Genomic DNA, 72,089 nt, shown 5'->3' with positions numbered 1-72,089 from the left:
TTAATAGGTTGTTAGCTTCCTTGATGGCAGTGAACTTAGGTTGCCATTCCCTAGTAAGACATCTCAAAATTTTGTTAGTAGAAATTTCATTGGAAATCGGCTTACCAAGTACATTCAAACAATTAATAAGATGAGTTAACCTCTTTTTTATATCGGTAATGGTTTCACCATGCTTCATATGAAAAAGTTTAAACACTTTGTTCAAAGTATTGATTCTAGCTTGTTTGACTTCATTTATACCCTCATAGGAAACTAGTAATGAGTCCCACATAGCCTTAGCGGTTTCGCAATGAGAAACACAGGAAAATTCATGAACTCCTAAAGAGGAGATTAGAATATTACTTGCTTTCCAATCACAATATCATTTTTTCTCATCATTTGTAATCCATTGTGCTTCCGGTTTAGGTATAACACCACCATCCGCATTGGTCATAGTAATTTCAAATGGACCATTTTGGATGACGTTCCATACATTTCTATTAATACAATTGATATGGATACACATAAAATTCTTTCAATAACCATAGTTTTTTCCATTGAAAACATGCGCTTTTTTATATGCCCATTTAGGTTCAGAAGCCATAATTTAATAAGCGATTTTAAAGCACAAGACAAACTGGTGCTCATGATACCACTTGTTAGACGAAGGCAACGACCTAGAGGGGGGGGGGGTGAATAGATCATAATTAATTTTTTCTTCAATTAAAATTCTATTTTGGAAATATTTACTATGGCAAGTGAAAGCAATTCTAGATCGACACTCATCTATCCCGAACTGTTGTCGGAAGAATCAGATATGCATTTAAACTGTAACGAAACATATACTGATGATGAGAAAGTAAACCAATATTTTTTACAAAATAATTGTTTGAACAATGTCACACTTTGTAATCAATTTCCAATGAACTAGAAAATAAAAAATTAACACAAACAATTTATCAAACACTTGGTGTGCAATAAACACCAAGCTGATTTTTCTTTGTGTTGAAAATATGAAAAACCAATTGTAATTATTTACATTGCAATTATCTTACAAAACAGTTTGAATTAATTCAACATAAACAGAATTATCAGTTTATCAAATTGCACACTAAGTGAATTATCAAAATGTAGAGAGAGAGAGAGAGAGAGAGAGAGAGAGAGAGCACAAGGATTTGTTTAGGCAGTTCCCCAATTGTCCTCGCTATGGGTACGTTTGCCCCCAATTTCTAATAGAATTGAGATATATAATTAACCTTTGCAAGAATTGTATACAAGAGAAAAAATAGAAATCCAAACCCCAAAACCCTATGTTTGATGTTGATCTTAACTTCTTTTCTCCCATTGATCTTAAGCAAGATCATGTGACCCAAGACTTCCATATCAATCCTTCGGTTATCGCTACTCCTTTGACAAAGTCTCATTCTTCAATGCTTTCACTCGGCTGAATCCTCGTTCGAAATCTTATAAAAAAAATCTCAATCAACATTGATCTTAGAGGGAAAACCCTAACCGGTTTTATCAATGAAACCCCCAAATAATACTCAGCCCAATTTGATTACCACAACCCTAAATTAGACCTTATCAGTCTAATTTAGATGACACCCAATAATAATGATTATGTATAATTATTATGTGTATGCATAGAAGAAGACTGAAAATGAAGAGAAAAATTATTTGTATGTTCTTGGTTTCAATATTGAGAAATGATGCATGAATGCATATTTATATGTATGTGTCTGTGTAGAAAAATAACAAACAAAACAAAATTTTAGTAAAAATTACAAGTTTAGTAAAATACTCCCTTAGTTCATTTTTAAGTGTCACTTTTTAGAGAGAAAAAATTGTTCCTTTTTAAGTGTCATTTCAAAGTTCAAAGTAGTATTTATTGTTGTTTTGTCAAAACTACCCCTAGTTATTTATTAGAGAGAGAGAGAGAGAGAGAGAGAGAGAAAGTCAAACAAATTAATAAAAAATTAAGGGTAAAATAGGAAAAAATATGATCATTGTTTAAAAGTAACAATAATTATTAGCTTTCTTTGTATGTGTCGACAAGTTGAGTCTTGAAGTGTCTTCTATGATTGGATGTATGGTCATTAATACCCCAACTAATGGTTCAGTGACTACTTCATGGGTGTGTTTGAATTATCCATTGACCATTTATAGTAAAGACATTGGAGTTGACTTAATTTGTTTGACTTTGATCCAACTCGATGTGATTTTGGGGATGAACTGGATAAAGTTCAACCATGTTTATATCAACTGCTTTGACAAGACTATGGTATTTCCCAAACCCTAAGAGAGTAAGGATTCGATATTTACGTCCATTGGTTAAGTTGAGATGTCTTTGAAGGAGTGTGATCGGGTTCACATGATGTTTGCTACCTTGAGAGTCGAGAGATGTCGTGGCAAGTAATATGCTTGTATTATGTGAGTTCCCTAGGGCATTTCCCGAGGACATTTGTGATTTGTCATCGGAGCGGAAAGTTAAGTTCTCCATAGATTTAGTACCTAGTACTAGATTTGTGTCGATGGCACCATATAAGATGTCTGCATCAGGTTTAAGTGAGTTGAAGAAGCAGTTAGAATATTTGCTTGAGAAGAAGTTTGTCAGACCAACTGTATTGTTGTGGGAAGCGCTGGTGTTGTTGGTTAAGAAGAAAGATGGGAGCATGAGGTTATGTGTCGATTACCGATAATTGAATAAGGTTATGATTAATAATAAGTATCCTCTTCCGAGAATTGACGATCTTATGGATCGGTTGGTTGGTGTTTGAGTGTTCAGTAAGATTGATTTGAGATTGAGTTATCATCAGATTCGAGTGAAGTCAGATGATATTCCAAAGACTGCATTTAGGACTCGATATGGTCACTATGAGTACTCAATGATGTCGTTTGGTGTGTCTAATGTGCCAGATGTGTTCGTGGAGTATATCAATATGATCTTTCATCCCTACTTGGATCAATTTGTTGTGGCTTTCATAGTTGACATCTTGGTGTATTCGAAGTCAGATGAAGAGCATACATGCAATCTGCTAGTTGTGTTGCAGACTTTGTAAGAGAAAAAGTTGTATGCTAAGTTATCCAAGTGTGAGTTTTGATTGTTGTCGTACCCGAAATTTTCCCCGCATTTTACTAGTTTACTTTTTTGGGTGTACGAAAAGCATTTGCATTTGTTTTCATTTTTATGCCCAATTCAAAATGATTTTTTTTAAGAAACAAGTATTATTATAATTATTTATTCATGTTTTGAAGTATTTTAATATTATTTTAATATTTTTTAAATAGGTATCTTTTAATTACTAATTTTTTTAATTTAGTCATTTTTAATCATAAATTTATCAAAAAATCACAAAATATAAAAAATCATAATGTACATAATTTTTTACGATTTGTCATTTATGTTTCTAATTGGTCACAATTTGTCATCCTTGTTTCTAATTGGTCACAATTTGTCATGCTTGTTTTTAATTGGTCACGATTTGTCACTTTGACTTGTTTTGCTTTTCTGTTAACCTGAAAATTAGTATAAATAGGAGTTCAATTTCATAATAGAAAAGAAACTCATAGAAAAAAATTCCACAAGTAAAAAGCCACTCGACCACCATGCACCTCAAGCTTGCGTCGTCCACCTCCGCAAACCTTCCACGACTATGTAATTGTCTCCCAATCGCAACGTCCATCTTCCTTTGACCAACCTCCTTCTCCCTCTTTGTTCCCTCTTTACTTTATTGTTTGTTTCATTTCCTGTGCACCAATGATTTACTATATTTTGAAGTTGGTATGAAAAATAAATGAGAATATGGATTTATTTATTTTCTCTCTCTTTACATAATGTTGTTGTTCTTTAACACAAAAAAGACGTACATCGATAGCTAGATAAACTTTGTGTTATTTTATTAATTTATCATTTTTATTGTTTGTAATTAATATAGATTTAAATGTTATTAATATCTCATAATTAAAATTGTAAGGAATCTATAGAGTTTATGTGTATTTCATGTTTTTGTTTAATGTGTACAAATATATAATATGTAGTTACATACTCAGTTAGCCAATTCTACTTCTAATAGTAATAATTGAGTAGATTATTATATTATTAACTTAGATAACGAAAATAAAAATAAAGTTTATAAAAATTCAAAAATAATTTTATTTCTTTTTAAATTAAATTCCCATTTTAAAATACCATAATTAATTGGAAAGGAATGATTGAATGCATATTCACTTGTTTCTTGAATAATCAAGAGCTTAGCGCACGCGCTTCACTTGCACGATCATTTGCCTTCCGCAAACAATCTTCCCAATAAACTTAAAATAAATTTTAAATCATCAAATCAATTTTTTGCCCTAGTGTATTTAAAACAAAATTTTCATCAAAAAATGGTGTTTGACTCATTTCAATGTGAAATACAAACAAATGCTTCAGCCTCCATCGTGCAAGCATATATGAAGATGTTTAACTGCTCAAATGACTTAAACACATATTCTATAAACACAACCAACACACAAACATTTTATATCCAAGAATTATCTAGCCTTGAACTCTCTATCACACCTGAAGATACATAAGAGCGAGATTCAACATCTCACCAGGCTCATTAATAAAAAAACTAAGCTTTTCCCCCATTATGTAATTATCTTTTAATAAACAGAAAACTGCAAACATCTTTAAGCTAAGAACTATATTCCCTAAGCTAATTAGAAGGTTCCCGTTGAGTACAACTGATTTAAGGGGTGCTAATACATTCCCCTCACATAACCGACTCCTGAATCCAAAACTTGTTGCGACGACCATGTTTCCGCTCTTCAAGGGTTTTATCGACGTTTTCCTTAAAAATAAAACTTTGGTAACGACTTTGTAGTTATTTGAGCATTAGTACACTTGAGTATTTTCCGCGCTGCGACAACTGACGACTCTGCTGCAGACTGCTTTACGAGTCAAGCCTATTCCTTTTAGTTTTAGGTTGAGTGTTTTTGTTTGTTTGCATACTTTTATGTTTTATTTTTTTATTTTTTTATTTTTATTTTTATGTTTTTTATGTTTTATTTTAATGCTTTATTTTTTATTCATATATCATGTTGTTTTGGGACTGCTTATTGAGATAAGCTTTATACCCGAACTTGAGAAAAAACATAAGTTAGAAAGGATTTTGTGTAGTATGGGTCAATGGGATGCACATCCCAATAGATTTTATAAGAAGACTCTGTCTAGAGTATATGTGTATGATACTTTAGTCATAAGTTGGCTAGCCCACCCTCGTGACGAGATTTCGAACATGACCCTTGACTCTGGGGACCTTGTTTAGGATCCATACCAAATGTTGGACCTGGAGACCCTGTAGTATGGCCTACGAGATACACATCTCATTAGGTCTATACGAAGGCTCCGCCTAAAGGAGATCCTTTGTAATTTCACTATGAAATCGCTAGTCCATACTCGTGGCGAAGTTTCAAATGAGGTTTATGACCTTAGGCTCGTTCTTAAACAAATAAAACCCCTAGAGCTAAACTATGTGAGGTGTTGGGTAGAGAATCTTAGAACTATCCTATCCTAAGGAGCCTTTTCATATAAGTTATTTTGTTGTCTAATTACCCATACTATTCCAAATCCACAATTTTTTGAGCCCACACATGGTGTTACATTGCATTCAATAAAATAAAAAATCTCAGCATATTACGTTTCATTTCATAATATTCATTTTGTTGCATTGCATTCATACCTAATGCATACATTGTCGTCACCCACCAGATAAAAGCCAAATAGCCTTTCGGGCTCATATTGAACTCATTCTCGCAAGTCATGAAAGAATTTGTGCTAAGACAAGAAGCTCTGAAATGTGAAGTTAGCAAATTAAAAGAGAAATTAGGAGAGGTTTTTGATTGCCTTGCAATCTTCGATGGAGATTTTTTTGGCTGCAAGTGTGGGGCGTCATTACATCACCCTTCAACCGCAAAATCTTAATCATCCTTCCCTTCATCACCGTCAAAGGGAAATGGGTCCAAGCAAGGTTTAACCAACTAAACCTTATAGAAAAGAAGGTGGAGCATTGATTATTACAATAGTGGATGGGAGTTTCCACACTGTGATACTCTGACGTAGTCAAAAAGCTGTATGCCTAAAAAACAAAAGAGGAAAAGAGTTCGCTAAGTCGAAAACTTGAAAGGGAGACTTAGGCAAAAAAATGGTATTATCCCATTGGACTGAAAACTTGAAAGATAAGTCCATGAAAAAGTTAGATACTCTCCCAGATATAGCAAAAGTTGAGAACCTAATGTTAGAAAAGTCTAAAGAAAAAGGAGCTTAGAGGATTCGGTGTCAAATCATGATGAAACTTGAAGCATATTCTCAGCCTCAACAAACCTATCGACTTCAATCTCAGAGTGGGTAAAAAGGCCAATGTAACAATGAATCAAGCATGAGAGAGTCTCCTCTACATTGGCAATCATTATGCTATCATTTCTGTTCGTAATTTCTTCGTTTTTAAAATGTGACTTGCTTGTAAACTTGTTATTTTTATACGATAATGATAATGAAATGAGCATGCATGTTTTGAATCTATCTTTTCGTGTTCACTTGTTTTCCATTTTTATCACAAAAATAAAAAATATATATATCAATACTTCTCCCATTCACATTCATTCATCAAATTTTTGTTTAAGCAACGATCAGAGGGAGAATGATGAAAATAAAATACCCAAAGTTATTGACGATATGCTTTTGAATAAAACCTTACTGACAGCGTAAGGAAATGTTTCAAATTACAAGCACCAAGGAGTTAAGGAGTTAATCCTCAGTCAACCACTTTGAACCGAGAAGTTGGTGTTTCTTTCTGTATTAAAAAACCTTCACGCTTAACCAGTGGAAGGGTAATTTTTTTAGTTAGTTTGGTTATGCATTCGAATTTCAAGAGAGTCATTCCATTTGTACACCTTATAATAAGAGGTTCAACCACATCTTCTTCCTCGCACACATCATAAAGTGTCGAAGAAGTCGTGAAAGACCAATTTTTTTGTAGCGTTTGTTTCTCACTAACCAATAACAAGGCACTCACAACCTTTCTCCCAAAAAAATGAAAAAGAAAGAAAAGTTCGCTAAGTTAAAACTTATAAATATGACTTAGGCAAAAATTAGCGCTTCCTGATGGACTAAAGCTTCAAAGAAGCGGTCCAGGTAAAAAATAGGGATAAAAAGCAACAGCAGAAAAAGAGGTCATCAAAATCTTTTAACAAAAAAAAGATTACGTGACCATCATACCAAAGCAAACAAAATAAAGTGACTGCCACCTCAAGCAAAAAACCTCATTGGCTCTTGAGTCATCATATCATCACATTTTCAATTTCAAAATTCTCTTAAAAATAAAATGCATGTTTCGAATCAATTGAACGTAAGAGTGAAGATCATCAAGGAGAATGGGGTGAGTTAAAATTAAAAATTTTAGCCGTATATCCTTTTGTTTTGAAAACTGTTAACCAGACCATGTTACAACCCTCAAAAGACCTAATTGAAGCAAGGTTTATTTTGAAAGCGTAATACATCAAGATTGCGTTAACTTAACTCCCAATGTATTTTCTAATCATTTTCATTGGTATCATGCTTGCACATTACCATTTCCATACACTAAATGTATAAATAAACATTGCTTTCTCACCATTGATCCATTCACTGTAGACTAAAATATGATCTCAACATTGATTTTAAAACTTGCATGTGCATTGCATTAGAAATACCATTTTAAAGGAACAATCTTATTTGCAAGTCATCACTTAGCATCAAGGAAGTTCCAATAATGAGCAATCAACAAGGAATTCAATCATTCGCAAAGGATACAGTCTGAGGAAAACCCTCTCAAGACTTTATTGACCATGGGAAAATCGCCTAAAGACATTGTTGGTCAGAGGAAAAACCCTCAAAATCTCAGTCAATCTAGGGCAGATTGTTATGAGGCTTGATCAAAAGAAACCACTCCAATAAACAGTTTATTAGGGGCAAACTATTCTACGATTCGGTTAGTCGAGGACGAATCTCTTCAATGCTGATACTAAGGAAAGCCACATCATGAGCATAATGAACTCGACCCTCCCGAGATCGTTTAACCATAGGTAAACCAATCCAAGAGTCGGTTAATCAGGGGCAGACTGCTTCAAGATTCAAAATATTGGGGCAATGCGTCTTAAGGTCATATTATGAAAAGTTGCTTCAAAACATGTATTGAGCAAAATCTCTTCAAAGACCCAACAGACTAGGGTACGATAGACTCCAGAGGCGAGTTCTCTCCATATTTCAAAATGCTTAGGAAAATCCTACAATACATCAGCGATGATTAAGTTCGAAATGAGTATTGGGAGATCATGCTAGAACCATCTTCCATCAAATAGCCTATCCCCTCGATAAATACTTTTGCCATAAAAGAGCTCTTATGTTCAATTTTAACCATCCATGGCCCTCCATATAGGAACTTGTTGAAATAGTCAAGTCATCGCATAAATCATCATAATCATTTAGCATCACTCTAGCATCAAACCATGCATATCACCTCATCCATCGGGCATATTCCCATAGCATGAATTTGTCATCATCAAAAAGCCTTGTAACACAAGCATAAAAAGTCAAAAGCCCAATATTATTTAGCACCCCACATTTACAATCAAAAGCCCGATCTCACTCGACGCCTCAAAAGCCAAGAGCCTGACCTCACTTAACACATCTAAAAAGCACAAAGCCCAACCTCGTTTGGAACCTCTTGAAATCCCAACCTTGCTTGATAACTTACAAAAGCCTAACATTGCTTGAAATATCACAAAAGACTTGTCCCACTTGGCACTTACCATGAAGCCTAATCTCCCTTAGAAAAAAATCAAATGCATCGATCAGTCATCACACTTAATGTATTTCTAACATATATCACATAAAAAATCATCATACTTCATGCATAAAAACAAATATCAATCATTGTGCATAGCATGCGTCATGTGTGGCACTCACCCTTATTCCCAAAGATCGCCTGTCACCGCATATACTCTTTAAATCCAAAAGACTAACACTGTTTGGCACCCGGAAAGACCAGTACTTATCTAGAGAAGTTCAAAACCCTTTTCTTCTTTAGAATCTGATGATCGCTCGGAACTCATTCAATTTTAAATCTAGTTCTCATCTGGTAATCAATTAAAGTCCAGTTCTTTCCTGGAAGTCAAATCCATATCTCGTTTGATAATCAATTTAGTTTAGTGCCCATCTATCAGTCAAATCCAATTCTCATCTCGTAATCAATTAAAGTCCAATACTCATTTGGAGGTCTCTAGTTAAAATCCAATTCTTGTATGTTAATCAATTAAAGTCCAATACCAGTTTTGCGATCTCTAGTTTAAAATCCAGTTTTTGTCTGTTAGCCAATTTTCAAATCCAATACCCGTCTGGAAATTGAATCTTCTTCGTCCTAAAGAACAGTACTCGTCTAAAAATCAAATAATTTCCATTTCAAGGTCCAGTACTCGTCTGGAGATCTAATCATGTCTGCTTTTGAGTCCAGTATTCGGCTGACAATCCATTGGCACACCAAAGTTCAGTCTTCACTGGCATTCCAAATTTCAACCTTGCTTGGACTTTTTCATCAAAAGAAAACTAAGCCATGCTTGACATACCTACCTTAATGTCCAATTTCCATTTCCGTCCATCCATTAGTCCATCACATGCATCAACCATAAATTTCATTTCATGCATATCACATGTCATGCATTAACAAATGCATTGACCCAAGACATATCATGCAAATACGTCGATCCAAAACATATCATCCATCTGCACAAAACATGAAAACATAACATAGGCCATGCTTTTGTGACCGCTCATGGAAGCCTAGATTAATCCTCAACTAAGTCAATTGTATTTTCCGAAGTAGACTTCTTATCTCATCAAGAGTGCTTATTGGTTTCTCATAGTAGGTAACTTCCCTCGCAGAGTCTCATATGAAAGTCTTCCCCAACAAGCTTTCTCCCTAGTGAGTCCTCTCTATGAATCTTTCCCGATGGATAATCATCTTAAATGATCCATACTAATCTGTGATTGGGTGTTAACCTTTCATATCCCCAAGTGAAGTTGATTTAACCTCGATTACATAGACGAGGTAACGAATGGCGTCATGAAAACTCTCAACTATACCCCTCAGTTTTAGAGTAACCGAGGGGATAGTTGAAATGGTCATGGGTTCGACCCCCAACAATAGCTTTTATATATCTCTCGGTTTATGGCCAAAACCGAGGGAAAATATAAATTCTTTAAAAAAAAATACTCATTACATTGTTTACATAGAATATTAATAAATTAATTTGTTTATACATAATATTACATTGTTTACACAAAATATTAAATTAAAAATATGTAACAAATTTTGAATTTGATTCATCGTCATCATTGTCAGTGAAAAATAAATGCTAGATATCTTAGGGAAGAACAAATGTTGAATCATCGTTTCATTGAATCTTGGGGAAGATCAAATGTTAGATATTTCATGCATTTGTTTCTGATATAAAACAAAAAAGGGTTAGATAAATAAAATAAATATTCAGTTACATGCTTATTTAAGAACACAAACCTTGAACCCAAATAATTTTATGCTCTTGGAATCCATCATAGAGAACTTTTCCAAGCTTCTTTAAGTTTCAAAGTTTTCATGTCAAATGTTTCATTATCAATTTTTAATATTCAGAATGTTATTATAATGTCTTTTAGGTTTCATGTGGCTCACTAATAGTAGTGTCTTGAGCGGTGGGACACATTAAATGGACGTAAAATATTTGTTTAAGGACGGTGAAGAAACTCATTAAACACGCTTATATTTCCCCTCGGTTATTACTCAAAACAGAGGTAAAATGTGTTTCTTTTAAAATAAAAAATACAACAAAATATGTTTCATCCCAAGCACCACATACCTCTCGATTTATGTAAAAAAACGAGGGGAATACGTTTTTTTTAATTACATTATTCACACCGAATATTTTATATCTTGCAATCAATCCCAAAGAATGATGTGTACAAGTTTGTAGCGGCTACAAATAAGTTAGGTTTAGGATAAAATCTGATTAAGAGTACTTTTATATTAAATCTAATTATCTAATCCCTAGGTCATTAAAGAAAGCCGAAAGAATGTATCATTAATTTAAAAATAAAAAATAAAATAAAAAGAAAGATATCATTTTTAAAGAAATAAAAGTATAAACTGTATTTGCTGGATTTTAAAGCATGTCCTAAATTATTTTTCCTCTCGGTTGTATTTAGAAACTGAGAGAATATGTGGTATTTATTTTTAAAAAAATAAAACATGGTGCATCTTGGAATTATACCTCGGTTTTTTGTTGGGTGAAGTGAAAATTTTGTCATGAAATGTATTATCTATAGTAGTGAGGGGTGTGTCTGCCTTTGACTTTTTCTAATTTGATTCTCTTTCAATATCATTCAACTCGGTTAACTCTTCAATCATATCAAAAAATGTATTCAGCCAAGTTTCAACTTCTTTTGTGATCTGAGATGTCCATTCAAGGGGTGTTCGTGGTAATAAGAGATCCCGATTTCAAATAAACTTGAATAAAATATTGTGATTTTTAAATCCATCCAATACACATAATGTGTCTGACTAGATTTTGAGGTGAGCCACTTTGAAGTGGGAAAACTATTTTCGAGAAACTATATTTTGTGAGATCAATACACACTTGTAGCGGGAAATTCATGATCATTAAGCTATTGACAAACTAAAGATCAATTAACAAGAGTCGCCACCACGATTTTATTGTTTCCAAGGGAAAAGGGGAAAAATGCGAACAAAACCCAATTAGTAAGAAGTTTTCAAATAAAAACTAATAAAAGTCAGAGATCACAGGTAAGGGGGTTGGTTACACAGAGGGAAGGTGTTAGCACCCAAAGTGTCCTAGGTACTCCTAGGGAGCCCTTTTTGTGTGCATATGTATTTTGTACAAAGTGATGTTTACAGACAAATAGAATGGGGGGATGAGAAAAGAATTGATTAATTATGTTTTTGTGATTGACAAGACCTTCGGTCTCGTGCCTACGTACCAACATATAAATGAGGAATCAAAACCTCGTAGTTCGTGCGAAATTTCAAAGTGAGTATGTTGGTTTTAACAAAAAATAAGTTTGAAAGGCACAAAGGCCTAAAATGGTTTGAATGAGTTAGTTCTTTTTTGCTTTTTGAAAGTTTAAGTCAGGTATAATTAAGTTTATTTACAAGTTTGATTTAAGAAAATAAATTTGAAAATGCAATGGCATAAGGCCAAAGTTTCTACCTTTTTGTAAAAGTGGTCTAAGTTTAGAACAAAATAGTTCACACAAAGAAGGTTTTGAAAATGGAGGGAGAGATTTTGAAATTAAAGAAATGGGGAGAAGATGAAGAGACTACCCTAGGTACAAGAAGTTTAAAAGTTTAAAGTTGAAAAGATCTGACCAAATGGGAGCAATCCAATAGACAAGTATGTCAATAGAAACCCAGAATTCCCTTGGACTTTTTAGAATCAAGCAACACACAAATGCACAATTATATCAATCTTGAAGAGCAAAGACATCAAATAAAGATGGCCTCATCCAAGCTTATCCACTTCAATGATCTTCTTCAAAATAGCCTATGTAGTAGGTGCAATCCAAAAGTCACAGGTTCAACATAACAGCTTAACAAGGATCAATGTTGCAGATGAATCTGGAGAGATCTTGAATGATGTATCAGATGAATTCAAACTTGCAAGTTCTTGGTCTTTCAACAAATTGGCATTGGCCAAGTCCATTAGCAAAGGAATGTTGCCTAAATTCTAAGTCCAATTGGGGAGATCAAAACAACAGTTCATCAAATTGTCTTTTAGGGTTTTTGTTGTTATTATGTGCATTAGTGGTCAAAGACCAATCAAACAAACAAAACAACAAAGTATATCACACAATATGGTCCAAGTGGACAAAATTAAAATTGCATAAACATAAACAATTAGAATGATATGTACAATGATAAATGATAATAAAAAATAAATTGCATTGAAAGTAAAAAGCTTGAAAGTAAAGGTTAATGGTTAGTAAGTTAATAGTTAGTTTTGTTTTGTTTTTGATGTTAAGACATTATTTGGAGAACACTCAACCCACTTGTCACAAGCATGGATCCTTGAACCAAAACATCTTTCAAAGGAAGGAAAGAAGGCCAAGTTTCCACACAATACCATGGAGGGGGGGAGACTTACAATCTCACTAACTAGAATACTTATGCCTTTGTGTCACAAATTTAGCGCTATGTTAAGCAATCGTAATTGGACTTATGTAGAAGTCACAACTATTTGAGGCCGGGCAATAAACTTTTGGTGTTAATGTATGTTGGAGACATAGCATTGAGAACTATTCTCATTAAACATACCACACACACAAAATATGCAAAGGTGTGGCCTAATCTCATCCATACTCATGTTAATCTTTCAATCAACTAGCATTAGGATTTTTGAGATGTCATTGGATAATTGAAAATTAATGGATGAAGAAGGGGAATTAGATGAAGAGGGAAAGGGATGAATGAGATCACAAATTGGTCAAAGGAGGACTTTTACCAAATTAATATTATTCATTCATTTTGGGAGATGGAATGTACATTCCTTCAATCCCCTAAATCCAATAATATTATCTTGACAAAGTCAAATCAACTTTGACCAAGGCCCAACAACAAATGAGAAACTCAAATAAGTTAATCCAAATGGTCAACACAATTAAAATGACATTTATTCAATTAAAAATATTAAAATAATGCATTAAATTCAAATATGTTTTGTCCAAATCCTAAAATCACATCAAAACATCAAATAAATGGCCATGTGATTTATCATAGGTCAAACAAGGTCAAAGGACCTTGGATAAAAAAATTCATAATTTTTGGACACTTAAAAATATTTTTAAACACTTAAAACAAGTGAAAAATCAATTAATTCATGAAAAATATTAATAATGATCCAAAAAATAATTTTAATTCAAAATATGAACTAGAAAAATATTTGAATTTGTTTAGTGAAAGTCCCATATTTTTTGGATCAATATTGAATTTAATATGAATTATTGAAGAAAATGGAATAAAAATGAAAAATCAGAAATTGCAAAAAATGTGGACCATCAGATGTCCCTCATTAATTGAGGTGGCAGATCTGATGATCCATAGCGCGCGTTCCACCAAGGCGCTAGTCAACTGCGTGGCAAACTTGTTAATCAACATGCACGACAAAGATTAGAACACAGGAATTGGATCACACAGTCTAGACCTCAACCACATCATCACCAGAGCCAGAGCTCCGGTTGTCTTCTCCGCCGAGCCTCGTCGGACTGGTCATCATCAACCATCACCAAAATTTCAAACAGGGACATGATTTTAAAGAGAAAACATCATTGAGCACGAATATCACCTCCATTTCTTCCAATTCCAACTATATTGAGAGATATGTGGAATTGAAAAATGAGGTTCATGATCTGAGTTGCTTTGATTCATCATCAAAACAACTCAAACACCTTGCCTACATTGGTAGGACTTCAGCCAACACAATAATCAAGAGAATTGAGCAAGAAACAAGGAGAATCGAAGAGATCAAATTTTCTGCAAAATACCTTCAATTGAGGTCTGAGCTTGCTAGATCTTGATCTGAATCTTGCTTTGCTTCACTCCAATAGCTTGCAGAAGAGGAATGGAATGGCTTAGAATCAAAGGACTTCTGGAGAATTGAATTCCAAAACAGTGGAGATTCAAGCTCAAATTCAACTGAATTTTTCAGGTTTATCCTCTCAATGTGAAGGGTTTTCTATGGGGAATCAAAGCTTGCACAGTGTGTGTCTTGATTATGAGCAATTGAGCTCCAATTTATAGAGGATTCCAATGATAATTGCACACTCCTTTCAAGTTTCCAAAATTGGCAAAGTGAGGTAAGCAGTTGCATGGGCGCGCATAGGCCCATCAAATGATTGCTGAAAGTCCAAATGTGAAGTTCAGATATGTTGAAGCAAGCTTGGAATGCAAGGCAATTAAACATTGATACTTGAAGTTGGATCCATGAGACATGATACCAGCCTGCTTAAGCCATGCGCAGCCTATGCATTTCTCATCCAAAATGCATGAATTTTAGCTCTTTGGGAAGGTGAGATCAAGAGGAATAAGTTAGATGTTGAACACTTTTTCATTTGGAGCTTGGAACTTGGAGATATTTGAGGTGGAAGTTTGGAAAGATTTGACATGTTGAAAATTTTCTAAGTGTCAAGCCACATGTCTCAATATTCCATCTTGCTTAACTTTTTATGGGAGCTTCAAATGTTAAAAGTGTCTTCATCAAAGTTGCAGCTCTCTCAAAGACCTTAAAAATGGTTATAAATTTCATGTCATTTGGATTTTAAATGATAGAGTTATGCATTTTTGAAGTTTGGCAAAATCACTTGATCAATGGTATAGGTCAAAAGTGACCTATAATGTAGCCTCATATCACATGTGCAAAGAAGTTGAATTAGCTCCCACTCCATACATAAAAGTTGAAGTATACACATTTAATTTGATTGTGCAACTTGGAAATTTTTCATCTCATAAAAATTGAGCAAGTTATGGCCTTGGGAAGTTAACTTTCAAATTAGGGTTTAGACAAAATGACCTATAATGTTTCAACATAGAAAATGATTTTCCAAGCGAAACTAGCTCTAGGTCTCAACATGGAAATTGTTTATAATGTAATTTAGAGTAAGTTTTATCTTGGAATCATTTTCATATGGTGAAAAAATTGTAGGAGATAGGGTCTAGGGAGACCCAGTTTTGATCAGATGAATCCATCTGGCCAACCACCATCAACCAACTTGATAACTTCCAATTCTCTTGACTTTATTGGCTCATGGTAGATCATATATGCATAAGATGATGAATTTTGATGTGTCCCTTGAGAAATTTGATCAATTGGTGAGATATCTTATTAGAGAAGTTACTCAAGATACCCAGTCAAACTAGGGTTTCCAGGGCAAATCACCCTCAAACTCTTGAAGAAAACTTGATAAATATGACATGTAGAAGCAATTGGGACTCATACATGATGCTCATAACCATTCTTGAATCAATTATTGATGGTGCTCTTTGTTCATGAGGGTCTCAAACCCTAGATGTGATCAATGAATCAAGGAAATCATGTCCCTTACCTACAAAAGAGTTAGACAACTACAAAGACATATTTTTGGTATTTTGGTTAGTGAAAAATGGTAAAATACAAGTATGATATAATCACAAAGTGATTGGTGATCTCTCCCAAAACAAACCCAATGAACAAGGGGTGAGGAGGATGCCAAGGTATGATCCCAATGCTAATGCTTATGATGAAATTTCATGAGGGATCTTAGGATCAAAATTGGGGTCTTACAGATGCCCCTATTTAAGGACATTCTAACTGAGGAGGTGAAGGTTAAAATCTTCGACTCGACTCAGTAGAATGTGCTTAAATAACAAGATAGAGAAACGAATTTTGGTCCCTAAGAGACCTCATGATGCATATGATGTGAATGCAAAAGTTAATGCTTTGTGGAGAAATGTTGCCACAAAGGAAAAAGAAATCAGAGGGACCGAAAATCCGCAGGAGTACAATGCATTCCATAAGGAAAACTCATTGGGAAGACAGAGACTCTGGGGGATATGAGGAGTTATACGTAGGCCTGGCTACGATTTAAAACTACTGGGGGACTTGAGGGAATCCATACAAAAATGGAAAGACTCAGCCGGGGAAATAAAAACATCTGCAGGGGATACGAATAAATCAGGATAAAACTGAAGTATTCGACTCATGCAGGGAAAAGCGATTTCACTAAGGAAATGCGCACTCGACTCGACTGGGGAGAAAATAAAATTTCAACACAGGAGGAGCAGACATCTATTATCTACTACCTGTTACTGGGTAAGGAGATAATAAAGATCTGATAGGGAGGACATCCGTCATCGGTTAGGATGAACATATCAAGGATGACTCGCTAAGGAAAAGGTCAGGAGGGACATTCATTACCGGTTACTGGGTAAGAATAGCCTTGTTGGGGAAAACTGCGGAAAATAGGATTTACAACTACCAGTTACTGGGCAGAAGACCAAAGGGTGAGAGTATCTGTCACTGGTTAAAGTGAACATATCAAGGATAAACTCAACAGGGAAGAAAATCCGTCACCGGTTAAGATGAACATATCAAGGATAGACTTGCCTGGGGATGTCAAGGAGGATACCTGTCATCGGTTAGGATGAACATATCAAGGATATACCAACTGAATAAAAAGGGAATTACATCTATCAAAACTGGATAGAAAACCGTCAGAGAGAGAATATGTCATCAGTTAGGATGAACATATCAAGGATTAAACTCTGCGAGGGGACAAAGTAGGGTTTACAACTACCGGTTACTGGGTAGAAGACCAATCAAAGAGAAAATCCGTCATCGGTTAAAGTGAACATATCAAGGATAGACTCTGAAAGGGGAGAAAAATAGGAATTACATCTATCAGTTACTGGATAGAATACCATCTGAGAGAGAATCCATCACTGGTTAAAGTGAACATATCAAGGATTAACCTCTGCAAAAGGGGAACAATAGGATTTACAACTACCGATTACTGGGTAGAAGACCAACAAAGAGAAAATTCGTCACTAGTTAAAATGAACATATTAAGGATAGACTCTGCACAGGGAAGAAGAAGTAGGATTTACAACTACCAGTTACTGGGTAGAAGACCAACAAGGAGAAGAAAACCCGTCATCGATTAAGATGAACATATCAAGGATTAACTCTCTAGGGAACAAAATAGGAATTACAACTATCTTTTTACTGGGTAGAATACCAAAGATGAGAATATCTGTCACTGGTTAAAGTGAACATATCAAGGATAGACTCACGCGGGGGAATGAAAGATATCTATCACCGGTTAGGATGAACATATCAAGGATACACTTCCGGGGACTCCACTGGGGGAGAAAAGAGGTACTTTTGTCGGGTATTGGGCAAAAAGTAACAAACCACAAATTAAGAAGAATATTACCAGTTACTGGGTAATGGACTCTTAGGGTACCAAAATATCTATCTAGGTAAGAGCTAGAAAGAACAGTCAACCAAGACTCAACCCAATGAGGATATAACTCAAGGGGAGTAATTCCATCCGGAAAATTTGCCGAAGAGGAAACTGAAATAACAATCACCCACGAGGAAACAACTTAGTGGGGAAACAGAGAAAGGTTAAAGTATTTTCTGCTTAGGGGCTGACACTCTACAATTGAAAGAGGACAGACACTAGATTTGGTATGGGGATAAGGTACCGCCATAATAGAGAATGAAAATCTCAAACCAAACAAATATGCAGAATATGCAAATCATGAATTATATGAATGTATATGTATCTGTATATGTATATGTGGTGATTATGCTGACAAAACGATCATGAAGGGTACAAAGGTGTCGCAAAGAAATCGAATCACCGGTACAATCCTCAGGCAATCCACAAACATCATGGAGACAAACTGCTGGAGAACAGAGAGATCAGCATCCCAAAGGTAACCCTAGCTGGGGAAGGAGGAGATCTGCTGAGGAAAAAACACATCCAACTGTAGGGAATTTTAGGTCAACACCATAAAATGGGAGACAACCCTACTGGGGAAGAAACAAACAGCTGCTCAGAAACCAGGAGGAAACTCTGACTTGGAGCAAAGATGCGACGATTGGTGGAGACACCAAAGCGATCTACTGGGGAGAGATCAAACATCTTCTGATGACGATCTACCTACTGAAGAAAAAAATGAACTCCACTAGGAAGGCCGAATCTCTGTTGGGGACCAGGACACACCGCTGGGGATGTACCAGCATCTTAGCGACTTTACTGGGGAAAATAATGCGCCACAAAGTATATGAATAACCAACTCAGCTGGGGAAACAGAAAGACACTCCACTGGCGAACTGAATCCGCTAGCTAAGGACAACAACACTCTATTGAGGACATGAATCAACACTGATGCCTAGAGATACCCGAAGAGTTACTGCTTGGGGAACCTCAGATGCTTCACACTTAAGAACTTGCTTCTTACTGAAATGATGTTGATATTCCTCTTACTTGCTTTGAAAAAGTTTTTCCTTATATATTTTAAAGAAAATTTGATTTTGATTTAAAATTTTAATTTTAAAATGGTCATAATAAAATTTAAAACTATTGACTAAAGTAAATAAGAGTAGAAACAATTGGATAAAAGCTCAACTTTATTTAATAGGATGGTAGTCTGTAAATGACAAGACTCCATAGATTTTACAAAGTTGAAAATGGTAATTTATAGGGAAAAGGGTTACATTGAATACAAATGATCCTTAATCCTTCTACCAAATCTTGACATTCACTGTGCTTTTGACCGCTGTTGAAGATGAACTGACGTCAACCCTTGTGCTCAAACAAGTCTTCAAAAACCACTGAAGATCAGCAGAATGCAGTTACTTGCCATAATCCCTAACTTTTGCATAAGTTGTCCCAGGCGGGGGTACTCAACTTATCGGGAAAATTTTCTATTATTTTTATGTCTCTAATTTTTGCCTGGATCGCCCTTTTGGGTTTTCAATCCACCGAGACACTCATTTTTGCCTAAGTCGCCCTTTCGGGTTTTCAATCCACCGAGACGCTCATTTTTGCCTAAGTCGCCCTTTCGGGTTTTCAACTTAGCGAGTTGTTCTTTTCTTTTTTAGGAGAAGTATTTCTTGACTGCATATGCGTTCAAAGGACGAGTGAACTCTTCACCATCCATAGTTGTAAGAATCAATGCGCCGCCTGAAAAAGGCTCTCTTGACAACATATGGGCCTTCATAATTGAGAGTCCATTTTCCTCTGGAATCTGGCTTGAACGACAAAATCTTCTTGAGCACAAGGTCACCTTCTCTGAACACACGAGGCTTGACCTTCTTATCAAAAGCTTTCTTCATCCTTCACTGATACAACTGACCATGACACATGGCAGTCAATCTTTTCTCTTCAATCAAATTCAACTGGTCAAACCTAGTCTGACACCATTCAGCTTCAGTCAACTTGGCTTCCATGAGCACACGCAATGAAGGAATCTCAACCTCTACGGGGAGCACTACTTCCATACCATAAACAAGAGAGAAAGGGGTTACCCCTGTTGAAGTGCGGACGAATGTACGATACCCATGTAAAGCAAATGGGAGCATCTCATGCCAATCCTTATACGTGACAACCATCTTCTGGATAATCTTCTTGATGTTCTTATTTGCAGCTTCAACGACCCCATTCATCTTGGGTCTATAGGGAGAAGAATTATGATGTGCAATCTTGAAGTCTTTGCAAAGAGCTTCCACCATATTATTATTCAAGTTCGATCCATTGTTAGTAATGATCTTACTTGGCACACCATAACGACATATAATCTGATTGTTGATAAACCTTACAACAACTTGCTTGGTTACATTTGCATACGATGCCGCTTCAACCCATTTTGTGAAGTAGTCAATTGCCACCAAAATGAAACGATGTCCATTCGAAGCTTTGGGCTCAATCATCCCAAATCATATCAATTCCCCACATGGAGAAAGGCCATGGGGAAAAGATAACATTCAATAGTGTCAGAGGAACATGAATCTTATCAGCATAAATTTGACACTTGTGGCACTTCTTCACAAACTTGCAACAATCAGATTCCATTGTCATCCAATAGTAACCTGCTCGCAACATCTTCTTCACCATTGCATGTCCATTGGAATGAGTACCAAAGGATCCTTCATGCACTTCGGTCATCAACAAGTCTGCTTCGTGTCTATCCACGCATCTAAGCAAAACCATGTCAAAGTTTCTCTTGTACAATATATCACCATTCAAGTAGAAATTACCAGCTAATCTTCTCAAAGTTTTCTTATCTTTCAAAGATGCCCCAGGCGGGGAAATCTGACTTTGGAGGAAACACTTGATGTCGTAATACCACGGCTTCTCGTCTTTGATCTCTTCAACAACAAACACATGAGCTGGCCTATCAAGACGCATTACAGATAAATTGGGAACTTCATTCCAATACTTCACCACAATCATAAATGCTAATGTTGCGAGAGCGTCTGCCATCCGGTTCTCATCTCGAGGGATATGATGAAACTCAACCTTTGTAAAGAAAGTTGAAATCCTCCTCGCATAATCTCTATATGGTATCAAACCGGGTTGATTTGTCTCCCATTCTCCTTTGATCTGATTCACTACCAAAGCTGAATCACCGAAGACATCCAAATATTTGATTATGAGATTCATGGCCTCTTCAATCCCCATAATACAAGCTTCATATTCTGCCATGTTGTTTGTACACTTGAAAGTTAATCTAGCTGTAAATGGTAGATGCGTTCCTTGAGGAGTAATAATTACTGCCCCGATGCCATTTCCATATTGATTAACAGCTCCATCAAATACCATGCCCCAACGGGAACCGGGTTCTGGCCCTTCATCTAGCAATGGTTCATCACAATCTTTCATTTTCAAGTACAAAATCTCTTCATCAGGAAAATCATACTGCACTGACTGGTAATCTTCAATTGATTGGTGAGCCAAATGATCAGCCAAGATACTACCTTTGATTGCTTTCTGAGATCGATATTCAATATCATACTCTGATAACAACATCTGCCAATGGGAAATTCTCCCAGTTAAAGTAGGCTTCTCAAATATATACTTGATTGGATCCATTTTGGATATCAACCAAGTGGTATGATTCAACATATATTGATGCAGACGCTTAGCAGCCCATGCCAACGCGCAACAAGTTTTCTCAAGCATTGAATACCGAGTCTCACAGTCGATGAATTTCTTACTGAGGTAATAAATTGCAAATTCTTTCTTCCCAGTCTCATCTTACTGACCAAGAACACAACTCATACTATCTTTGAGTACAGTCAAATACATGATCAACGTTCTTCCTTCAACAGGTGGAGACAAAATCGGAGGCTCAAGCAAATATTCTTTGATACTATCAAATGCTTTATGGCAGTCTTCAGTCCAATCACAAGACTGATCTTTCTGAAGAAGCTTGAATATATGCGCACATGTGGAAGTCATGTGGGGAAATGAATTTGGAAATATAATTCAAGCGGCCGAGAAAACCTCTGACTTGCTTCTCAGTTTTGGGCGCAGGCATCTCTTGTATTGCTTTGACCTTGGCAGGATCAACTTCAATACCCTTCTCACTGACAATAAAGCCCAACAATTTACTAGAACGAACACCAAAAGTACATTTATTGGGATTCAAGCGGAGTTTATACTTCCTCAAACGCTGGAATAACTTCAACAAATGCTCAACATGTTCCTCTTCATCAATTGATTTAGCAATCATGTCATCAACATATACTTCAATCTCTTTATGCATCATATCATGAAAAAGAGTGGTCATTGCTCTCTGGTAAGTTGCACCAGCATTCTTTAGACCGAAAGGCATCACTTTATAACAGAATGTTCCCCATGGTGTAATGAATGTGGTCTTCTCCATATCCTCGGGTGCCATCTTAATCTGGTTATATCCGGAAAATCCATCCATAAACGAAAAGACTTTGAATTTAGGAGTATTGTCAACCAACATATCGATGTGTGGCAGAGGGAAATCATCTTTTGGACTGGCTTTATTCAAATCTCTATAATCGACACACATGCAGACTTTTCCATCTTTCTTCGGCACATGCACGATGTTGGCCACCCATTGCTGATACTCAGCAGTTACAAGGAAACCGACACCAATCTGCTTCTGGACTTCCTCTTTGATCTTCACAGCCATATTAGGATGCGTTCTTCTCAACTTCTGCTTGACTGGCGGGCATTTTGGCTTCAACAGCAATCTATGCTCCGCAATATCAGAATCAAAACCAGGCATGTCTTGATAAGACCAAGCAAACACATCTGAATACTCTTGAAGAAGATTGATCAACCCCTTCTTAGCATCTGGACACAGTCGAGACCCAATCTTGACTTCCTTCATATCATCTTCGGAACCCAAGTTGACTAGCTCAATCTGCTCTTCAAACGGCTGAATAATCTTCTCATCTTGCTCAAGAAGACGAGACAATTCATCACTCACTTCTACATCACTTTCCTCCTCGGCCTCAAACACAGGGAATTCAAAATTTGGAGAAGGAGAAGGATCATTATATTCAATTGGGTTAGGAACCAACCTGCATAATGATTTGATATTTTGATTTTAGAGAAGTGAATTTGTGACCATATATTATGCAGATGGACAATTATATTGTTTATTTATGTTTTTTGTGATTACCATTTTCAGAAATAAGCAAAAAGTAAAAATAAACATCAAAGATGTGGATGAATATAATTAATTTTATTGATGATCAATTTAAAATGCCCAACAATGTTCACCTCTCCCTTAGGCATAGGAGAAGGATTTTAAAATATAAAAAGCAAATTACTTAGATCGATGCAAAATAATAGGAATATCAACAGCAGTCCAATTGTTGCATGTCTGTCCATGCGTCATAAAGTTGGTGCAGTCTTCCTCTTCATTGTCCTCTAGCACAACAACTAAGTGTTATTCATTCCCATGAATGAACCCTCCGCTACGGAAACTGAGTTGCATCTTTCTTGATATAACGGTTGACGAGCCCTTTTGGAACCTCAAACCAGTCCTTCCCTTGTTGTCGGCAACCTCTACCACGCCCCCCACTGATCAACAGGACCTTCTTCAACAATCTTCTGCGCATCTTTCAGAGAGGACATAGGTGCCCCAATTCTCTTCTCATCAGCAATAGATAAGGCTTGGAACGGCGTCCCAACCTCATCCTCAGCTTCCACATATGAAAAAGATGGCAGATGGCTGACCAACAATGCTTTCTCACCCCCCATAATCACTAACTTGCCATTCTTGACAAATTTGAGTTTCTGATGCAGAGTGGAAGTAACAACCCCTGCTTCATGAATCCAAGGCCTTCCCAACAAACAACTATAGGCTAGGTGAATATCCATTACCTGGAAAGTAATATGAAAATCACTCGGACCTATCTTGACTGGAAGGTCCACTTCTCCAATGACAGTCTTGCGCGAGCCATCAAAGGCTTTAACAATTACTCCACTGTACCTCATGGGAGCTCCTTGGTAAGATAACTTTGACAATGTTGACTTTGGAATAACATTGAGTGATGACCCAGTGTCAACTAGCACGTTTGACAAAACATCTTCTTTGCAATTCATAGAAATGTGCAAAGCCAGATTGTGATTTCTTCCCTCCTCAAGGAGTTCTTCATCATAAAAACTCAAATTGTTGCATGAAGTGATGTTAGCTACAATGTGATCAAATTGAGCCGCAGTAACATCTTGCTCCATGTATGCCTGTTCGAGAACTCTCTGGAGTGCTTCTCTGTGCGCTTCAGAATTTAAAAACAGAGACAACACGAAAATCCTCAAGGGAGTCTGAAGCAACTGCTCAACTACGTTGAATTCACTCCTCTTGATCAACCGGAGTACCTCATCATCATCACTACTGGCTTTCAAATTGCTGAATTCACCAGACTTATCACTTGAACAACCAACAGGATCTACACTAGGCACCTACGCCTTCTTACCAACAATCAACTCTTCCTTATTCTCTGGGACAACTGGCCCAAAAACTCGACCATTGCGGGTCACCTTCGTAACATCTGCAATGCTTACTACTGAACTGGTCATAGGCAACGAGACCTCTTGACCTTTCTCAATCATCGTAGCATTGTATTGATACGGTACAACTTTATCAGATGCATACGGGATTGGACCCGCCAACTGTATTACCAACGGTGAAACTGATATATTGCTGACATTCTTGTTGCTATCATACTGCATCTTCATGACGGGATTGACAAATCTGGATCTTGCCTTCATCCATCAGGCGCTGGATGTACCTTTTCACAACAACGCACCCCCTTTGGGTTCACACTAAAAATATCACAACCTTCATGATCATGTTCACATTCACTCACCATACAGATGTCCTTGTGTATTTGCACCAAGGATCCACGAATGAAACGCACATCAAAAACTTTATATTCACCTGGACAACCGTCCACCATATTCACCGAAGTATTCCCATGAGCGGGCAAGGGATTAACTTTCACAACGATGCTCTGCTTCAAATGTTGGGGATCTTTACCCTCTTGATAGGAAAAACCTTCTAACAAAGTGTTATTAGGTTTGTCTCTCAAGGGGAACCCAAGTTGACGACGAGCCAAAGCAGGGTTGTAGCTAATTCCTCCTTGTGTACCAATGAGAGGCACATTAGAGAATTCACCACAACTATCAATAATCTCCAAACTACTTAAAGATGGGTCATGCCAAACTATATCATCATTAGTGAGAGACATAAGTCTCTGAGACCACCTTAGACATTGTTTGTTCTCCACAAAAGCAGGCGTCTGAGGCAAGTGCGAAATAAACCACTTGTACAGAAGAGGAGTACAACAGACAATCGTTCCACCACCCTTAGAGTTCCTTAGATGCAAAGAGAAATACATATCACCCAATAAAGTAGGCACAGGATTCCCAATCCAGAAAAGTCTAATGGCATTAACATCAACAAAACCGTCAATGTTAGGGAACAAAGCTAATCCATAAATGAGCAACACAAAGATAGCTTCAAAAGCATCCACATTACCAGCTTGAGCAAAAGTGGTAGCTTCCTTGATGAGGAAAACAGATGGCAATCCAAATAACCCTCCTTTCTTCACCCAATGAGCCTCTATCTCAGACTTCTTCAAGTGAAGAGCTTCAACAATAATACTAGGTCGGGGAATCTCCTCCAATCCACTAAAAGGCACTCTACTAGAAACAGGTATCCCCAAAAGATGAGAATACTCCTCCAAGGTAGGCACAAGCTGAAAATCCAGGAAAGTGAAACAATGGTAGAGAGGATCATAGAACCGCACCAACACACTCAATAATCCTTCAACCACATCAACAAACAAGATGGACAGAAGCTTCCCATGACGTTGTCTGAAGTCCAAGGGATCTAATACAAAAGATGCTAGCTTCCTTAACTCTTTCAAGTCGGGACATCTGAAACTGTACTTCTTAGTGTTCCTTCGTCCACAATCCATGGTCTGAAAATATTTGCAAATGATACCTTAGTTCCTTGAAATTTTGTGTGATGAATGTTATGATACGCATGAAATGCATGAATGCAACAATCACAAGTAAGGGATCACACACAAGGCAAACAAAGGTCAAGGGATGAATCAAGTCATTGTCAAGATCAATCATCCATTTTGGTGGATTATGGTTTTCACCTTATCAACACCCAAGTTCCATTGATATTGACAAGACTTGATTGGATCAACCAAGAATCAAGGGTTTGTTGCAAGTCACGAGCATGGAGTCTGGGTAAGAACCATCCCAAATGAGTGAACTAAGGAAAAAAATCTATAGATCATGTTCTAAAAAGTTCCCACAGTCTTAATTCCATCTATCGGATATTACAGGTTAAGAAGACTGACTCATCGACCCAGAATATTCTCAAGAGAAACTCGGCTGAGTGTAGTATCGCGTAACAACTGTTATCAAGTCTACACTTGAACAGTTTCCGCACTATGTCCTAAATAGGCCAAGGTGGGTTAGGTGTTCTAAGGTCCTCAGCTTCTCAAACCCAATTAGAAATGGCAATGCCTAACCATAAATACTTGTGTGACATTTCCAAATCCAAAGGAGTCTCCACTGAGCAGATGGATCTCAAGCCAACTTGTTAAGGACTACTCCACACAAGTCGAATATGACTATACCATCCTCCTATCTTAATTGCACTCAAGTTCGGGTTAGAACTTATCTCACCACTCAGAGATCACCAAGCACAACAAACAGATTATATCACACATACATATATACAAACATCACATATATATACAAATATATTCACATAAAAAGTAGGCTAAACCCACTAGAGACTACGCCCCAGCAGAGTCGCCACTTAATTTCTATAGCGGGAAATTCATGATCATTAAGCTATTGACAAGCTAAAGATCAATTAACAAGAGTCACCACCGCGATTTTATTGTTTCCAAGGGAAAAGGGAAAAAATGCGAACAAAATCCAATTAGTAAGAAGTTTTCAAATAAAAACTAATAAAAGTCAGAGATCACAGGTAAGGGGGTTGGTTACACAGAGGGAATGTGTTAGCACCCAAAGTGTCCTAGGTACTCCTAGGGAGCCCTTTTTGTGTGCATATGTATTTTGTACAAAGTGATGTTTACAGACAAATAGAATGGGGGGATGAGAAAAGAATTGATTAATTATGTTTTTGTGTTTGACAAGACCTTCGGTCTCGTGCCTACGTACCAACATATAAATGAGGGATTAAAACCTTGTAGTTCGTGCTAGAAATTTCAAAGTGAGTATGTTGGTTTTAACAAAAATTAAGTTTGAAAGGCACAAAGGCCTAAAATGGTTTGAATGAGTTAGTTCTTTTTGTCTTTTTGAAAGTTTAAGTCAGGTATAATTAAGTTTATTTACAAGTTTGATTTAAGAAAATAAATTTGAAAATGCAATGGCATAAGGCCAAAGTTTCTACCTTTTTGTAAAAGTGGTCTAAGTTTAGAACAAAATAGTTCACACAAAGAAGGTTTTGAAAATGGAGGGAGAGATTTTGAAATTAAAGAAATGGGGAGAAGATGAAGAGACTACCCTAGGTACAAGAAGTTTAAAAGTTTAAAGTTGAAAAGATCTGACCAAATGGGAGCAATCCAATAGACAAGTATGTCAATAGAAACCCAGAATTCCCTTGGACTTTTTAGAATCAAGCAACACACAAATGCACAATTATATCAATCTTAAAGAGCAAAGGCATCAAATAAAGATGGTCTCATCCAAGCTTATCCACTTCAATGATCTTCTTCAAAATAACCTATGTAGTAGGTGCAATCCAAAAGTCACAGGTTCAACATAACAGCTTAACAAGGATCAATGTTGCAGATGAATCTGGAGAGATCTTGAATGATGTATCAGATGAATTCAAACTTGCAAGTTCTTGGTCTTTCAACAAATTGGCATTGGCCAAGTCCATTAGCAAAGGAATGTTGCCTAAATTCTAGGTCCAATTGGGGAGATCAAAACAACAGTTCACTCAAATTGTCTTTTAGGGTTTTTGTTATTATTATGTGCATTAGTGGTCAAAGACCAATCAAATAAACAAAGCAACAAAGTATATCACACAATATGGTCCAAGTGGACAAAATGAAAATTGCATAAACATAAACAATTAGAATGATATGTACAATGACAAATGATAATAAAAAGTAAATTGCATTGAAAGTAAAAATCTTGAAAGTAAAGGTTAATGGTTAGTAAGTTAATAGTTAGTTTTGTTTTGTTTTTGATGTTAAGACATTCTTTGGAGAACACTCAACCCACTTGTCACAAGCATGGATCCTTGAACCAAAACATATTCCAAAGGAAGGAAAGAAGGACAAGTTTCCACACAATACCATGGAAGGGGGGAGACTTATAATCTCGCTAACTAGAATGCTTATGCCTTTGTGTCACAAATTTAGCGCTATGTTAAGCAATCGTAATTGGACTTATGTAGAAGTCACAACTATTTGAGACCGGACAATAAACTTTTGGTGTTAATGCATGTTGGAGACATAGCATTGAGAACTATGCTCATTAAACATACCACACACAAAAAATATGCAAAGGTGTGGCCTAATCTCATCCATACTCATGTTAATCTTTCAATCAACTAGCATTAGGATTTTTGAGATGTCATTGGATAATTGAAAATGAATGGATGAAGAAGGGGAATTATATGAAGAGGGAAAGGGATGAATGAGATCACAAATTGGTCAAAGGAGGACTTTTACCAAATTAATATTATTCATTCATTTTGGGAGATGGAATGTACATTCCATCAATCCCCTAAATCTAATAATATTATCTTGACAAAGTCAAATCAACTTTGACCAAGGCCCAACAACAAATGAGAAACTCAAATAAGTCAATCCAAATGGTCAACACAATTAAAATGGCATTTATTCAATTAAAAATATTAAAATAATGCATTAAATTCAAATATGTTTTGTCCAAATTCTAAAATCACATCAAAACACCAAAAAAATGGCCATGTGATTTATCATAGGTCAAACAAGGTCAAAGGACCTTGGATAAAAAAATTCATAATTTTTGGACACTTAAAAATATTTTTAAACACTTAAAACAAGTAAAAAATTAATTAATTCATGAAAAATATTAATAATGATCCAAAAAATAATTTTAATTCAGAATATGAGCGAGAAAAATATTTTAAATTTTTTAGTGAAAGTCCCATATTTTTTAGATCAATATTGAATTTAATATGAATTATTGAAGAAAATAGAATAAAAATGAAAAATCAGAAATTGCAAAAAACGTGGTCCATCAGATCTCCCTCATTAATTGAGGTGGCAAATCTGATGATCCACATCGCGCGTTCCACCAAGGCGCTAGTCAATTGTGTGATAAACTTGTTAATCACAATGCACGACCAAGATGAGAACACAGGAATTGGATCACACGGTCTAGACCTCAACCACATTATCACCGGAGCCAGAGCTCCGCTTGTCTTCTCCGGCGAGCCTCGCCGGACTGGTCATCATCAAACATCACCAAAATTTCAAACAACGACATGATTTTAAAGAGAAAACATCACTGAGCACGAATATCACCTTCATTTCTTCCAATTCCAACTATATTGAGAGATATGTGGAATTGAAAAATGAGGTTTATGATCTGAGTTGCTTCGATTCATCATCAAAACAACTCAAACACCTTGCGTACATTGGTAGGACTTCAGCCAACACAATAATCAAGATAATTGAGCAAGAAACAAGAAGAATAGAAGATATCAAATTTTCTGCAAAATACCTTCAATGGAGGTCTGAGCTTGCTAGTTCTTGATCTGAATCTTGCTTTGCTTCACTCCAATAGCTTGCAGAAGAGGAATGGAATGGCTTAGAATCAAAGGAATCCTGGAGAATTGAATTCCAAAATAGTGGAGATTCAAGCTCAAATTCAACTGAATTTTGCAAGTTTATCCTCTCAATGTGAAGGGTTTTCTATGGGGAATCAAAACTTGCACAGTGTGTGTCTTGATTATGAGCAATTGAGCTTCAATTTATAGAGGATTCCAATGATAATTGCACACTCCATTCAAGTTTCAAAAATTGGCAAAGTGAGGTAAGCAACTGCATGGGCACGCATAGGACCATCAAATGATTGTTGAAAGTCCAAATGTGAAGTTCAGATATGTTGAAGCAAGCTTGGAATGCAAGGAAATTAAACATTGATACTTGAAGTTGGATCCATGACACATGATACCAGCCTGTTTAAGCCATGCGCAACCTATGCATTTCTCATCCAAAATGCATGAATTTTAGCTCTTTAGAAAGGTGAGATCAAGAGGAACAAGTTTGATGTTGAACACTTTATCATTTGGAGCTTGGAACTTGGAGATATTTGAGGTGGAAGTTTGGAAAATTTTGACATGTTGAAAATTTTCTAAGATTCAAGCCACATGTCTCAATATTCCACCTTGCTTAACTTTTTATGGGAGCTTCAAATGAGAAATGTGTCTTCATAAAAGTTGTAGATCTCTCAAATACATTCAAGGTGATTATCAATTTCATGTCATTTGGATTTTAAATGATAGAGTTATGCATTTTTGAAGTTTGGCAAAATCACTTGATCAATGGTATAAGTCAAAAGTGACCTATAATGCAGCCTTATATCACATGTGCAAAGAAGTTGAATTAGCTCCCACTCCAAACATAAAAGTTGAAGTATACACATTGAATTTGATTTTTAAACTTGGAAATTTTTCATCTCATAAAAATTGAGCAAGTTATGGCCTTGGGAAGTTGACTTTCAAATTAGGGTTTAGACAAAATGACCTATAATGTTTCAACATAGAAAATGATTTTCCAAGAAAAACTAGCTCTAGTTCTCAACATGAAAGTTGTTTATAATGTCATTTAGAGTAAGTTTGATCTTGGAATAATTTTCATATGGTGAAAATTACAGGAGATAGGGTCTAGGGAGATCCAGTTTTGATCAGATGAATCCATCTGGCCAACCACCATCAACCAACTTGCTAACTTCCAATTCTCTTGAATTTCTTTGCTCATGGTAGATCATATATGCATAATATGATGAATTTTGATGTGTCCCTTGAGAAATTTGATCAATTGGTGAGATAGCTTGTTGGAGAAGTTACTCAAGATACCCAGTCAAACTAGGGTTTCCAGGGCAAATCACCCTCAAACTCTTGAAGAAAACTTGATCAATATGACATGTAGAAGAAATTGGGACTCATACATGATACTCATAACCATTCTTGAATCAATTCTTGATGGTGCTCTTTGTTCATGAGGGTCTCAAACCCTAGATGTGATCAATGAATCAAGGAAATCATGTCCCTTACCTACAAAAGAGTTAGACAACTACAAAGACATATTTTTGGTATTTTGGTAAGGAAAAATGGTAAAATACAAGTATGATGTAATCACAAAGTGCTTGGTGATCTCTTCCAAAACAAACCCAATGAACAAGGGGTAAGGAGGATGCCAAGGTATGATCCCAATGCTAATGCTTATGATGAAATTTCATGAGGGATCTTAGGGTCAAAATTGGGGTCTTACAACACTATGTTATATGAATTTGCTATAACATGACCCATTTCATAAAAATACATCCATTTTTCCATCAGTGTTGCAGCGTTAACACAAGGAGTAAGAGCATCGTGAATTTTGTCGTATTGTTCTTTTTTCCTGTATAGCCTCCATGTATGATTCCCTATGGGTCTTCAACTATTTCATAAGATGTTGTATGACAAATGCATGATTTTCTTATCCCTTACCTAGGAAAGTTAAAATAGTGTGAAATCCACAATTACCATCACCTTTAACATCTACAATTCGGTCAACGTATGCGTGCATAAAAACATGCATTTCTTCAACGTGTATCATTTTTTGTAAATGTGGTGAAAAGGATGATTTGCTTATGTGAGCACATTTAATAGAAATATTTTAAATTATGACATCGGAGAATCTGAATAAAGTGGGTCGAAATGTTTGAAATAGGATGATGACGGCTTGATTGAATTGTCACTCAGTGTTGATTTGACCTTCTTAGAAGCACCTTTAGTTTAACTAGTTTCGTGGATGATTTCATATTTCTAGTTTTTAGATAGGCTATCTTACACATCTGTTTTTTTATGTGCAGTTTCATATTATAACCAGCTTTCAAATATCTCTCTTGATTTACCTCTCATTTTGTTATAGTAGAAATATATGATTTATCACCCTTGATCACACTATCATCATTAAACCGAAATCTTTTTTAGTGCGTGTAAACCCCATTCATATGTATAGATCTATCGAGTTTCATCTTCTTGAAAATTAAAGAAGCACACGGAAGACTACATCTTCTTTTAAGTTTGCAACCACACTTTGAGTTATATGAACTTGTTTTCTATGCTCGGACAACTTCATGATAAATAAATTTCACTCATGCTCGAGATATATTGTCGACCAACCATTAATACAAAAAAAATCTCTTTAAATTTATGTTCTAATACTATAATAGTGCAATTAAATTATGTATGTATCTCGTTATACTGATTTTAAATCATTTGACTAGCTGATTTTTCAACCCTTACAAAGAAAAATCTTTTTTCTATTTTCAAACCAATTCTTCATTATTGCATGAACAAATTCAACCAATTCTTCTTTTGATTTTATATTTACTCATGAAATTTATTTCAAAATAACAAAAATACATTATCAAACTTTATTTATAAATTTTTAATAAATTTGTTTTTTTAATATATAATTTGAAACAAAAGAGGGTATAATAAATAGTAATTAATGATATATGTTGAGAGCAAGTCTTGTATACGGTGCTTAGGCACACAGACAAAATAAAAACATCAAGAACAATCGAAATTAAATTGCTTATCATTAGTTATAGAAAAAAGTATAATTTTGTGTGTGTGCTTAAACAAAGTAGATCTAGTTTTGTGACCTTGCTCATGTGTTAAAAAAATATGTTTTTTAAAATAGTTTAAGGATTGAAATTAACTCCTTAAAAGATAAACAAATAAATGTCATATATTAAAAGGATACTACTAAATTTTATTCCTTCCATTGCTAATAGAATTGCAATACATAAAAGGATACTACTAAATTTTATTCATTTCTAATTATTACCTCAATCTTCAATCTTTTTTGCACTGGTTCTCCGGATTACACTCCAGCCTCTCACCAGAGGAACGTAGAGGATCAGAATAAGAACTAGTGATTTTCTTCGCAACATTTTCATTTCCGGAGTCAATTTGTATTGTTTGTCCAAACAACACAATCTGTTTAGGCTTCACATGATTAAGTTTCTCTGATGTCGAGCATGAAACATCCTCACACGTGTTTGCCTCTTGCAATGATGGGTTATTAGGGACGGTATTCGATGTTGTAGCATCATTATTAAATGGAACTGATTTGGAGTGACTAAAATGATCATGTCTGGCTCCCTGCATGCCTGCAGGACTAGTTTCGAGTAAATACAAAATTGGAACATTTGGAGGTTGAATGTTGTTTGAAAAAGTTGGCATTGATAATTGGCCATCAATAGGGAAAGTTGGATGTTGAGACAATTTCAGTTTCTTTCTGGAAGGCACGTTTCATACTATTTCGACTTCCCACGGATTCAGCATTTTCATATTTGTAACTACAGCTTCATCCCATGTAACCTAAAAGTATTGTATTATTATATCAAAAGATTAGTCAAAGCAAATTTAAAAATGCAATTAATTATATTTTCTTTTAACTGAACTCAAAAGGAGAATGTAATAATAAACATATCTATACCCGCAGAAGTCTCCAAACAGAGTCAGGACATGCGGGATCAACAGCCTCAACAGAAGCAATTTCTCCCACAAACCAATGTGTCCTTGACGAGTCTTCGGTTTCCATGGCCATCTTGAACCTCATTCCACACCACCACCTAATCTGAAGTGCTTTTCTAATTAAAGAGGGTTTCACAAAAAACTCGGGAGTACCAACCCGAGGATAGTAAACCACATCAAACGGCTGCATATTGACAACAAGTCTTACTGCTTCAAGAACATCTTCAGCCTTCACTTTCCCAATTCCCATCACCTTATCACTTATTCTCAACTCTCCAAAAGAGGAAGTAAGTCTATTGTAGGATGGTCCAAGTTTCCTCTTTGATGAAAAGTTAAATATACAGTCGTTTCGTTTTTTAGACCTTCTTATTCCAACATGAAGATCACTGTGTTCATCTCTCACAAACACAAGTGAATCCCCCGAAACAAGTAGCTTATCAGTCACAAAGTCACTCCACCCAGTTGTTAACAGATGCCGCTTCGGCATGCCCCTATAAGCATGTCTAAATCTCCATGTTTCTCCATGCACATCCATGGGAAAAATGTCCTGAGTAGGAAGCATATCTGAATAGTCTAATGGAGGAAAAAGTGTTTCTGCACATTTCCTAGGACAAGAGAATCCACCACCATTGTTTGCATTAGATTGTGTCAACGTTTTCGTATAAGACTGATACTTAGTTTCAGACATGTTATCGATGCCACCAACAGTGTCATCATCAAATCTAACTTGGCTAACATGGAGAGGAACAAGCCTGAGTTTTGCATAGACTTCATCTGTGTGAGGATCAACCCTATAATGGATAGCTGCAACTCTACATGGAATTTGGGATGGAATATTGAAGTCAGCAGGAAAATGGACAGGTTGATAAGCATGCTCAGCATGACCTTGAGGGAAGTAGAATATGTTAGAGTTAACTTCTGGAATTTGAACCATTCCTCCAGCAACAGCATGCTATAGCTGAGGATCCATATCTTTATTCCCATCCGTCTTCTTCTTTTTTGACTCTTTATTGCAACCTTTGTCCTTTTCTTTCCTAGATCTTGCCATTTTAAAATCGATTTCTGCATGAAAAGGAAAGTTCTGATATCAATTACGGGAAGAGTGATTGTACAGAAATACCACACATTATACTTTTTGTTGTTGAATCAATAGTCATAACACTGGAAATTTGTAAAACCACAGAGAAAGAAAAAAAAGTGTAAGAAACACAAGAGAATGGACTATTTTTGTTGAATGAATACTCCCTACAACATATCAAAGAATAAAAAAAGAGAATTGAAAGTTAGTTTTGAATGATTACACACAAAATCAAACGGTATAGTGAGTTGCAGGCAGCAAATATATTAAAAAGGAAAGTTGTGATATGAATTAGACAGAAATTAGAGAAAGAATGATTCTACACAAATACAAGTTGCACTATTTTTGTTGAATGATTGTAACAAACACAAGAGAATTTGAATGAGATAATGCATATTAAGGACTAACCCTGCAAAGTTAAAGGGAGAAAAAAAGTAAAACAATACTCCCGACAACATAATCACTCTCAGTATCACATTGATAATTGAAAGTTAAGAGCATGAAGCGATAAAAATGAAATAGAAAATAAAACAAGAGTAGAAGAAAGAATAAAAAGAAAGATAAAGAATATAAAGAAAGGAAAAAGAAAAGGAAAATAGTATCCGATTCTGCAATCAGTAAGAGAGAGATGTGAAGAGGAGTTAAGCAACTGAAACTTTCAAGCTAATTAGAGGTTGATGTAAAATTGTTTATGAGATAGTGAGAGGTTTGAAAGAGTTAGAGTAAAAGAATAGGGTGAGTTAAAAATAAGAGCTTTGAAACAGTTATAACAAGAGAATACTGGAGGTTATTTTTAAGACAAGTTATAATTTTTTTTTGTGAGAAAGGTGATTTGCACATAGCTCTTGTAGTTCTAACCATAGTTTGAGTGAGTTAAATACATTGTTCCCAGCTTCCGAGCAAACAATTATAACCCTATCAAATTGCAAATTAGACACAAATTGACTAATAATCACACAACAAAATGAATAAATTAAAAGTAACAAAAAATCAAGTACAGATTCAGAAGTAAATGAAACAAATCAGTACAAAATTTGAGCATAAAAAAAATCAATTGAAAAACCCTAAACTTTGAAGAGGATGAATGATTCAAATAATTTTATACTTTCAACCGATCAACGGCCTACATTCCGTCACATCACGCTTTAATCTTAAAATTTTATACTTTCAACCAATCAACGACGTGCATTCCATCACATCACACTTTAATCTTAAAATTACTTTTATAATATAATAAATTGATGAATTTCTATTGGATAAATGTAAATTGATAAATTTCTATTAGATAAGTGTAAAACTATTTTACACAATCACTTAAATATATTTTTGATTCCATAGTTCGATCCTTCATTTTAAAATCTCCCTCCACTTTTGTATACTTTTAGGATAAAAAAAATGATAATTTCTTTAAATAAATTTATGGGCTAAGTTTGAGCAAGAAGCCCAATTAAACATCCTTTCAATTGACACATTACTTGCAGATTATATAAACACTTGAGTTTTTTCTTTGAGATAAACGATGTGGGGCTTTGCTTTCAGCTACTCCTTTGCTTACTTTCACACTTCACTTACATATATTCTGCTCTGGTTTTTTTGACATGATGTAAATGGTTTTCTGTGAAATATAAATTCATCCAAATATTAGTTATAATAAGGATGATCCTAAACTTCTACTTTTCACATATGAAAAGGTGTGATGGCTTCACTTACCTAGAGAAAACATTTGATTTTGAAATGTCCCATATGCTTAGTTTATTAAATGCTGATGCAAAATGATTTAGTAGTTCAAATTCAAACAAAGCATCTTCAATAGCTTGATACAATTTCTTGTCACCACCTTGAATCCATCAACAGAATGAACATTAATAGAAAACTTAGAATCTAAAACCATGTATCACTCTCTCTTGGATTTCATGAACTTATGTCTTGTATGGAAATATGATATTGTTCTACAATTCCAACACTTAACTTTTCATCATCTTTATAAATATCATATTGTACTTCCTCTCTCATGTTTTTCATCCTGCTCCAATCTCAATCATCTATGCATTAATTAACATTGGTGATTCTCGATATTAGACCAAATCCAAGTCCCATACTACTTACTCTAAAGAATGGTTATATCTCACTGGTTATAACCATGTTTGGAAATCTATGAGTGTGATTTTGCAGACCAAATAAGATCATTTAAACCCATCATTAACCACATTTTCTCGGGTCAACACATTTTGTCAACACATAAATTTGAATCTGAGTCATTATGGGTGGTATCATAAGAGCTTAGTAAGTGCAATATGTCGGCTAGGTCAAAATGCTAGAATTACACAAGTGTTTGTAGAGACAAAGTCAAAGCTTCGGTAGCTAGCTCCATCAATTGTTTACTATTAACTTAAAGCCTTATATGGTATCAATTCTCAACCATGATGGTGAAGGGTACTTGAATATTATTGTTGCTCTTCTTTTTATTTATTAGATGCCCTATGTTGGGAAAATTTAATTAGCCATGTTTTATAATATGAGTGTTGCATGTCTTCTCTAATACCATAAAGTTTTAATTAAAAACTTAATACAAATAACATAACAAAACAAAATTCAACTTAAAATAAAAGCTTTATATAAGATGAATCAGAATTGAACTAGAATACATAGATAACTTCTTATCAACCCAAGATCATGTTTATAGCAAATTATGGCTATTGGATTGTCACATTACAAGATCAGACTTCTTCCTTCCATTGCTAATACAACAGTCACACGGGCTCTTTTGATGAACTCCCTGAAACAACACAAAAAATATTGTTATCATATTGTTATCATATATCAATTTCTAAGAGATGAACCAGTTTTTGCAATATAACAAAGATACTAAATTTTATTCATTTCTAATAATACCTGAATGCTCAATCTCCACTGTTTCTTCATCACAAGTATCTTTTTTGCATTGGTTCTCGGTATTACACTCTAGCCTTTCACCATAGGAACGTTTTGGCAGGTCTTGTAGAGGATTAGACAAATAATTAGTGATTTTCATCTCAGCATTTTCAATTGGTATTCTTTGGCCAAAAAGCACCAACATTTTCGGCTTCGCATGATTCATTGTTTGGCCAAAAAGCATCAACTCTTTCGGCTTCGCATGATCCAGTTTCTCTAATGATTGTTTAGAAATTGTTATCGAGTCTGAAACATTCTCACTGCTGCTATCCTTTTGCAATGTTGGTCTATTAGAGACAGTAGCGGATGTTGAGGCATCCTGATCAAATGATTATCGGAAATGAGACATAAAGGGTTCTAATGGAATTTTTTCAAGGTGAAAGGATGATTTGGAGAAACTAAAACCATCATGTCTGGCTTCCTGCATGCCTGCAGTACTATCAACATTTGGAGTTTCATTGTTTGGAAATGTTGGCATTGCTAATTGGTCATCCACGGGGAAACTTGGCTGTTGATCCAATCTCAGTTTCTTACTTGATGGCAAGAAAGGGAGAAAAGGGAACGGAGGCATGTCCGATACTACTTTGACTTCCCACGGATTCAACATCTTGGTATTTGTAAGTAAATCACCTTCGTCCCATGTAACCTAAAATTACCATTATATCAAAAGATTAATCAAACAAAATTTAAAAATACAATTAGTTCAGAAGGAGTATGTAATGATCATGTCTATACCTGCAAACGTCTTCAAAGAGAGTCAGGCCATGCTGGATCAGAAGCCTGAACAAAAGCAATTGTTCCCATAAACCAATGTGTCCTTGACGAGTCTTCCGTTTCCATGGCCATCTTGAACCTCATTCCACACCACCACCTAACCTGAAGGGCTTTTCTAATCAAAGAGGGTTTCACAAAAAACTCGGGAGTACCAACCCGAGGATAGTAAACCACATCAAACGGTTTCAAATTAACACAAAATTTTACTGCTTCAATAACATATTCAGCCTTCACTTTACCAACTCCCATCACCTTATCACTTATTCTCAACTCTCCAAAAGACGAAGTAAGTCTACCATAGGATGGTCCAAGTTTCCTCTTTGATGAAAAGGTAAATCTATAGTCGTTTCGTTTTTTAGACCTTCTTATTCCAACATGAAGATCACTGTGTTCATCTCTCACAAACACAAGTGAATCCCCCGAAACAAGTAGCTTATCGGTCACAAAGTAACTTCACCCAGTTGTTAACAGATGCCGCTTCGGCATGCCCCTATAAGCATGTCTAAATCTCCATGTTTCTCCATGCACATCCATGGGAAAAATGTCCTGAGTAGGAAGCATATCTGAATAGTCTAATGGAGGAAAAAGTGTTTCTGCACATTTCCTAGGACAAGAAAATCCACCACCATTGTTTGCATCAGATTGTGTCAACGTTTTCGTATAAGACTGATACTTAGTTTCAGACATGTTATCAATGCCACCAACAGCGTCATCATCAAAACTAACTTGGCTAACATGGAGAGGAACAAGCCTGAGTTTTGCATAGACTTCATCTGTGTGAGGATCAACCCTATAATGGATAGCTGCAACCCTACATGGAATTTGGGATGGAATATTGAAGTCAGCAAGAAAATGGACAGGTTGATATGCATGTTCGGCATGACCTTGAGGGAAGTAGAAGATGTTAGAGTTAACTTCTGGAATTTGAACCATTCCTCCGGCAACAACATGCCATAACTGAGGATCCACATCTCTGTTCCCATCATTCAACCTCTTCTTTGACTCATTATCCTTCTTTTTATTAGAAGGAGCTCCATTGAAACCGTTTGTTTTTGCTTTCATAGATCTAGCCATTTTAAAATTGAATTCTGCACCAAAACATGAAAAAAAGAGTGTTACTGTATTGAATTTCTTGCTTAATAACTTTAGTGTGTTCCCAATTTTAACCAGACAAAAATAGTAACCAACCATGATTAAATTTCACAAGTAAAAGTTGTAAAGAAAGATGAAAAATAGTGAAAATAAGAACCTGTTGAAAAATGGAGCCTTGAAGAAATAGGATTCAGTGTAAGTGAAAGTATTTTGTGTGTAGAAACAAAAAGTTTATATATAAAAACAGTTACATTAGACGATAATGTTCCAAGAATATCTCCTGAAAATCAGTTGAAATGAAAAACAGGATTTAGTTTTTACGTTAAAATAGAGACGCGGTGTATAATAACATAACAAAAAACATTGTTGTTGTTGTCCCTCAAACCCTAATTATAGGAACGTCTAACAAAACAACCATATATATTAGGAAAAGTTGTTTTACATAAGTTATATATATATATATATATATATATATATATATATATATATATATATATATATATATATATATATATATTATATATATATATATATATATATATATATATATATATATATATATATATATATATTATAAAAGAAAAAAAAACATTCTTTATTAATATTTAAAAAATATGTTTTCAATAATAAATTAAATAATATTTCGCTAGTGACTATAATATACATAACAAAAATAAAAATTCTATGATGATAGCAATATAAAAAACACAATAATAAGTGTTACTTATTTTAAAGAAACTAGCGTTCACACGGGCACTCCCGTGCCCGTCTGTCCGCTTTTTTTAATGCGCACAGCAGAGAATCATAAATGTTTGTTTTTCTTTTTATGAGGTTTCTATTGTATGTCGCATTAAAAATAACATTATTACACTTTGAAAATGGTAAACAAAGATATTCAAAATTATATCGAAGCATGCAAAATGCTATTGATATTGTGTAATCAATGATGTTCTTTAAAAGGAATGTTGAACATGAAATCTTTATTCGAAATATTTTCTTTTTTCTTGCAATTGTTTTCCGTAGTAAAGAAAAAATGTAAGACTCTCAAATTAGAATTTTTTTAGAAAAAAGATTGTAAAATTAATAGTAAATAGTGTAATATAGTTTTTTTTACCTTATAAAGATTCAAATAAGTTCTTCGTACACCCCTTTATCAATGCACTCTTGAGATTTAAAAAACTACAAATACTTGACGAAAGAGATAAAATCAGGTGGGTATAACGGCAAATCCTGAAATGTCACACAACATCCCAAACATATATATTCCCATAAAGCCCTAGCGTCCAAACGGGCACCCCGTGCCCACTTGTCCGCTTTTTTTAATATTCACACGTGTCAAAATATAAACGTGTATTTTTTATTTAATTTTGATTTTAATATAAATTGTTTTTGTAAAAAACTTTGTGATATGATTTATCTCCTCTCTCTCTCTCTCTCTCTCTCTCTCTCTCTCTTCCTTCACAATTTAAGAACATTAATAAAAAAATCATATAAAAGTATCAAATATATTAAATTTCATAGATATTTTTTTTGTGATTAAATTAAATAGACATACTATCATTTTATTTTTCTATTCTATTAATTAAATTTTGATTCACATTGATTGATCTTATAAGGATGCATTAATGGATACATTGCATATAGTAAAATATGCATTTCAATTCCAGTAGGCCTAACATTATTTTTGACTTTTCCATTTGATTTCATTGAAATGATTTTTACACTATAATTGAAAATATTGAAAAATAAATATATGAAAAATGCAACCAAAGTTGGGGAAAAAATCTAAATTAAGTTGAAATATTATAAAGAAAAAAGAAAAGATAGAAAGTGACAACCCTACAATTCTTTAGTCATTATCTAGAAAGTATCCTCTGATCAAAAGTTTACAAAACGACAACAATAACGTTGTTACTTCACTTTTGATTTTCCAAATGAGAAAATTGTCCTTTTATATGGAGAAAGGAAAGTAATATAAAACCAAACTCCAAAATTTTATTGAAACCTCACTCTGTTGTAACTTGTATTGTGGTTCCTAAAATACACTTATATCACCATCAAACATAAAGCTACACCAAAATGCTTAAACTATAACTATATATATACTTTCACCAAACTCATTAAAAACTCTATATTTAGTATTTACCATCAGAAAAGAAAAACTAAACAAATAAAAGAGTTTGATTCAATAGCAGGTAAACGAAATATTCATATTTATAGCATTATGTTCACAACTAAATGTTAATCTTTACTGTCAAGAATAAAAAAGTTAATATAGATTTGGAAAAAAAATGTAATATGTTTAATTGCAAGAGAAAATATTGTGTTTAAGTTGAATAGAGAGACAAAATTTGACATATTTCAATTCAAGTTAGATGTTGTTTAGAAAATGGGAAGTGAGAAACACTCCAAATTCATCTTTGGGTCCATAATGAACCTTTATGATTTTTGGAATGAGAGAATCTTTGTTATTAACAACACCTATATACCAAAGATAAATTTGATTATGAATAACACAGTTTGTAAAAATGTAAAGAAATAATCTCCCATATGCAAGCTCCGGAATAGAAAAACCATTATCAAAATAGAGGTTAAAAATATTCTTATTATTAAAAGAAGAAATATAATCAAAATACAAATGAAATAAAAGAGACTACAGAATATGTAAAAGAAAATCTCACTGTCACCATGAATGACATTTTCTGAGTCAGTAGTATATGCACCATGCTTTTGCGTTGGTGTTCATCTCCACCATGAGACAGGCCTACAAAAACCTATATGTTTCTTGTCAAAGACTCGCCCTTCGATCGCATATCATACCTTTACAACCGACTCTCTATCACCTCACAAATTTCCCCATTAATAAGTTTAATGAATATATTATGGAAGAGAATGGTAAAAAAAAGTTATAATTGAATATGGATAAGGAGGAACCTTCATATGAAAGCTCTTAAAGTTTAAAATTTTCTTTTGTGGGATGAAGATAGAATAAATTTTAATTTCAAAGCATTGAGAGCCGCCGAGAGGATGATGAGTAGTTGAGAGAATGAAATCATGACTTCCAAAAGGATGATGAGCGGTTGAGCAAATAAAATTGTAACTGTCAAGAGAATGATGGTCGGTTGAGAGAATGAAACCAAGAAATTATGTAGCGGTTAATTGATCTAAAATGTACATGAAGCTTGGTTTTATTATATGGTGATGAGTAGAAAAATAAAATATAAAAACAGTTTTCTCTGTAATGATAAATTTATAAAGACAAAGAGGAAGTTAAAAGGTAATTTTGTCATAAAGGATAATTTTGTCATAAAACAGTTTTCTCTGTAATGATAAATTTGTAAATCCAAAGAGGAAGTTAAAGGAAGTTAAAGGGTAATTTTTTCATTTAAGGATACATATCACATTCATTCGTTAATTATACACTAACACAACACACAAAACAAAATTCATCTTTCTTCCTTTATTTTTTTCTTAATTTTTTTTATTATTCATTTCCAAACCCTAATTTTAATTTCCCCATTTTTTCTCCAATTTTCCATTATTGTTTTGGATCTAGGTGCTCCCTCACTTCCTCCTTATATAAGAGTTTCCATTTCACTTTAAATCCAAATAAATTTAAATTCATTTTTAACTTCACCCTGTGTTTCAACATTTGATCATAGTTCATTTTTTTCTCTCATTTCTTCAACCTCTCTCCTCTTTATGACAAATCAATAATAATACCTTTGTTACCATAAAATTGAAAAGACATAAAAGCAAATTTAAAAAGGATTATTGAGGCAGTTTTTCTACAAAGACAACTTTCTCTCTCGAGTAGTGTTCACTTCCACCAAAATTGCACATAATAAAAAGAATAAATAAATAAATTAAAAGTAACAAAAAGGATAAGACAAATTCAAAAATAAATTGAGCAAACACGTACACATTTCAACATCAAAACAATTAATTAAAATACCATGACATTAGAAGAATGAAAGTGATGATAAAGGTTGAAACCATATGGGAGACAAAAATAAAAAAGGTGGAAACCATAATATGAAAGACAAAAATAAAAAATGAAAAAAAATAGATGAGAGAAGAATTGACAGTTCCATATAACTTCAAGATACTTATTCCATGTCTCTCTCATCTACAATAACCTCTAGGTGATTATTGTACGTGGAAGTTACTTAAATTGATGCTTTGAATTGTAAAATATGAAGTAAGTGAAGGGTAATTATGTAAAAAACTTTGTGATATGGTATATCTCCCTCTGCTCCCTCCGTCCTCTCTCTCTCTCTCTCTCTCTCTAATCGTGTGTTTCTGATTCCTTATTCTCCTCATTAGTCACTCTCTCTCTCTCTCTCTCTCTCTCTCTCTCTCTCTCTTTAAAATATCAACTTTGTGATGATAATACACCCACTCACTCCCCACTTCTCCCTACTTCTACTACTGCAATGGTTCTTCAAAAAAAGAAATGAAAACCTGCAACATGCTTAAAGTAAAATTGCAAATCAGATTTTAGGATTTCAAACAACCACATGTTCATAATCGTTTCCTTTCTGCATTCATGATATCAAACCAGATTTGCAACACATGAAAGAAAACAGAGATAATAAAGAAGAGATATATATATATATATATATATATATATATATATATATATATATATATATATATATATATATATATATATATATATATATATATATATATATATATATATAATTATAGACAATTGTTTATCATTACTTCCGTATCGAATTCTAAATTAATACGAATAAGAAAAGAAAATAATCATGGTTTTAATTACAATTTTGTTAAGCATAAATCATAGTTATAAAACTTTAATGTATTATCTATTATATAACACTGGGGTAACAATTTTGTAAGTAGAATGAATAAACAAACCAATTTAAAGTATAATTAGGAAAAGAAAATCATATCCAATATAAACTTATATTTTTGTGATAATTGAGAAAAGCAAAATAAACTTATCTTTAAGTTTGTGCTTTTCAATTATTTTAAAATTTTTATGTGAAGATTAAAAAAAATCATTTTTAAGAGCAAATATATATGATCATATCTTGCAACAATGAGGTGTTTATGTTATGAAAAAATCTATCATTACCGTTACTAAAAGAAACTATTGTCAATTTAAAAAATATGGTGAGAGGTTATTAAAATATACTATATTGGAAGTAAAAAAATTGCATATTAGAAAGTTATAATTGAAAATCAAAAGTAAGATAGAAATATAATAGAATGAAAAAAATTCAACAAAAAAAATAGTATGTTGATTAAGAAAGAGATAAAATTAAAAAAAAAAATAGAAGTGGATTTTTAACTTATGTCATCATTCAACAGTTAATGGAAGTTATAGATATTATATTTTTTTTTGTGAGAGATAGAAGTTAGTTTATCAATTGGTAACCAACAAAAGATATCAACCACTCAAGTTATTTATAAAAAAGATAAAGGGTAATTTTGGAACAAAAATAGGTCACTCCAAAAACTTGTATCCCCTTTATATATAGTTATAGATTATAAGAGCAGAACTACAAGCAATTCAGAATTGAGAAAAATCCTTGACTCATTCCCCCTGAAAATTAGTATGACGAATAATAAAACTCTAAGCAGTTAGATGAATCAAATGTTTTGGATTATGCCATGTGTCCAACTCTAACCGAAAATAAGAAACATGTATTCTTTGAGCTCCTGTACTCGTTCAACTTTTCCTAAATTTTTTAGAATTTTAAGTTCCAAAGTTGTTCATTATTCACTTTGTGGATTTTGGTTATAGAAAGGGTATTGTTACAAGATCAGAAATCTTCCTTCCATTGCTAATACAACAGTCACGCTGGCTCTTTGGATGAACTCCCTGAAACAACACCAGATATATTATTATCATATATCAATTTCTAAGAGATGAACCAGTTTTTGCAATATAACAAAGATACTAAATTTTATTCATTTCTAATAATACCTGAATGCTCAATCTCTACTGTTTCTTCATCACAAGTATCTTTTTTGCATTGGTTCTCGGTATTATACTCTAGCCTTTCACCATAGGAACGTTTTGGCAGGTCTTGTAGAGGATTAGACAAATAATTAGTGATTTTCATCTCAGCATTTTCAATTGGTATTCTTTGGCCAAAAAACACCAACACTTTCGGCTTCGCATGATTCATTATAATGTTAATTCCATACTAATCATCTATTTCAAATTTAAGTTTCGTTTATACTAATATTACTTGTTCACCCTATTGATCAATCAATAAAAGAGAGATGCTAGAATTAACAACAGAGTAGAGCAAATCTTAAACTCTCCATTTACTTTAATATTGTTGAAGTTGATTAGTCAACTCTTCTGTGTTTTATTTGCTTAATTCTTGGTGATGTGCACCAATTTTGTGAGTGACATGATATAAAATTTCAGCTTTAGAATACACATAATGCAAGATGAATCAGAATTGAAAACAAACGTGTAATTGTTGGAATACATAGTTAACTTCTTATAAACCAAACATGTTTAGAAATTATGGTTATAGGATCCACTCACATTTATTCAGAATTTTCTTCACAGCATTTTCATGCCCCGGGTCAATCTGTATGGTTTGGCCTAAAAGCAAAATCCGAGTCGGCTTTGCATGATCCTGCTTCTCTGATGCTGAGCACGAAACATTCTCACTGTCGTTCGCCTTTTGCAATACAACGTTACTTGGGACTGTCATCGATGGTGTAGCATTGTGATCAAATGGTTGTTGGAAATTAGGATTCAGGAGACCCAATGGAGACTCATTGATGTGAAGGTCTGATAAAGAGAGACCAAAAGGATCATGCCTGGCTCCCTGCATACCAGCAAGACTAGTTTCTGGTAAATGAAAAATTGGAATATTTGGAGTTTGAATGTAGTTTGGAAAAGTTGGCATTGAAAATTGGCCATCAATGGGGAAAGCTTGATGTTCAAGCAATCTCGGTTTCTTCCTTGACGGTGGCATGTTTGATACTATTTCCACTTGCCACGGATTCACCCTTTTCGTATTTTTAAGTAAATCAGATACATCCCAAATAACCTAAAAAGTATGATATCAAAAGATTATTTAAAGCTGAAACAAAGTTGAAAATGCAATTAGTTATATTTGATTATAACTGATTTTAAAAGGAGCATGTAATAATCATGTTTATACCTGCAGAAGGCTCCAAAGAGAGTCTGGCCATGCTGGATCAGCAGCCTCAACAAAAGCAATTGTTAAACCAACTTACTTTTGATGAGTCTTCGGTTTCAATGGCTGTAACACCTCAAAATTTGCCCTCCTCTCTTGGGACTAGCATATCATTTTTAGGTCATTAGGCATTGCATATTGCATATCATGTGGTTACATTGTGCAAGTCATCCTCTCAAGTCTTGATCAGAAGATGAAGAGGTCATGGTGCAAGCTAGGGTTTCATTGGACTGGTCATTAATCATCTGAGGATGTGGAGGTCCAAATTAGGGTTTTGTGATTTTCAAGGATATTGGTCTTCATCTTGATTACAATGATTCATCATCATCATCATGGTTTGACATCATCAAGTGTTGAAGCAGATTCCTTGAGATTAGGGTTTTGACCACTAGTCAACCCTAATCAGTTGCATTGGGCCAATCAGGGCATAGCAAGGAGATGGGGTCTATGATTGATATGGGGATCAACATGTGATTGTATTGAGCTTATTGAGGCTAGGGGTTCATCCTTGGGCCATTTCATCAGAGAATTGGGGTTCAGATGGATCTATGCATTGCCAAATTCATCTATCAGTTGAAAAAGTCAACTGTGGTCAACTATGCTTGATTTTATGGATTTGGAGGTGGAGATGAGTTGAATACACTTCATTCATGTGGGAACAAGTGTTATTTGACATTTCAAAGCTTAAGAATGGAGAAAATCAAGTCAGACAAGAAATTGCCAAAAATAGAAAGTGACTTGTAATAGAAGTTTCCAAAAATGGAAAGTTTTTGACCTCAAAATTACATGTCCAAGGAAGCTTCAAATGAAAATTTGTTCAAAATGAAAGTTGTAGATCTTGTTCTCACCTTTCCAAAAAGTCCAAGAACTTGAAAATCCCATGTATGGTTGGCAAGTTATGGTCCATCCAATTTCAAAAATGACCCATAATCAGAGGGGCATAACTTCCACATGGAGTGTCCAAATTGAGTGATCTTTTTATGTGCAAACTCCATTTGACATGTACTTTCATGGTGCATAATTGGAATTCATCAAAAATGGTCAATGCAAAAAGTCAATTTTCAAGTGTACAGTTAAAGATCCAGGGGCAAAATGGTCCAAGTTGAGAAATAATGAGAATTTTGGTATGGGGATTTTTGCAACACCTCACATATGCCAATTAGAAGTGATTTCAACTGTCATAACATGTTAAGGTTCATTATTTGACCAAGTCACTTTTGGACTTCACTTGAAAAATGCATAAAGTGCCATGACATGGTGAAAATGAGAAATACACAACCAATGACCATGGGACAAGTTGCAACACATCATAACTGATATTTAGAGAATGTGTGAGCTGTCATGGGCCCCATAGTGAAATGGCATTTTTGTCCTTGCTTTGTAAATTACACATTATGCTAATTACATTGCATTTGGTTAATTAGTGATTAACAAGGTGATTAGAGCTGGAGTATATATCACTAATTGTAACAGAATTTTGATCACAATTGCAATCTCCAAGAATCTCTAACTGTTTTTCCATTTTTCTCCAAATTTCTCAAGAACATTCAAGAGCAAAATTCATCCAAACTCTTCCAATTCTTCACCAAATCACCAAATTCTTTTTGCTTCCTCCTCCAATCATCTTCTTCTCAAGCTGTTTTGGTAGTTTGGATCAAAAGAACATCAAATTCGCAACTGTTCATCTTTGGTTCATCAATGGCAAATCGCAATTTCTCACAATTGGAGTGATCTTGAGCTAATCTATCTTTTGCATTCGCCTTCCCTATCATCAAGCTTGGACTGTTTTGAAGAATCACATCCAAATTCATCACGAATCACAACTGTCTTCATTCAAGGTGCGAGATTCGAACATCATTATTTCTTAAATTGTTACATGTTTTTGAAAGATCGTGGAATGTAGAACACCGTGCAATTCGTAGTTTTTGATTTGATGAACTATAGGTTGAGAAATCGTGATTTTAAGATTTGATGTTAAAACTTTAATTGATCGATCCGTGAGATATAATGAGAGTTAGGCAAAAGCGTTAGCATATCCTTAATCTACATGCTTAGACCTTTCCATCGGTGTATCATTTGCTTGATTTGGTGAAGAATTGCTCGAGACCGATGCTACCGTTGAAGAGCGTATGCCGCGCGAAGAAGAAAGAGATTTCTGGAAAAAGCTCGTTTGATCCACTTGCTTCAGCGCATCTTTTTGAAAGCTGTTTCCCTCCCAAAATCCAACCAATTGCACACTGACACGCAGTAAAATGAGGCACGTGAGTTTGAACCGGCTGATGGTAATAACGAAAATGCCACTGAAGCTTAACAATTCATTTAATTAATTAATTCACTTTCAATAATTATTTCAATATTTAACAAACTTTAAAAAATCATAGAAAATTAATTATAAGTCCAAAATTAGTGAGGATTTTTTTGATAGCTCCCAAATTCCCTCTAGTTTTTTATAGGCATGGTTTCATAAGTTGTGCATGATAAAATGTTGACCTGGCCTATTGAACTTTGACTTGTGTGTATTTTTTACATGTTTTGCCATTTTCAATGTGAAATGCTCATACATTAAAAGAAATGCTTGAAATTTTTTGTGCTCATTCTAGACATGTTGATGGTAATTTACATATAAAGTTTGTGATTTTTGGATACCTGGTGATTGAGTTATGATTTTTTGAATCTAGGTGTGACAATTTGTGTCACACCTAGCTAGGTCAACGTTCTGGATTTATTTGCATGGCCTATGATTGTTGGATTGGATTGAAATTTTGCATGGATGATTATTGATATGTTGAGATGTTATGTGAATTTTTCTGGATTTTTCTATGGCATTTTCAATTTGATTGATATTTTTCTTCTCTGTTGGCTCATTGTGCAAGCTTGTATGACACATGTTTGTGTATCTTGTGTGAAATTCTCATATGGTTTTGGATGAATGTGAAATTTGGTATGCTGGTTGTAGACACATTGTAGGACATCCCTGTTTTGGTCTCATTCATTTCTTAATTGATTTCATTGATTTATGAATTTTTGAAGTGAATGCATGTGTTGATGCTATGAATTGGCTTGAATAATCTTGTCTGGATTTCTTGATTTTCATTGGCCTAGTTCCTTTTGTCCAATTGAGCTGAAAATTGACATGCTATACCTTGAATAGGTCCTGTTTAGGTGTGAATTATTTGAGGATTTTTGGAATTATTTTGGTATGCTTTTGATTGAAGTTATTCTGTTTGGACATTGGATGTTGCATTTGACCTAGTTTGACTTGTTTTGGTCATGAAATGAATATGGTGAATGATATGAGTATGGGATCAATTGCATTTGCTTTCTATTTGCATTAATTTGGTTTTGGTTGAGAATCATTTTCTGTTTAGAATTTTTTCTCCCTTTTGGACCCTAGGCTTGGCCTAGTGGTCCAGTTTCTCACATTTGGTTTGACTTTTCAGGATGAAATGCATAATGCTCAAGGAGAATGCTTCAAGTCAATTAAATTGAGATTGTTGGATGTTGAGAACTAACATGACTTTGTTTTGTAGGTTGTGAAGCTTGAGCTTGAGCTTATAGCTTGCATTTGTGTGCACTAACTTGTGTTGCTTTGTACAGATTAACTGATTAACATTTGCTGTTTATTGTTTGTCTGTCTGAGTACTGATGATACTTGATTGATTTCAGGTACATTTAGTCGCTTACAGTTCTTTAAGAACTTGCTTGCTGTTGCTTGGTTTTTAAACCACTTGAGGTAGGACTTCTACTCTTCATGTAGTCTGGAAGACCTGGCCTGTTACTTGGCCAGGCAACTGTCTGAAGTCCTCCTTAAGAGGCGATGTTTGTGGTTGTTTACATTTGTGCCAAGCAGGTAAAGACCTCTATGAGGCAATTGGTGGATCAAAGGGATATGCAATCTATCCCCCACTATTCTGTGAGTCGTCTCTCTGCTCACACGGCTGTGTGTTGATGCATTGGGACACAAACCCAAGATCCTGTGCTGTTGCACAATCGAGTCAGAGTCTTTGAGCGTAGAAGGGTCCCTCCATTCTGGACCCACGCTCCTTTGTCTAAAAGCTCTCCCTGGTTAGGGATAAGAGCTGTGAGGTCTCATCCTCACTTCACCTTTCATCTGCTTCACCTTAGCCTCGTAATGGCAAGGTTAAGAGCGAATACTACCCATGTGCAGATGGCTTGCTTCGGCAGTCAAACCCATTGTGTGAGCCTCACTTGATTGGTTATAGTGTGTGCTATGTGAATATTTGCTTGAAATGCTTGTTTTGATCTGTATGCTTGTATGCTTGCTTTCTTCCTGGATAGGATTAGCTTGCAGTTGTGCAAGTAGGTAGAAACCTGAACATAGGGTAATGATGCATGACAACACTAGGCTCGAGTCCAGCTCCCTGGTAGTGTGTCTTCCCTTGGTTTCTGGCTAGGTTTTCTTTCCCTTGAGGGGGAACTACATCGCCCTGATCCTCGTTCCAGACGAGGTATGTAGGCAGGAGGTCGTGCGAGACCTCTCCGGGCACTTTTTTTCTTTTTTGCGTGTGTTTACTTGTTATCTGATTGTGTGTTTGGTTCGGATGCCGACGTAAGTCCAGTGATTGGCGGTCGGGCTCCACGTTTGCCTCTTTTTGTGTGTTTTGGTTCGGAAGCTGACGTAATTCCATCGAGTGGTTGTCGGGTTCCAGGTTTGCTTGTGTTTGTGTTTGTTTGTTTGGCGTGCGTGAGCCGAACTACAGTGGCTCTGATTCTCGTTCCAGACGAGATATGTAGGCATAGGATGCGATGTCCTATCGAGCTCCCTTCTCTTAACCCCACCTGCGTTCCCCTGTGTGTGTGTGTGATGTTTTAGCAACCTATTCTTTATTTTAGAACGTGGATCCCGTCGAGTACGACGGACGTGAGGGGTGCTAATACCTTCCCCTTGCGTAACCGACTCCCTTACCCTTTCTCTTTGGTCGCGAGACCACGTCTTTTCCAGGTTTCTCTGAGCGTTTCCTTTCCCTATCTTGGGATAAATAACGCGCAGTGGCGGCTCTGTGTTGTGTTTTTATTTGAGTCCCGCCGGTTGTTTTTTCGCGGATGCGACAGCTGGCGACTCTGCTGGGGAAATACAAGATGTTGACCTGTGCTGGTCCATCTTCCCTAAGCGAGTCCTTCCTAGCGTTCTAGGATAGTGTAGGTTGCTTGTTTTGCCTTATTTATTGCATTTATTATTCTAACCACTGTGTATATATTTGCATAAATACTTGCATGCATCATACTATCATGTTGCCGTCCTCTGTGCAGGTGGTTCATTTGATTTGGGGTGGGTGTTCTGAGTGAGGCCCAATACCCAGGCCTGAGTACACACCTAGGATTAGCGTGGTCTCATGTCTCTTCACATGTTGTACGACATGATGCGGAGACATGTCACCACAGCCGGACGAGGTTCATTTGAGAGAGTCTTGCCGGGTGGAGTTATTCCGCTTAGGTTGGATTATCTCTTTTGGGCTATTGACTCTGGTGACCGATCATTTCCCGGATCTTTGGTTTAGACGGTCTTAAGGGAGCTACAATGGCACACCCGAAAGGGCAAACCCATTGAGTATCTCCGCCCGATTGTCGAGACTATTATCCGCCTTAGGATGACCTGTTTAGAATTTACCTGTGAGGGGAGGGTGATTCTTACAGATGCATGTTCAGATGGTGACTCAGATGGTGACTTTTTGTTCCGTGGATCAGAGTCATATTTATAAGTCGGATTTATGGCCATTTATTGTCGTGACGCCGGAGTGCTGTCCGTGGTATTTATCAGTGGGGATCCGTTTATTTCAGGATTCCCCGGGCCGATGTTATCAGTGGGGATCCGTTTATTTCAGGATTCCCCGGGCCGATTCAGATGGTTATGGGTGTCTGCTCAGAGATTGTCAGATGATGATGATGATGTATCTATCTTCCGTTTATTTCGGAGCCCTTGGGTCGGATTTGCGGTTACATGTTCCCTCAGATGGTTGTGATCGGTTCAGAAATCAGGGTTGTGATTCAGAGCAACAGATGATCAGATGACTTGGAGGATGGCAATGCATTGCATTCATTCATCAGCATCATTACATAATGCATTTACTTGCATCTAACACATGTTTATCCATATGCAGGGGCATTTTGATTGAGATCCTGGTTGAGAGACTTTCTACTCAGATATGAGGACCGGTTTGAAAGACAACGTTACCTACAGTTTCTTCAACCCAGAGATTGACGAGTTGAGAGATATGATAGCATTGATTACTCCCGACCATGTGGGGATGTTCAGAGAGTCATACGGTAGTATCCTGAAGATGGTTTTCAGACTCACTGACAGTGACAGGAGCGCCATTCATACTCTTCTCCAGTTCTATGACCCGGGTCTGAGATGCTTCGTGTTTCCAGATTATTTGTTGGGGCCTCTGATGGAGGACTATGCTAGTATGTTGGGTGTGCAGATCCGAGATCAGATTCCTTTTTGTGCTATTAGAGGAGAGCCTGATGTCCTTGGGATTTCCCGTGCTCTTTATTTGAGTCCGGAGATGGTCAAGGAAGGTTTGAAGGAGAAAGGAAAATTACCGGGTTTTCACTTGAGTTTCTTGGAAGCTAAGGCCAAGGAACGTGCCGCTGTGGGTGATTGGAAAACGGTTTGTGCTTTGATTGCTGTGGGCATTTATGGGGTTATTCTGTTTCCTAATCAGAAGAACTTTGTGGACCATAATGCTATCAGATTGTTCATGCAGATGAACCCTATTCCTACCCTGATCGGAGATGTCTATTACTTGGGTCATAACAGGAACGAGAAGCGGCGTGGGGGTTTGATCCGGTGCTGTGCTCAGTTGCTATTCAGGTGGTTTATGGGGTATTTGCCTTCCAGGGGTGCTTTTGTTTCTCTTGATTCTACGGTCAAGTGGTCTGTCAGGTTGATGGGTTTGCGGGCTGATGATATAGCATGGACTCATAACGGTATGGCTGGACGGGATTTCATATACAGTTGTGGGAGATTTCCCAACGTGCCTCTCATAGGTGTTCAGGGTTGCATTAATTACAATCCAACGCTTCTTAGGAGACATATGGGGTTTGCCATGGAGGTTCCTCCTCTCGAGCGAGTGATTCAGGAGTCCTTTTACTTCTCAACTGAGGGCGATCAGGCCAAGCTGATGCAGGTGTCTGGGGCATGGCGTAACATTCAGAGGAAAGGGAAGGTCCCGTTTGGTAAGGTCAACAGTCAGTATTTTCCTCTATTTGATGATTGGCTTCGGAAGAGAATTGAGATTACACATCTACCATTTCCGGGAGGTAATCTGGGGTGTCCTATGATCGAGGGTCCAAGTTCTTCTGTCAGTATGGAAGAATTCCTTGAGATGAAGAGAGCCAGAGATCAGTTGCTTGCAGAGAAAGCGGAATTGGAGATGACTGTTGCTCGGTTTCAGACGGCCAACCAGGAGATCAAAGTGAAGATGGAAGATCAAGACAAGCGACATGCCTTAGAAGCAAAGCGCTTTGAGATAGATACTGCCTATTATGGGAAGGTCAGCCAAGCCTTAGCGTCATCTACCAAGGAGCACGACATCACTAAGGAGAAGCTAGCCAGAGCTGCAAAGGCTATTGAAGATGAGAAGAGGAGGCAAATCCTCGTGAGAGACCAGAGGGACGACAGAGTCCGAGTTCTTATTGCTGAGTGGGAGTCCAAGCTGAAGGTTAAGGAATCAGAGAACATGAAGATCATTGCTGAGAGAGATCATTACATGACTGAGAGAGATCATTACTTCAGGCAGATGAAGATTCATCAGAAAGAGGTGGGGAGATTACATCAGGAGAACACCGAGCTCAGGTTCGCCGCAGAGTTCGCAAAGATGGTTGATGATATAGGGCCATCTGGGGGACCCTCATCAGGCTAGCTTTGTCATTTGTGTGGATTACCGTCAGGCTTGTTGACGGAATTTACTTGCTTGTATTTCTTTCCTGATTCTGGAGATTTGTATCTGATTTGATGTATGACTATGGCACTTATTGTGCATTTTGCTATGTGATGATTATTTTCAGTCAATGATTGATCTTCAAGCTTTATTTGCTTTACCGTATGCACTCACACAAGCACACACATGGTTGGGGGTATTTTGCTAAATCATATATCTCTGATATGAATGGGGAAGTCAAAATGCTGAATGTCAGAATATTGCTGCCGAATTATTATTTGTCTCAATGAAGCCAGGATCGAGAGACAAAGTGTTCCTCATATGGATGGACATTGCATTCATGCATAATAACTTGTTTTCTGTTTTGCAGGTGTCAGTTTCTAACCTGTTTGATTGACACAGGAATGATGAATCCGTCCAACGCTGACATTCTCGAGCTGAAAGAGAAGATGGGAGAGCTGATCAATGTCATGAAAGAGTTCGCCTTGGGGCAGAAAGTAATTGCCGAAAAGGTGGGGAGGATTGAAGAATGGCTGAAGATGGGGAACATACAAGGTAATGCTCCGTCATCTGGAGTAAAGAAGCCATTTGGGAACGGTCAGCGCAAGAATGAGGGTGAATCGAGTGCTGTGTATGCCCAGAGAGGAAATGGTAGGGATCGTTACTACCAGCACACTGCTGCTGTAACCATCCCTGCTGGTAATCAGTCAGTACGACAGCAACGTCAGCCACCTCAGCAGAGAGCCGGGTATCAAGTAAGGGGAAAAGTGATTGATCGTCAGTTCGATAAACCGCCCGTGACTTACGCTTCTCTGTTTAAAAAGTTGATGGATCTTGGATTGGTACGGCCAAGGGTGTTGACTCCGTTGAAACCTGATCAGAGGCCTGCCAGCTATGATGAGAATGTCAGGTGTGAGTTCCATGCTGGGGCACCCGGACATCACATTGAGGATTGCAAAGCTTTTAAGCATATTGTCCAGGATCTGGTAGACTCCAAGGCTATCAATTTTGCACCATCACCGAATGTTAATGCTAATCCCATGCCGACACATGGTCAGGCAATGGTGAGTGCAATTGCTGAAGATTCAGATCACGCCTGTGGGATGGGTGAATAGACTGATGGTAACTGCAAGTTTGATGGGTGGATAAAATCGTGCGTACCAGGAAGCTGGAAGGCTTAAAAGATCACCACGGTCACTCTACTGGAAGAGTAATATTTCTTGCTTTTCAGTTTTATTTGCATGAAAGCCATACGTGTTGCCCGACACGTAATAGTTCATTGTAAGGGCCACCTCATGTTTAAATCTGCATTTCTGCATCATTAATAAATGGATGTTTTTCAGTCAAAAAAGCGGGGTTCCCTGCTTTTCATTTATTTTTGCAGTTTAAAAACAAATAAAAATGGCAATGTTTATTTTCATCTTTCTCCTTTTTGTTGATTTGTCTCGTTCCAAATTCAAAAATAATTCTCCGGATCTCATTGATAACAATTTGGTTACACCTCATATGACTTCGACAATCCGAGCTATCAGGCTGAAGAAGAAGGCGAAGAAGATTGTGATCTGCTGGAATTAGCCAGGTTGTTGAAACAAGAGGAGAGGGTGATTCAGCCGCATGCGGAGCGGATTGAGGTTGTTATTCCAAGCACCGCCGAGGTCAGGAAGGAAGTGAAATTAGGGCCGCTTCAGAGGCAAGTCGAGAGCAGAATGGTAGCCTTGTTGAAGGAGTATGTGGATACTTTCGCCTGGTCATGTCAGAATATGCCAGGGTTGAACACCGATATCGTTGTGCACACGCTGCCATGGAGAGAAGACTGTCCTCTAGAGAAGCGGAACACCGGTGCTACTTACCAGAGGGCCATGGTGACTTTGTTTCATGATATGATTCATCATGGAATCCAATGCTATGATGATGACATGATAGCAAAGTCCCAAACAGAAGAGGGACATCTGGCAGATCGGGGCAAGTCGGTTGACCGGTTGAGACAATTCAAACTGAGGTTGAATTCAGATAAGTGCACTATCAGAATGCGGGCCCGTAAGCTGCTGGGGTTCATTGTAAGAGAGGAATCGAGGTCGATCCTGCAAAAAAAAAAAAGAAAAAAAAAAGAGAAATAAGAGAAACGCCTGAACCGAGAAAAAAGAAAAGAGTAGGTTCGTGGTTTCTTAGAAAGATTGAACTACCTGTCATGGTTCATATCTCATCTAACAGCCACGTGCGAACCAACATTCAAGCTGTGAGAAAAAAATCAAACGGTCAGGTGAAATAATGATTGCCAAGGGGCATTGAAAAATAAAAGTTGCAGGAACCTCTGATTCTGATGTCTCATGTGGAAGGAGCAACTGTTAATCTGTACTTGACAGCCTTCGAGGGGTCTACGAGGTGAAGTGGGTCGGCATGACGAGTCTTGTCGAAAAGAGCATGCAATTTACCTTAGCAAAAAGTTTATCGACTGTGAAACAGTACATTCACTGTTCGAGAAAACTTGATGTACTTTGGCATAGGCTGCTCGCCGACTGAGACAGTATATGCTGATTCATACCACTTTGTGGATTTCAAGATGGATCTGATCAAGTACATATCTGAGAATCTAGCTGTGACCGGACGGGTTGTGAGAGTGCAAAAGAATATTGACTGATTTGTGATGCTCTCAGAAAGTGATCAAGGGGAGTGTATTGTCTGTTTACATCGCCCCGCAACCCATTGAGGATTATCAACCGAGGAAGTTTGAGTTCCCTGATGAGGACATCTCGAGGTGCTCATATCGAAAGATTGTGAGGAACCGATCCCGGAGGAGGGGCCTGACCCCGAATCTGAACGGATTCTGATGTCTGATGGGGCCATTAACATGAATGGAAGCGGAGTTGGTGCTGCTTTGGTTATGCCAAAGGGATTCCCACATTCCTTGTGCTGTCTGACTAGCATTTGAATGCGCCGACGATGTGGCTGAGATTGAAGCTTGTATCCTGGGTATCGAACATCGGTGCGCATATCTACTGGGGCAACGCCTTTCTCGTTGGTATATGGGATGGCAGCAGTGTTACCGGTTGAAGTTCAGATTCCCTCTTTGAGAGTCCTGATGGACGTGAAATTGCAAGAGGCTGAATGGGTAAGGACCCGGTACGAAGAGTTGAGCCTGATTGAGGAAAAGAGGCTGGCAACCATCTGTCATGGGCAGTTGTACCAGCAGCGGATGAAGCGTGCTTTTGACAGAAAGGTACGACCTCGGGTATATCACGTAGGGGATATGGTGCTGAAAAGGATCCTTCCTCCTCAAAACGATCGAAGGGGCAAATGGACACCTAATTATGAAGGACCATTCGTGGTCAAGAAGGTTTTCTCTGGCGGAGCCTTGTTGTTAATGACCATGAATGGCGAAGATTTTCCATCCCCTGTGAATGCGGACGCAGTTAAAAATACTTCGTAAAAAAAAGAGACCCGCTGGACGAAAAGAATAAAATAGTCCAGGCAAAAAGGGGCATCCCGGCGAACAGAAAAAAAAGAGAAAAGGTTCGGGCAAAAATTAGGGATATAAAAAGAAAAACTGTACACCCGGCAAGTCGAAAACCTGAAAAGGCGACTTGGGCAAAAAAGGGTATCCCGGTGGACTGAAAACCCGAAAGGGCGGTCCAGGCAAAAGAGGGATTGAAACGAACAACTGCGTCTGGCATGATCGTTTGCGCTTTGGTTAAGGCATCATGGATAATACCCGGTAGGGAACAATCGAAATCGTCTTGTTCAGAAGGCAGAAAGCAAGGAGGGTCTGAAGACATATGGGGTGTAACCTAGTTGGAACTCGATGAGATCACGGGTTTCAAATTGCCATTAGGATAGATTTTTCCTTTTGTGCAATTACCTCTTTTCAGGAATTGCTTCCTTTGTATTGCTCAATTTGAGCCACACAATTTTCAATCAATAAAATGCATATTCAGTCAAATAATTTTGTTTTTGTTTTTCATTACCGCTTTGATTGCAAAAACATCCAGATATTTTTGATAAAGAATCTTGCATTTTAAGACATACAGGTCCCCTCCGATGCATGTTTATAAGATTGAAAGCTTGAAATCTTATCCGGAAGGTTGAGTGACCCAAGTGTTGAAATCTTGACACGCCTGGGGCACGGTTTTATCTAACGATCTGTTTTGCAGGTGCTGTTAGTTATTTTCACTCACTTGCAGGTTGTGATGTGGAAGCTTGTCGACAAAAACAAACCCCCAGAGAGTTCGCTCAGGAACGATTGAATGAAAGACGACGAAGTGACGTTGAGGCGTACGACGATCCTTGATGATAATCAAGAAGACTCTTCAAAGTCGGAAGACTTGAAAGTTTGTATAAATTCCCCGCAGAGTCCGATCAGGGACAAGTAAGTTGGAAGACGATGAAGAGACGACGAGGGACGTCCGACGACCTTTGGAATTAATCAAGAAGACTCTTCAAAGTCGGAAAATTGAAATTATGTATAAATCCCAGGAGTACGTTTCCGTCGAGCGCGGGGCGATTGGGAATACAAGATGATGGAGCAGAAAAGGTCCAGACGAGTCTGGGAGTTCTCAAAAGTGGAAAGCTGATACGCGTTTGGGAGGTGGATACCGTGGTTCGACGAGTCGACGGGTGTTCTGTGCCAACTTTTCTCATTTCCCCAACGAGGTCCCCAAGCAGAATCATAGGACTAGCTCCCCTGCAGATCCAAGGTCTGTGACTTTCCCAGCCGAGTCAGGATGGTTACCATCGGCAGGTAAACGATGTTTCCTCAGCAGCCAGGTTTGAAGGTTGCTACTCCCCGAGTGGAGCGGGTTTCAATGAAATATATCTCCAGAAGTGTTCATCCTACCAGTGGATTGGATGAGTTTCCGTAGCAGACGGATATTTGCATCCCCAACTGAGTTGATTCTATCTATGGATTGCATGGGTATCCCCAGCGGAGTGGCATTCGCTTCCCTAGCAGGGTTTGGATGGTTATCCCCAGCAGGTGTCAGATCGGTGCTTCCCCAGTTGCCAGGCCGGGAGGTGGCTGTTTCCCAGCAGAGTATCTGTGAGCATTTCCCCAGTGAAGTCGGCAGGTATCTGTGAGGGTTCCCCGAAGCAGAGTCGGGATTGATATCCTCAGCAAGCCAAAGACTGTATCCCCACAGAGTGTTGGTGGTTCCTATCCCCAGCATTTCCTCGAGCGGATTGGGTGCAAAGGAGGTGTTTCCCCAGCAAGGGTTACCTTTTCCCGGCAGCAGTATTATTCCCCAGCAGGGCGGAAACGGAGTATTGACGAGTTCCTCAGCAGAGTGTCTCGTGCTCCTCAGAAGAGTCCCTTGAGGGGGATGCTTTTTATGCATTCATCATGTAGAGTAAGCATAGCATGTTGCATAGAAAAAATAAATCGCGTAGCATTTCCATAATTGTGGAGCATTACGCAGAAAAATCAATCATGCATCATATTGCACGCATAAGTTAGTCTCAAGCCGTGGTTACCGTTTGAGAGGTGGTTGTGCCAGAAAGCGAAGATGTTACTCCGAGGAGTCTAGCATCATGGTTTTAATCAAGGATATTCCCCAGTAGTACGATACTGGAGGGTAAGTTTTTGTCGAGCAGAAATGGGAATGTTAATCAAGAAAGTTTCGGGGTTCAAGAAAAACAAGAAAGAAGATAATCCCCAGCTAAACGCGAAGTGTTTGTCTGCCAGGGTTGAATAGAAAGCAGTCGGCTCAGGGCTTGTCATCCTCAGCATGGGTCGTTGTGGCATTCCGGCCAGTTTCCGATTTCCAGATCGAAGAGGTTCTCAACAGTCAGGACGAAGAACTTGCGGCAATCCGGCCAATTTCCGATTTCCAGATCGAAGAGGTTCTCAACAGTCAGGACGAAGAACTTGTGGCATTCCGGCCAGTTTCCGATTTCCAGATCGAAGAGGTTCTCAACATTCAGGACGAAGAACTTGTGGCATTCCGGCCAGTTTCCGATTTCCAGATCGAAGAGGTTCTCAACAGTCAGGACGAAGAACTGTGGCACTCCGGCCAGTTTCTGATTTCCAGATCGAAGAGGTTCTCAACAGTCAGGACGAAGAACTTGTGGCACTCTGGCCAGTTCCGATTTCCAGATCGAAGAAGCTCACGATGATTAGATCGATGCAGCTTGCGGCAATCCGGCCAGTTTCCCGGTATCCAGACCGAAGTGGTATCCAGACCGAAGAGGTGTTCAGACCAAAGTGGTGTTCAGGCCAAGAAAATGAAAAAAGAAGAGAAAATTCCGGGGTTCAAGAAAAGCATAAAATGAAAAAGAAGAGAGATGATAATCCCGAGCGGATGAGTGGTGTTCAGGCCATAGTTATCCCTGCGTTACCATTTTGGTATCCAGGTCGACGTTTTTGTTTCGGTATTCAGGCCGACTTTCTCCGTACCAGACGGATTCTTTCAGAGGTTGTTTCTTCGCCGATTCTGACAGGCGTTGTTAATTATCTTCCCATCAGAGTGCAAATTGTTCGTCTGTTCTTGGTATTCAATCACTCTTCATCCTGATCATCTGAAAGCCGAGGCTGTTCATATCGACAGGTTCACAGTGGATTGAATAGGGGCAGCTGTAACACCTCAAAATTTGCCCTCCTCTCTTGGGACTAGCATATCATATTGCATATCATTTTTAGGTCATTAGGCATTGCATATTGCATATCATGTGGTTACATTGTGCAAGTCATCCTCTCAAGTCTTGATCAGAAGATGAAGAGGTCATGGTGCAAGCTAGGGTTTCATTGGACTAGTCATTAATCATCTGAGGATGTGTAGGTCCAAATTAGGGTTTTGTGATTTTCAAGGATATTGGTCTTCATCTTGATTACAATGATTCATCATCATCATCATGGTTTGACATCATCAAGTGTTGAAGCAGATTCCTTGAGATTAGGGTTTTGACCACTGGTCAACCCTAATCAGTTGCATTGGGCCAATCAGGGCATAGCAAGGAGATGGGGTCTATGATTGATATGGGGATCAACATGTGATTGTATTGAGCTTATTGAGGCTAGGGGTTCATCCTTGGGCCATTTCATCAGAGAATTGGGGTTCAGATGGATCTATGCATTGCCAAATTCATCTATCAGTTGAAAAAGTCAACTGTGGTCAACTATGCTTGATTTTATGGATTTGGAGGTGGAGATGAGTTGAATACACTTCATTCATGTGGGAACAAGTGTTATTTGACATTTCAAAGCTTAAGAATGGAGAAAATCAAGTCAGACAAGAAATTGCCAAAAATAGAAAGTGACTTGTAATAGAAGTTTCCAAAAATGGAAAGTTTTTGACCTCAAAATTACATGTCCAAGGAAGCTTCAAATGAAAATTTGTTCAAAATGAAAGTTGTAGATCTTGTTCTCACCTTTCCAAAAAGTCCAAGAACTTGAAAATCCCATGTATGGTTGGCAAGTTATGGTCCATCCAATTTCAAAAATGACCCATAATCAGAGGGGCATAACTTCCACATGGAGTGTCCAAATTGAGTGATCTTTTTATGTGCAAACTCCATTTGACATGTACTTTCATGGTGCATAATTGGAATTCATCAAAAATGGTCAATGCAAAAAGTCAATTTTCAAGTGTACAGTTAAAGATCCAGGGGCAAAATGGTCCAAGTTGAGAAATAATGAGAATTTTGGTATGGGGATTTTTGCAACACCTCACATATGCCAATTAGAAGTGATTTCAACTGTCATAACATGTTAAGGTTCATTATTTGACCAAGTCACTTTTGGACTTCACTTGAAAAATGCATAAAGTGCCATGACATGGTGAAAATGAGAAATACACAACCAATGACCATGGGACAAGTTGCAACACATCATAACTGATATTTAGAGAATGTGTGAGCTGTCATGGGCCCCATAGTGAAATGGCATTTTTGTCCTTGCTTTGTAAATTACACATTATGCTAATTACATTGCATTTGGTTAATTAGTGATTAACAAGGTGATTAGAGCTGGAGTATATATCACTAATTGTAACAGAATTTTGATCACAATTGCAATCTCCAAGAATCTCTAACTGTTTTTCCATTTTTCTCCAAATTTCTCAAGAACATTCAAGAGCAAAATTCATCCAAACTCTTCCAATTCTTCACCAAATCACCAAATTCTTTTTGCTTCCTCCTCCAATCATCTTCTTCTCAAGCTGTTTTGGTAGTTTGGATCAAAAGAACATCAAATTCGCAACTGTTCATCTTTGGTTCATCAATGGCAAATCGCAATTTCTCACAATTGGAGTGATCTTGAGCTAATCTATCTTTTGCATTCGCCTTCCCTATCATCAAGCTTGGACTGTTTTGAAGAATCACATCCAAATTCATCACGAATCACAACTGTCTTCATTCAAGGTGCGAGATTCGAACATCATTATTTCTTAAATTGTTACATGTTTTTGAAAGATCGTGGAATGTAGAACACCGTGCAATTCGTAGTTTTTGATTTGATGAACTATAGGTTGAGAAATCGTGATTTTAAGATTTGATGTTAAAACTTTAATTGATCGATCCGTGAGATATAATGAGAGTTAGGCAAAAGCGTTAGCATATCCTTAATCTACATGCTTAGACCTTTCCATCGGTGTATCATTTGCTTGATTTGGTGAAGAATTGCTCGAGACCGATGCTACCGTTGAAGAGCGTATGCCGCGCGAAGAAGAAAGAGATTTCTGGAAAAAGCTCGTTTGATCCACTTGCTTCAGCGCATCTTTTTGAAAGCTGTTTCCCTCCCAAAATCCAACCAATTGCACACTGACACGCAGTAAAATGAGGCACGTGAGTTTGAACCGGCTGATGGTAATAACGAAAATGCCACTGAAGCTTAACAATTCATTTAATTAATTAATTCACTTTCAATAATTATTTCAATATTTAACAAACTTTAAAAAATCATAGAAAATTAATTATAAGTCCAAAATTAGTGAGGATTTTTTTGATAGCTCCCAAATTCCCTCTAGTTTTTTATAGGCATGGTTTCATAAGTTGTGCATGATAAAATGTTGACCTGGCCTATTGAACTTTGACTTGTGTGTATTTTTTACATGTTTTGCCATTTTCAATGTGAAATGCTCATACATTAAAAGAAATGCTTGAAATTTTTTGTGCTCATTCTAGACATGTTGATGGTAATTTACATATAAAGTTTGTGATTTTTGGATACCTGGTGATTGAGTTATGATTTTTTGAATCTAGGTGTGACAATTTGTGTCACACCTAGCTAGGTCAACGTTCTGGATTTATTTGCATGGCCTATGATTGTTGGATTGGATTGAAATTTTGCATGGATGATTATTGATATGTTGAGATGTTATGTGAATTTTTCTGGATTTTTCTATGGCATTTTCAATTTGATTGATATTTTTCTTCTCTGTTGGCTCATTGTGCAAGCTTGTATGACACATGTTTGTGTATCTTGTGTGAAATTCTCATATGGTTTTGGATGAATGTGAAATTTGGTATGCTGGTTGTAGACACATTGTAGGACATCCCTGTTTTGGTCTCATTCATTTCTTAATTGATTTCATTGATTTATGAATTTTTGAAGTGAATGCATGTGTTGATGCTATGAATTGGCTTGAATAATCTTGTCTGGATTTCTTGATTTTCATTGGCCTAGTTCCTTTTGTCCAATTGAGCTGAAAATTGACATGCTATACCTTGAATAGGTCCTGTTTAGGTGTGAATTATTTGAGGATTTTTGGAATTATTTTGGTATGCTTTTGATTGAAGTTATTCTGTTTGGACATTGGATGTTGCATTTGACCTAGTTTGACTTGTTTTGGTCATGAAATGAATATGGTGAATGATATGAGTATGGGATCAATTGCATTTGCTTTCTATTTGCATTAATTTGGTTTTGGTTGAGAATCATTTTCTGTTTAGAATTTTTTCTCCCTTTTGGACCCTAGGCTTGGCCTAGTGGTCCAGTTTCTCACATTTGGTTTGACTTTTCAGGATGAAATGCATAATGCTCAAGGAGAATGCTTCAAGTCAATTAAATTGAGATTGTTGGATGTTGAGAACTAACATGACTTTGTTTTGTAGGTTGTGAAGCTTGAGCTTGAGCTTATAGCTTGCATTTGTGTGCACTAACTTGTGTTGCTTTGTACAGATTAACTGATTAACATTTGCTGTTTATTGTTTGTCTGTCTGAGTACTGATGATACTTGATTGATTTCAGGTACATTTAGTCGCTTACAGTTCTTTAAGAACTTGCTTGCTGTTGCTTGGTTTTTAAACCACTTGAGGTAGGACTTCTACTCTTCATGTAGTCTGGAAGACCTGGCCTGTTACTTGGCCAGGCAACTGTCTGAAGTCCTCCTTAAGAGGCGATGTTTGTGGTTGTTTACATTTGTGCCAAGCAGGTAAAGACCTCTATGAGGCAATTGGTGGATCAAAGGGATATGCAATCTATCCCCCACTATTCTGTGAGTCGTCTCTCTGCTCACACGGCTGTGTGTTGATGCATTGGGACACAAACCCAAGATCCTGTGCTGTTGCACAATCGAGTCAGAGTCTTTGAGCGTAGAAGGGTCCCTCCATTCTGGACCCACGCTCCTTTGTCTAAAAGCTCTCCCTGGTTAGGGATAAGAGCTGTGAGGTCTCATCCTCACTTCACCTTTCATCTGCTTCACCTTAGCCTCGTAATGGCAAGGTTAAGAGCGAATACTACCCATGTGCAGATGGCTTGCTTCGGCAGTCAAACCCATTGTGTGAGCCTCACTTGATTGGTTATAGTGTGTGCTATGTGAATATTTGCTTGAAATGCTTGTTTTGATCTGTATGCTTGTATGCTTGCTTTCTTCCTGGATAGGATTAGCTTGCAGTTGTGCAAGTAGGTAGAAACCTGAACATAGGGTAATGATGCATGACAACACTAGGCTCGAGTCCAGCTCCCTGGTAGTGTGTCTTCCCTTGGTTTCTGGCTAGGTTTTCTTTCCCTTGAGGGGGAACTACATCGCCCTGATCCTCGTTCCAGACGAGGTATGTAGGCAGGAGGTCGTGCGAGACCTCTCCGGGCACTTTTTTTCTTTTTTGCGTGTGTTTACTTGTTATCTGATTGTGTGTTTGGTTCGGATGCCGACGTAAGTCCAGTGATTGGCGGTCGGGCTCCACGTTTGCCTCTTTTTGTGTGTTTTGGTTCGGAAGCTGACGTAATTCCATCGAGTGGTTGTCGGGTTCCAGGTTTGCTTGTGTTTGTGTTTGTTTGTTTGGCGTGCGTGAGCCGAACTACAGTGGCTCTGATTCTCGTTCCAGACGAGATATGTAGGCATAGGATGCGATGTCCTATCGAGCTCCCTTCTCTTAACCCCACCTGCGTTCCCCTGTGTGTGTGTGTGTGATGTTTTAGCAACCTATTCTTTATTTTAGAACGTGGATCCCGTCGAGTACGACGGACGTGAGGGGTGCTAATACCTTCCCCTTGCGTAACCGACTCCCTTACCCTTTCTCTTTGGTCGCGAGACCACGTCTTTTCCAGGTTTCTCTGAGCGTTTCCTTTCCCTATCTTGGGATAAATAACGCGCAGTGGCGGCTCTGTGTTGTGTTTTTATTTGAGTCCCGCCGGTTGTTTTTTCGCGGATGCGACAATGGCCATCTTGAACTTCATTCCAAAACACCACCTAATCTGAAGTGCTTTTCTAATCAAAGAGTTTTTCACAAAAAACTCGGGAGTACCAACCTGAGGATAGTAAACCACATCAAACGGCTGCATATTGACACCAAGTCTTACTGCTTCAAGAACATCTTCAGCCTTCACTTTTCCCCTACCCGTAATCTTATCACCTATTCTCAATCCATTTTCTTGATCATTTTTTTGAAGTTTATTATCTATCTCTTCTGAAGACGAGGTAAGTCCGAAGTAGGATGATCCAATACGAATTCCAATTTCACTACCAGGTTTCCTCTTTGATGAAGGGTTAGCTCCAATATCGTTTCGTCTTTTAGACCTTTGAATTCCAACATGAAGATCACCATTTTCAGCCCTAAAAAATGATATTGGAGCTAACCCTTCATCAAAGAGGAAACCTGGTAGTGAAATTGGAATTCGTATTGGATCATCCTACTTCGGACTTACCTCGTCTTCAGAAGAGATAGATAATAAACTTCAAAAAAATATCAAGAAAATGGATTGAGAATAGGTGATAAGATTACGGCTAGCGGAAAAGTGAAGGCTGAAGATGTTCTCGAAGCAGTAAGACTTGCTGTGAATCTTGCATTATGTGCATTCTAAGGCTCAAAAAATTGGTGCACATTACCAAGAATTGTGCTAGTTTCCAGAAAAGTGAAGAAAGAAAGATAGAAAATGTTTTAAAACAACTACACAAAATGATACAATTTGGATTCAAGCTCACGTCGTTGGTTATATATATATTTCCTGAAAAGTGAAGAAAGAGAGATTGATTGTTATACGTTGTTCCTATTTTTAAGATTGATGGTTATTTGTTGATGATGTTTTTGTTTATGCTTTATTTAGAATAAATAATAATTGTTTATTTTTTTCTATACAATTGATTTAACAATTTGAAAAAGGATTGGAAGATGCATAAAGGTTCACATAAAAGTCTAAAAGAAAAAAGATCACATGAAAAGAAAAATATCTTACAAAAGATCATATTTTATTTTTTACTAACCAGAGTTTTTGTTCATAATATTATGTATTACCTAAATGATAATGTTTATGCATCTTTTTTACTTATTCTTAGGGATGACAATTGGATCCATTAAGAGAAAATCCATCCAATTCATCCATCAAAAAATCCATCCATCAAAAAATCCATCCAATCCATCCACTACATAAAAATTAAGTTAATTGATTGATCCGATCCATCCATTTATAAATATGGATTGATCCAATCCATCCAACACATTTTAATGATCCAATGGATTTTTTTATCTAATTTTAAAAAAATAATTATTTTCAAATATTAATTTTTTTTTTGAAAAATATAAAATATTTTTTTTTTCGAAAAAAAATCAGTTTTCTTTTGAAAAATAAAAATAAATTTATTTTTTTTGAAAATATAAAAAATCGATTTTTTTTCAAAAATTTAAAAATATTTTTTTTAAAAATACCAAATTTTGATTTTATTTTCGAAAAATTTATTTTTTACGAATATAAAAAAATTATTTTTTTTCAAAAAAAAAAATATTTTTAAATTATTATTTTTGAAAATACAAAAATATATTTTTTTTTGAAAAAAATAATTTTTCTCAAAAAAAAAACTGATAATGTTTTATTAAAAAAAAAGAATTTTGAAAAAAAAAAGTTTCAAAAAATTAAGTGATTTTTTCAAAAAAAAAAAAATTCAAAGAAAAAAAATGGATGAATGTATATCCATCCACTAAAAATATGATAATGGATGGATTAAATGGATTTTATTCTTTAATGGATGGATGAAATATTTTAAAAAAAAAATTAGTGGATTGTTAATGGACTAATGGATTATTTTGATTCATCTATTAACGATACAATCTATATCAATCCAATCCATTCATTTTGTCACCCTTATTCTATTTAAATTTATTTGTTGTGTTTCTACTTACTATTGCTGTTGTTGGATTGACTTGATATATAAAAGGATTTTATCACTTAGTTTACTGAAGTTATTTGATGAGTTCTTAGTTTTTGTCTATTTCTTTTATGAAATAAATAAATTATGTTGTTGAAAAAATCTATTGTTTCCTTTTAAAAAAAAATATTATTTATAGTAATTTTAAACAATTTATTATTTTGTTTATATGTTTTTAAATAAATTAATTGATAATTCATTTACGACTATTATAACATTTTATTATGAATAAAGATGAGAGATACTCAATATATTTTTAGTCCAAAACCATGATATATTATCATTTTCTAACACAACCTTCTCAATTTAGTTGTGGTTTTTATTCAACCAGATTCAAATACATCATTCTCAATTAACTATATCCACATGTATTTCATCTTATACTTTTTATTAACTTCAATCAATTCTAAATTTTATAACAACATCTATCATTGCTTCATATTCATCTTTTTTTTTTTCATACTCTCTTTTTTTTTCAACAACTCAACATTTTCAATTGCTCTTAAACTCATACAGATGATGGTATCGTGTTTGCTGAATCTTCTTCATCATTCATATCAATTTCTTTTTATGCTGCTCAAACTCTAAAAAATTTGTATATCTTTAATGTAAATTTTTAATACATTTAGTTTATTGTTCTTTTTAATTTTTAGATTTGTGTTGGTTATACAAATTTTTATTTATAATTTTTATAATAAAAATTGAAAAAGATGTTTTCCACCATCCACCATTTCCCCCTTATTCCATACATCCACCATGCGTATTGTGTTAATATTTTTTCCTTCTTATTCCTCTTTGTATGATGGCAAGATCCTTTGAAACTATTATGGGTCAGTTTGTTTTAATTTTAAAAAAATGGATTTTTTCTTTTTATTTTTGAAAATGGATTTTACAAAAATGTTTTTCAAAATATTACAAGTTTTTCTAAATTTATTTTTTATAAATTAAAAGATTGAATTGTTCATTGTATAACATAAATATACATTATTGAATATCAAAACATAGTCAAAATCACAAATTTTTAGAAAAATTGTATCTCAAAAATGATTTTTAGAAAAAGCTATTTAAGTGATTTTTTGAAATTTCGATAAAATGATAAAATACCTAAAATCACATTTTAAGAATAACTATTCAAACAAAATTTTCATTTGAATCTTTTATGAAAAGTTTCTTTTTAATTTTTTTTTACACTAAAATATATAGCACTATAACAATCATTTTTAAAAAAAGGAAAAACAAACGGGCCCTATATCCCTCTACTCCATTTTAGTTTTTTTTTCTCTACTTTTTAAAATTGGACAAAGAAAGTAACTATTTTTTCCTCTACTTTTTTTAATCGGTTTAACTTTCATTTACTATTAAAAATAAAATAAAAAATTAATGATTTGATCATATTATCAAATTTTAATACTTTAATTAATCGAAATGAAATCTTCAAATTAATCTTAGTTGTGATCTTTTTGATTTATAAGCTATATGGATAATAATTAAAATAATTAAAGTTACAAGATTTATTTTTATACTAAAAAATAATTTCTTGTTATAATGTTTAAATGAATAAAAATTTGGGTAGTTTATAATCCATTTTTTTAAAGTATTTGAAAAAATATGTTTTATTATAAATATACTTTATTCAATATATTTTAATATATGTATTAAATATTTATGAGAAACATAAATATGTTTTATTATGTGTAAATTTAATTCAATATGTTTTATCAATATTCAATGTTTTTATTTATTTTACTACTTTTTTGGTTAGCTTTATGAATGAAATATAATGTAATATCACTATGCATTTTTGTTTGTTTTAATATGAGATAATATAATTTTAATATGCTTAAATAGTCTATTGATCTCTATAAGTTATCGAGTTTTTGAAATTAGTCCATGTATCTTCTTTTATATTTTTGTCTGAGTCCCTATATCTCACTTTTGCGTTGGCGTTAGTCCCTGAGGTTAGAATTATGTTAAAAAATTGTGACTTGGCAATCGACTCACACGTGGAATTGTTTTATAATTTTTGGGGGGTAATACATGAAAAATCTAGTGGTGAGGCTTTGAAAAAGAGGACTAAATCCAAAAAAAGGTATCATTTTGCATCTCTTCTTCGTCGCTTCTTATTCTCTTCTTCCTCTCTTCAAATCTTCAAATCTTAGTGCAGATTCAACCATGGCAACATTATCTGTAGATAATTTCTCTAAGTTTGATATCCTAGTTTGTGGTTGCAATAAAACAATGAGGATGTTCATCTCAAATCCAACTAAAAACTCTAAAAGAAGATTAAGGAAGTGTTCTAATTCGGGATTAGGTTGAAACTTTTCATATGGGATGATGAACTTGAACGCAACACATCAACTGAACATAAAAACTCAATTGGAAGCAATTGCTCAAAGGTAGTTCAAGAGTTAGGTTGCATCATTAAAGATCTTGAAGATAGGAAAAAAGAGAAGATGAAATTGAAGTTGGAAAAAAGAGAAGATGAAATTAAAGGCGTTGACTCTTTCATGGTGTTTGTTCTTTGCTTACCATAAATGGTAGTAATTTTCATGTTCATGGGTCTGTAATTTTTTTTAGTCCCTAGAAGAAGGGTCGTTGTTGAATTCCGCCCATGTAAGGATTAATTATTGATGAATCAGAACCTATATGTCGCATCTCGAGAAATACGATTTCTCGCGATGGTCGTAGAAAAATAGTTCGAACAGAGTCGCCACCGAATTTTATTTATCCCAATAAAGGAACAGAAAAATATCGATAAAACCTTTTTAAAATATAATAATGATCGTGGCAACCATATTCGGGTTCGAGAGTCGATTACGCAAGGGGAAGTATTAGCACCCCTCACGTCCGATGTACTCAACGGGAACCTTTTAGTCTAATTTGCGATTTGAATGTTAGCTTATGTTAATTGTTTTCTTAGAGTGAATAAAAGATTAAAAAGAAAAGGAAAATAAACGAATTTTTTACCAAAATAACTCACTTTTTCAAGGAAATTCCCAAAATACCCCGGTTTCAAAAAAATTCCCAAACTACCCCACTTTTAGGAGGAGGCGCCAATTCAATTGGCGAATCCTCTTAAAAATTGAATGGAGGCGCCAATTGGATTGGCTAGGACATGTGCCCTAGCCAATCCAATTGACGCCCATGTATATTACTTGAGAGGAGGTGCCAATTGGATTGACACCTCAGTGTAAAATGCAATATTTTTTGCTAAATGGTCTACGTGATACATAAATTTGAAATAGGACAAATTGATATTAATAAAATTTTCCGTTTACACAAAAAGCCTAATGATGATAAGCGGGATCACCTAACCGACCTCTGGTCCCACATCCCATAACTACCCTAACCCGTGGCCCTAACACGCGTTGATGATTCACCACTAGTGTTTGAGAATTTGAGGGGCCAGGAGCGTCACTACCAACTAAAGGAGATGGCCTGTTTAGGTAGTCAGATAATTCGGCATAGTCTTCAGTATGCATCGAGGGTGTACCGCCGTAGCTGAGTTCATGACCCATGCCAGAGTAGTTGGGTTGTGGTTGACTCATTGGTGGGCGACCAGGACGGTTGAAGGGAGACATGAGTGTGAATGATGCGTCGAGGAAAGGTTGGAAAGGTTGTTGGGGTGTTTGGTA

At 36.1% G+C, this 72,089-nt stretch overlaps 2 pseudogenes; both read right to left on the bottom strand.

Annotated features, from left to right (window-relative positions):
• Positions 1–33,218: 33,218 nt before the first annotated feature.
• On the bottom strand, positions 33,219–35,499 carry LOC127106056 (auxin response factor 18-like; annotated as a pseudogene).
• On the bottom strand, positions 35,380–39,636 carry LOC127104485 (auxin response factor 18-like; annotated as a pseudogene).
• Positions 39,637–72,089: the final 32,453 nt, after the last annotated feature.

This window comes from Lathyrus oleraceus, chromosome 7, assembly GCF_024323335.1.
Source record: "Lathyrus oleraceus cultivar Zhongwan6 chromosome 7, CAAS_Psat_ZW6_1.0, whole genome shotgun sequence".
In the NCBI taxonomy this organism is placed as follows: Eukaryota; Viridiplantae; Streptophyta; class Magnoliopsida; order Fabales; family Fabaceae; genus Lathyrus; species Lathyrus oleraceus.
The sequence above is the reverse complement of the archived record's forward strand: the minus strand, read 5'-3'. Positions and strand labels throughout refer to the sequence as shown.